The following is a 72089-nucleotide window of genomic DNA, read 5'->3' as shown; positions in this document are numbered from 1 at the left end:
ACCGCCACAAACCCAAGACATGTTTCTGTCGGCGTTGGCTGCAGCATCCCACACTGCGCAGTAGACGCAGGAGAATCACAGCTCGTAATATGTAGCTGTTAAAGTCTACGTACAGACTGACGACGGGGTGAGAAGTGTTGGTTGTTTCCATGTTCTAGGACAGTTCAGTCAGTATCAGTGAACATGAGCTGCTCTCTGTCAGAGACACGAACCAGAGGAGGAAGTCTCAAACCTGTGACGTCACAGGGTATAAAGTGTGGAGTTGCTCTGTAGTCGTTGAACAAGAGACTGATTTAGTTTGTTCTTTATTCTGCCGTAGAGTTCTCAGGTCTGAAACCAAAAATGTTCCCAGACATACATACAGTCAGAACGTTCTCAGAGTAGCTCAAAGGTTCATCTCATGAACCATCAGCTGGCAAGTACATATATAGCCAGAGCACAACACAATGTTACAATGTCTGACAATGGAAGGACAAGGAATTGGACAGCAAGAGAGAAGAAGAAGAGGAAGAGGAGTGAGGCTGCGTGGCGGAGGAGTTGGGAGGCAAAACAGAGGAAGAGGCAGAAGAGGCCGAGGACATATGCGCGTTCCCGATGAGATAAGAGCCACACTTGTAGGCCGCGTTCTCAATCATGGGCTTACAATGGCCGAGGCTGGTCGAAGGGTGCAGCCAAATGTTGGGAGAACAACTGTGTCCTCAATCATTCAGACTTTTCGTCGACAGAACAGGTATGTAATCTAACAATAGGCACTGTACTGTAATACTGTATACTTTCTGTAATGCTTCATACAATGTTACACTTGCATTTTACAATGTACAGTAAGTATACTTTATACAGTGACTTTTTATCTTACTCAATTTTGTGTTTTGCATTACTATATTTTTTCCACATAGGACTGCAAGACGACTTCACAGGGTGTCCTGAGCAGGAGGAGGCTATTTGCACCATGGTTGTAGAAAACAATGCCATAAGACTAAGGGAGATAAAGAGTGCAATTATAGAGGACAACAACATCTTTGAAAACATCCAAGCAGTCAGCATCTCAACCACTGACAGGGTGCTGAAAAGACACCAAATGAATATGAAGCAGCTGTACACTGTTCCATTTGAAAGAAATGGTGAAAGAGTGAAGGAGCTGCTACCAGTATGTAGGCCTACAGGTAAAACATGTATATGACATGCAGTAACTGTACCTCACAGTAAACAGTACAACATCGTATAGTGATATACAGTACAGTAAGTGTGACCTTTACACATCTGCTGTGGCTGTAGAAAAGAAGATGCAATATGTGCTGTATACATTTGATGTGACTGTATCTTGTCCAAAATGAAAATGCATGTAATTCATAAAACTGATGTTGTGTCTTCTGGATACAGTGCATAATGGAACTGGAAGCGAACCATGGCACAACTTCATCAACATGGATGAGGCTGGCTTCAACCTAACGGAACGCAGAAGGCGTGGTCGAAATATCATCGGCCACAGAGCGACAGTCGATGTGCCAGGCCAACGGGGCGGGAACATAACCATGGGTGCTGCTATCTCTGAGAATGGCGTGCTAACGCATGTTCCCATTATTGGGCCGTACAATACAGAGCGTCTTGTCACCTTCTGAGACACTCTCTACAGGGATCTCATCCCTGAACAAGAGAGGGGTCAGATTGGAGATGACTTGCCAAAGTACGTGATAGTTTGGGACAATGTCAGTTTCCATCGCTCCAACATCATCAGGCAATGGTTGCGACCCACAACAGGATGCTGATGGAGTTCCTCTCACCCTACTCCCCATTCCTTAACCCCATTGAGGAATGTTTCTCAGCATGGAGATGGAAAGTATATGACCGCCAGCCACATACACAGATGACCCTTCTGGCTGCCATGGATGCAGCGTGTGATGATGTCACAGCAGATGCTGGCAGAGGCTGGATAAGACACTCTAAAAGATTCTTTCCACGCTGCATCGCAAAAGAAGATATTTGTTGTGATGTGGATGAGAATTTGTGGCCCAACAGACAGGAACGTCAGGAGGTGTATAGACTGCACTGTAATTCTTACAGCACTGCATGTACAGTTTTCCCCATGGAGACTGTCCTACAGTATGTTCACATTTCTATTTTGTTGTTTTGTTTTTTTCTTTGTGCTCTGCAGTGCTGTCTTTTCCTTTCTGTGTCGCAATGACATGGTCTGTCAACAAATTACAGTACAAACAGTAAAAGCGTAAATGTGAATCTTGTCCAGTATCTTCAATCAATCTCCCACATACACTAAGGTGTAACTTACAGTTCACAATAATTGTCATCAAAACTTCAGCCATAGCTTACCTCAGAACATCCCTCCAGAGTACACTGTTATATTGACAACATGACTAAGCAATTTGACTGTCTTATCCGTACACAGTGACACAAGGACTTGTCATTCTGATGGCACTGACGTGTTGATTGACGTGTTTACTTTTGAGAGGTGAACTAAGGATTTTGAGCAAGAGACTGGCTTTTGCAGGTAATCCATGGTGTTTTGCTATTTGTACGAATTGTTTTGAGAAATGTACTTACTGTTTTGCAAATGTCGAGGATGATTCGAGAAATGTACCAAAGCGACTGTGAAAAACTGTAATATTACACTTTTCAAAAGAAATATTATGATAAAATATTACTACCCCCGGGCGGCACGGTGGTGTGGTGGTTAGCACTGTCGCCTCACAACAAGAGGGTTGCCGGTTCGATCCCGGGCGTGGGAGCCCTTCTGTGCAGAGTTTGCATGTTCTCCCCGTGTCAGCGTGGGTTTCCTCCAGGTGCTCTGACATGTTCTCCCTGTGTCAGCGTGGGTTTCCTCCAGGTGCTCCAGCTTCCTCCCACAGTCCAAAGACATGCAGGTTAATTGGTGACTCTAAATTGTCCGTAGGTGTGAGTGTGAATGGTTGTCTGTCTCTATGTGTCAGTCCTGTGATAGTCTGGTGACCTGTCCAGGGTGAACCCTGCCTCTCACCCAGTGTCAGCTGGGATAGGCTCCAGCCCCCCCGCGACCCTCAAGAGGATGAAGCAGTTAGAAGATGAATGAATGAATGAATGAATGAATTACTACTCCCTGCCGACAGTAATTAGTTACACTACTCGTTATATTACTTCTGTTACACTCCATAAAATTGGTGATTGTGTTTCTCCCCAAACTTCAGATGTGTCTCTATGCGAGTGTCAAGGTGATCACCGCTGAGTGCAGCTGAGTGTAGCTGAGTGCAGAAGAAAAAGATTCGTTGAGTGAAGAAGGTTCTTTGAATGAAGAAGGTTCTTTGAATGAGGAAGTTTCTTTGAATGAAGAAGGTTCTTTGAGTGAAGAAGGTTCTTTGACGTGCTGACGTATTGCGGTAAGCGAGTTGTGTCATTTCCGGTGTTTCTGTGACAGCATCTCTGTACTGCTCTGGTGGATTCTACTAGCCTGCTTTCTCACTTCAGTTGCTTTAACGTTGCTTTAACGTCTACTTCAAGTCTTAACCCACACTAGTTCTGTTTAAGCACTTAACGTTATAGCTCTCCTCCTTTCTACGACTTTCTCGCTAATCTCTTAGCTGTTGTTTGCACGTTACCAGCCTTGGTAGCTACATTAGCTTTACAGTTAGCGATGGCTTCTCCCTCTGCTCTCTCTTGCTCGGTGTGCCAAATGTTCAGTTATGCCTCTGCCTCCTTTAGCGACAGTGGTAATTGTAACAAGTGTAGCTTATTTGCTGCATTGGAGGCGAGGCTCAGTGAATTAGAAACATGGCTCCGCACCATGGAAAATCACTCAGTAGCTGCGGTAGTTAGCCAGCCCCCTGTAGCCGGTGCGGAGCCACATAGCATAGCCTTAGCCTCTGCTAACTGTCCTCCGGTAACTCCCATTCAGCCGGGAGGTTGGGTTACGGTTCGCCAGAAGCACAGCTCCAAGCCGAAGCCCACGGCTCACCACCAGCCTGTTCACGTTTCCAACCGCTTTTCCACTCAGCGACACACTCACTGAGGATAAAACTCTGGTTATTGGCAGCTCTATTCTGAGAAACGTGAAGTTAGCAACACCAGCGGCCACAGTCAAATGTATCCCTGGGGCCAGAGCGGGCGACATTGAATCAAATTTAAAACTGCTGGCTAAAGCTAAACGTAGATTCAGTAAGATTGTTATTCACGTCAGCGACAATGACACCCGGTTACGCCAATCGGAGGTCACTAAAATTAATATTGCCTCGGTGTGTGAATATGCAAAAACGATGTCGGACTCCGTAGTTTTCTCTGGACCCCTCCCAAATCTGACCAGTGATGACATGTTTAGCCGCATGTCATCATTTAATCGCTGGCTGTCCAGGTGGTGTCCAGCAAACGATGTGGGTTTTGTTAATAATTGGCAAACTTTCTGGGGAAAACCTGGTCTTATGAGGAGAGACGGCATTCATCCCACTTTGGATGGAGCTGCTCTCATTTCTAGGAACCTGGCAAACTTTATTAGTAATTTAAATCCCTGACAACCCAGAGTTGAGACCAGGACTCAGAGACGCAGTCCTATACGCCTCTCTGAGCTTCTAGTTCAGTTACCCAGCCATAGTTTTCATAGTTTTATACAAACAGTGTCTGTCCCCCGACCACCTAAATTATTTAAATCTAAAATTAAACAAAGAGGAGCTGTGCATAACAACCTCATAAAAATTAAAACCTCTTCTGTGACAGGAAGACAAAACAGGAGAATTAAATGCGGACTGTTAAATATCAGGTCTCTATCGTCTAAAGCAGTGTTAGTAAACAAATTAATATCAGATAATCATATTGATTTACTCAGTCTCACTGAAACCTGGCTGTGTCCAGATGAATATGTTAGTCTAAATGAATCCACTCCTCCCAGTCATAATAATACCCACATTCCTTGAGGTAGCGGCCGAGGAGGGGGAGTTGCAGCCATTTTTAACTCTAGTCTGTTAATCAGTCCTAAACCTAAACTAGATTATAATTCATTTGAAAGCCTCGTTCTTAGTCTTTTACATCCGACCTGGAAAACCTCACAGCCACTTTTATTTGTTATAGTGTACCGTGCTCCTGGCCCGTATTCTGAATTTGTATCTGAATTCTCAGAGTTTTTATCCAGTTTAGTTCTTAAATCAGATAAAGTTATTATTGTAGGCGATTTTAACATTCATGTCGACGTTGATAATGACTCCTGGCTACCGCTTTATCTCATTATTAGACTCCATTGGCTTCAGTCAGGGTGTACATGAACCCACTCACTGTTTTAACCATACCTCGATCTAGTTCTGACGTATGGAATTGAAATTGATAACCTAAAAGTCTTTCCACAGAATCCTCGCTATCGGATCATTATCTGATTACTTTTGATTTCTTTTTACTCGATCACACGCCACTCAGCAACAGTTACTATACTAGATGTTTATCAGATAGTGCTGTCGCAAAATTTAAGGAAAAGATTACTCCGTCATTAAATTCAATACCAAGTCCTTCAGTAACAGAGGTTTCCTGCATCGACTTTGATCATTTTGTCGATAGCGCCGGAGGCTCGCAAGTAACAACACTTGACTCTGTAGCTCCTCTTAAAAAGAAGTTAAAAAAGCAAAGAAAATTCGCTCCTTGGTATAACTCTCAAACCCGTAAGTTAAAACAAATATCGCTAAAGTTTGAAAGGAATTGGCGATTAACCAAACTGGAAGAATCTCGTTTAATCTGGACAGACAGTCTCAAAACTTATAAGAGGGCCTCCAATGCCAGAGCAAACTATTACTCAGCATTAATAGAAGACAATAAGAACAACCCCAGGTTTCTTTTCAGCACTGTAGCCAGGCTGACTGAGAGTCAGAGCTCTATTGAGCCTTGTATTCCTTTAGCCCTTAGCAGTAATGATTTTATGAGCTTTTTTAATGACAAAATTCTAACTATTAGAGGCAAAATTCATGACCTCCTGTCCTCAGATAGTACCTATCTAACCTCAAACACAGCTGTAAAACCTAATATATATTTAGATTGCTTCTCCCCAATTTCTCTTCAAGAATTGACCACAGTGATTTCTTCATCCAAATCATCAACGTGTCTCTTAGACCCCATCCCAACTAGGCTACTTAAGGAGGTCTTTCCTTTAGTTAACACTCATATATTAGATATGATCAATATATCCTTATTAACAGGCTATGTACCACAGTCTTTTAAGGTAGCTGTAATTAAACCTCTACTAAAAAGCCCACCCTGGATCCAGAGGTGTTAGCCAACTATAGACCAATATCTAATCTTCCCTTTATGTCAAAGATCCTTGAGAAAGTAGTCGAGACCAGCTGTGTGATTTTCTCCATGATAATAATTTATTTGAGGAATTTCAGTCAGGATTTAGAGTGCATCATAGCACTGAGACAGCACTAGTTAAAATTACAAATGACCTTCTGATTGCTTCAGACAAAGGATTTGTCTCTGTACTTGTTTTATTAGATCTTAGTGCGGCGTTTGACACAATTGACCATCAAATTCTACTGCAGAGACTGGATCACTTAATTGGCCTAAAAGGTTCTGCACTAAGCTGGTTTAAATCTTATTTATCTGATCGCTTTCAGTTTGTTCACGCTCATGATGAATCGCCCTTACGTACCAAAGTTTGTTTTGGAGTTCCGCAAGGTTCTGTGCTCGACCAATCCTATTTACTCTATATATGCTTCCTTTAGGTAACATCATCAGAAATCACTCTATAAATTTCCATTGTTATGCGGATGATACTCAGTTGTATTTATCGATGAAGCCAGAAGAAAGTAATCAATTAACTAAACTCCATAACTGCCTTAAAGACATAAAAACTTGGATGAGCACCAATTTCCTGATGTTAAATTCAGACAAAACTGAAGTTATTGTTCTTGGCCCCAAACAACTCAGAGACTCTTTATCTGATGACATAGTTTCTCTAGATGGCATTGCTCTGGCCTCTAGCACTACCGTAAGAAACCTCAGAGTAATATTTGATCAAGATTTGTCTTTTAATTCTCATTTAAAACAAACCTCACGGACTGCATTTTTTCATCTGCGTAATATTGTGAAAATTAGGCCTATCCTGACCCGAAAAGATGCAGAAAAATTGGTCCACGCTTTTGTTACCTCAAGGCTGGATTACTGTAACTCTCATTATCAGGTAGCTCTAGTAAGTCCTTAAAAACTCTCCAGCTAATTCAGAATGCAGCAGCACGTGTACTAACAGGAACTAAGAAACAAGATCATATTTCTCCTGTTTTAGCTTCTCTGCACTGGCTCCCTGTAAAATCCAGAATTGAATTTAAAATCCTACTGTTAACTTATAAAGCTCTAAATGGTCAAGCTCTGTCATATCTTAGAGAGCACATAGTGCCATATTATCCCACCAGAACACTGCGCTCTGAGAACGCAGGGTTACTTGTGGTCCCTAAAGTCTCCAAAAGTAGATCAGGAGCCAGAGCCTTCAGCTATCAGGCTCCTCTCCTGTGGAATCATCTTCCTGTTACGGTCCGGGAGGCAGACACCGTCTCCACATTTAAGACTAGACTTAAGACTTTCCTCTTTGATAAAGCTTATAGTTAGGGCTGGCTCAGGCTTGCCCTGTACCAGCCCCTAGTTAGGCTGACTTAGGCCTAGTCAGCCGGAGGACCCCCCTATAATACACCGGGCACCTTCTCTCCTTCTCCCCTTCTCTCTCCTTCTCTCTCTCTCTCTCTCTCTCTCTCGTATCCTATTACTGCATCTTGCTAACCCGGCCATTCTGGATGTCACTAACTTGGCTTCTTCTCCGGAGCCTTTGTGCTCCACTGTCTCTCAGATTAAGTCATATCACAGCGGTGCCTGGACAGCGTGACGTGTGTGGTTGTGCTGCTGCCGTGGTCCTGCCAGATGCCTCCTGCTGCTGCCATCATTAGTCATTAGTCATACTTCTACTGTTATTATACACATATGATTATTGTCACACATGTATACTGCCAGATATTAATACATACTTTCAACATATTGTACCACAGTAGCCAGAACTATAACTATAATATTATTACTTTCAATAATGTTGTTGTAAGCTACTGTCATTACCTGCATCTCTCTCTCTCTCTGTCTCTCTCTGTCTCTCTCTCTCTCTCTCTCTGTCTCATTGTGTCATGTGGATTACTGTTAATTTATCATGTTGATCTGTTCTGTACGACATCTATTGCACGTCTGTCCGTCCTGGAAGAGGGATCCCTCCTCAGTTACTCTTCCTGAGGTTTCTACCGTTTTTTCCCCGTTAAAGGTTTTTTTGGGGAGTTTTTCCTGATCAGCTGTGAGGGTCATAAGGACAGAGGGATGTCGTATGCTGTAAAGCCCTGTGAGGCAAACTGTGATTTGTGATATTGGGCTTTATAAATAAAATTGATTGATTGATTGATTGAATTGAATGAAGAAGGTTCTTTGGATGAAGAAGGTTCTTTGAGTGAGGAAGGTTCTTTGAGTGAAGAAGGTTTTTTGACTGAAGAAGGTTCTTTCAGTGAGGAAGGTTATTTGAGTGAAGAAGGTTCTTTGAATGAAGAAGGTTCTTTGCGTGAAAAAGGTTCTTTGAATGAAGAAGGTTCTTTGAGTGAAGAAGGTTCTTTGAGTGAAGAAGGTTCTTTGGATGAAGAAGGTTCTTTGGATGAAGAAGGTTCTTTGAGTGAGGAAGGTTCTTTGGATGAAGAAGGTTCTTTGAATGAAGAAGGTTCTTTGAGTGAGGAAGGTTCTTTGGATGAAGAAGGTTCTTTGAGTGAAGAAGGTTCTTTGAATGAAGAAGGTTCTTTGAGTGAAGAAGGTTCTTTGAGTGAAGAAGGTTCTTTGAATGAAGAAGGTTCTTTGAATGAAGAAGATTCTTTGGATGAAGAGGGTTCTTTGAGTGAAGAAGGTTCTTTGAATGAAGAAGGTTCTTTGGATGAAGAAGGTTCTTTGAGTGAAGAAGGTTCTTTGAATGAAGAAGGTTCTTTGAATGAAGAAGATTCTTTGGATGAAGAGGGTTCTTTGAGTGAAGAAGGTTCTTTGAATGAAGAAGGTTCTTTGGATGAAGAGGGTTCTTTGAGTGAAGAAGGTTCTTTGAATAAAGAAGGTTCTTTGAATGAAGAAGGTTCTTGAGATGAAGAGGGTTCTTCATGGAGCCCTCAGTCTTACAAACAACCCCTGAATAACACTTTGTTCCCTTTTAGACCTTTATCAGTGAGAGTGAATCGTCTTGTTCGGATCGGCTGAAGTGTGTCACAGTGTTCTCAGTCTGAGAATTTGTCTTTGTGTGATGATGAAAGAAGCGACAGAAGCCGTTTGTGAGAAAACGTCTGCAGATAATATGGGGGATCTGAGAGATAATATTCCTTCTAAAAGTAACTCATAGGTTCGAACCATTTGAATTTTTTTTTAAATTTTTTTTTTTCTGCATTATGTCCACAAGAGGGCAAACTATTACAAGGAAACATACTGGAATATGTATTAATACAAGGAAACATACCTGTATATGTATTAATACAAGGAAACATACCTCTATATATATTAATACAAGGAAACATACCTGTATATGTATTAATACAAGGAAACATACTGGAATATGTATTAATACAAGGAAACATACTAGAATATGTATTAATACAAGGAAACATACTGGAATATGTATTAATACAAGGAAACATACCTCTATATATATTAATACAAGGAAACATACCTGTATATGTATTAATACAAGGAAACATACCTGTATATGTATTAATACAAGGAAACATACTAGAATATGTATTAATACAAGGAAACATACCTCTATATATATTAATACAAGGAAACATACCTGTATATGTATTAATACAAGGAAACATACTAGAATATGTATTAATACAAGGAAACATACTAGAATATGTATTAATACAAGGAAACATACTGGAATATGTATTAATACAAGGAAACATACCTCTATATATATTAATACAAGGAAACATACCTGTATATGTATTAATACAAGGAAACATACTAGAATATGTATTCATACAAGGAAACATACTGGAATATGTATTAATACAAGGAAACATACTGGAATATGTATTAATACAAGGAAACATACTAGAATATGTATTAATACAAGGAAACATACTAGAATATGTATTAATACAAGGAAACATACTGGAATATGTATTAATACAAGGAAACATACTAGAATATGTATTAATACAAGGAAACATACCTCTATATATATTAATACAAGGAAACATACCTGTATATGTATTAATACAAGGAAACATACTAGAATATGTATTAATACAAGGAAACATACTGGAATATGTATTAATACAAGGAAACATACTAGAATATGTATTAATACAAGGAAACATACCTCTATATATATTAATACAAGGAAACATACCTATATATGTATTAATACAAGGAAACATACTGGAATATGTATTAATACAAGGAAACATACTAGAATATGTATTAATACAAGGAAACATACCTCTATATATATTAATACAAGGAAACATACTAGAATATGTATTAATACAAGGAAACATACTGGAATATGTATTAATACAAGGAAACATACTAGAATATGTATTAATACAAGGAAACATACCTCTATATATATTAATACAAGAAAACATACCTGTATATGTATTAATACAAGGAAACATACTAGAATATGTATTAATACAAGGAAACATACTGGAATATGTATTAATACAAGGAAACATACCTGTATATGTATTAATACAAGGAAACATACTAGAATATGTATTAATACAAGGAAACATACTAGAATATGTATTAATACAAGGAAACATACCTATATATGTATTAATACAAGGAAACATACTGGAATATGTATTAATACAAGGAAACATACCTATATATGTATTAATACAAGGAAACATACTGGAATATGTATTAATACAAGGAAACATACTAGAATATGTATTAATACAAGGAAACATACTGGAATATGTATTAATACAAGGAAACATACTAGAATATGTATTCATACAAGGAAACATACCTCTATATATATTAATACAAGGAAACATACCTGCATATGTATTAATACAAGGAAACATACTAGAATATGTATTAATACAAGGAAACATACCTGCATATGTATTAATACAAGGAAACATACCTGTATATGTATTAATACAAGGAAACATACTAGAATATGTATTAATACAAGGAAACATACTGGAATATGTATTAATACAAGGAAACATACTAGAATATGTATTAATACAAGGAAACATACTGGAATATGTATTAATACAAGGAAACATACTAGAATATGTATTCATACAAGGAAACATACTAGAATATGTATTAATACAAGGAAACATACTAGAATATGTATTCATACAAGGAAACATACTGGAATATGTATTAATACAAGGAAAAATACTAGAATATGTATTCATACAAGGAAACATACCTGTATATGTATTAATACAAGGAAACATACTAGAATATGTATTCATACAAGGAAACATACTGGAATATGTATTAATACAAGGAAACATAACTACTTGTAGGCATTTTTATTTCAACATAAACGGCTTTGAAAACATTTACATACCTACACATTAAAACACATAAAACAATGATCTATAACATTTTGTTATAAACGACTGCAGACCTCTCGCTCGCCCCCCCTCTCTGACCCGTCATGCAGTGCGTTCAGTGCAGCGGCCAAGACCAACGGCCACTCGCAAAGAGGACAGCTGCGGTGGTTGGGTTTTTTTCTCCACAATCGAATATGAATTTTCACATTTGAAGGTCCATTTTTTTCGAATTCGAATTTAGAATATTTGTTGACAGCCCTAGTGACGAGTCGCAGTGATCTGAAGCTGAAACACTCTAGATGATGTCAGCTGTTTGTTGACATCACTTCCTCATTCCATCTAAAGAGTCAAGGTCACTCTGTGTTCCTGAACTTCAGTCTTCAGTCTTCAAACGTCTGAACTTACAGCTGGGCTACACAGTTTGATTTTGGTGCATTGGACAAATATCCCATAACAACCTTTGATCATAATAAACTGAGAGAAAACTGGACTTCTGCTCCTCCTCTTGTTTTCAGGAGACTCTGTCCAATCACAGGTCATTTCAGAGAGACAGCATTCCTATTGGCTGTACTACAGATGCAGGTGAGCATGCACATTCCTCCAGTCAGACTGTTCCCACAAATGTTTCATACGTTTTCCTATGAAAATCAATTCACCCAAATTCATATACATCCCACATATGTTGAGAGGCTGTGATCATGTGACCAATGAGCTGACGGCAGTAAACAGGAAGCAGTCCTGAGCGCCTGTAAGGAGGCAGGTTGGGGTGGTGGATGGGACTTTCCCCTGGAGTCACATGATCGGATCTGTGTGAGTCATGTTAAGGTTCGTCCTCACCGTGTTTCTGATCCTAAAGCTAACCTCTGGAAATTTACAGTAATCATGTAACTGCACGTTAAGGACGTGACGTCATTCATGGGGCACAGATTCGTAGGATATCATACGGAGATGGTGAAAGTCTGATTTAATTGAGGCAGAGAAAGTTCCAGCAGTGACAACATCTGTCTACACTGTAGAGCGTCCCCAAAACAGGAAGACACACTGATCAAACAGAGTCTGACAATAAACTGAATTAAACACAAGTCAGTATCAGTGAAGAGTTTCAGAGATGGAGAGAAAATGTTGCTATTAGTTTAACCTTCTGCTAACTTGATCCGAGGGGTACAGCCAACCCAAGGAGGGCTCACCTTTGGTGGGGTCTATTTCCTGGAGCTTCACGTTGTTGTACTGTTGGTTACAGACGGTGTTTCAGACCAGAAGTTTGAGGATGTGTTTTTCACAGTGGAAAGTACAGTGTTAGCTATGTATGACATGAGGTATGTTTACGTAGCTAACGTTAGCTAGAGCCTCCAATCCCAGTGTGTCCTCCGCCTCACTCTCCGCCACCACAGACCACCTCGCTGGGAGGAGAGCAGGTAGCAGTTCCAGAGACTGACCTCCAGTCAGATCAAACCCCAGCTCTGAGGGACCGGACAGCCCCGCCTCCCCACCAGATCAGCAAACGTTCTGTTGCTGCTGTTACACAGGTTAGACCTGACGCAGCTGCTGGACACCAGCTTGCCATGACACCCGGTGCTGGGCAACCTGGTCTCACTCCAAAGTCTTGGAAAACCGGCGCTTTGCCAGTGACTTCCAGCGTCAGACACCAACAAAAAAGAAGTCCTTTAATGTTGGCATGTTAAATGGCTGGTTGTGGTTATTGCTTAACAGCCCCTGGTGGCATCAGGGGGAAAGACTTTTATTTTGAAAGAGACTGTATACAAACTGTACATTTCCTGTGAAAACAGAAGTGTATTTTGAAAACAGACAATACATGTAACAGGCTGAAGTTGACACGGCGTCCCAGAACGTCAACAACCAACACACCCAGGGTACCTTGGACGTCATATGTGGACGTGGAAAGTCCATGACCAAACGTGGACATGTGACGAGGTCACAGTGAGGACGTGTTGATTTGGAAGGTCTGAGTTGCTACAGCTGCTGACCACAGGTCCGTCTCCACAGCTGCTGCCACCTCTCCTCTTGGTGAAGCAGTCGACAGCGGCGGGGAGTGAGCCGGAGGGAGCGTTAGCAGCTAATTCTTGTCTCATCTGCGGTCTGATAAACGTAGAGACGAGGTGAGAAGAAACTGAGAGAATTAATTAAGACAGGAATAAGTGTGTCATCTGTTGGGAGGGGCTTAGGACAGAGAGGGAGGAGCTGCAGGAGGAGGGGGGGATATTTAAATACTGACTTTGATTTTGTTTTTCCTTTGCCAGATTTCTTTCTCTCCCAGCTTTAGTCAAATGTTTACCTGCCGATATTCCAGCAGAAACTCCACATGTTGCAGAATGGTGGATCCTTCTCCTCCACCAGCAGCAGCAGCAGCAGTGGAGGAGGTGTGGCCTCTCCAGTCCATGTCAGGTGGTGTTTCTGCATCAGCTCTGCAGCAGCCAATCACGTCTCAGTCTGTGTTCAGTCTCATTTATGAAACAGCTCGTTGGATTCTTGGAGCGGCGCGCTGCAGCTGACTGAAAGTGTGACGCTTTCTGCCACTGCCAGCTCGCTCCTGGCTCACAGACGTCGCGCTGTAATAGGCTGCTTTTAATCACAGCGAGCCCGAGGCATGTTGGCACAACGGGCTGCACTCAGACCAGAGAAGGTGGGACGAGTCGGTCCTGAGGAGGACACAGACACGCTGGCAGGACGGAGCGTCCTTACATAACAGCAGATTCTTATCTAATTACATTCTGAGGAAGATTTGAGGCCTGTTGTTCAAACATCAACTTTATTTAACAGACATGTCTACATCTGACAGAAACATAAAGGTGAAGCAGCTGAGGTGTGGACGGACACAAAGAGGACAGGAGACGTCCTTAATCAGTTTAATAGAACTTAAGGGGAAATTTAAGAGTAAAATAACTCCGTAAAGACAGTAAAGTGATTCACATCCAAACATCCACATGTCCATGTCTCAAGTGTGTCCTCACACACGTTTGTCCTCCTGTTCTCTCAGTCAGCTGGACACGTCTCCGTCATGTCTCTGCTGTGTGTCCACTGGGACACTTTCAGCAGTCTGAAGACGTCTGCGGCTCGTCTCTGATCCACCTGGTTCTGTCTCCTCTTTGAATTTCATCTGAATCAGATTCCACTTCTCACAGAGGTCGAGTCTCTGACCTGAAGTGAGCGCCACCTTGAAGAATGACGTCTGAAAGACGCCGCAGGTCAAACACAAGACGTGGTTCGGTCTCAGCTGACACATGAGGACATCAGATAAGACATGTTACTTTATTGTCACAGAACGTCCTGATCTCATCAATGGAGTCTTTCCCTAAGACACCCCCCCCCACACACACACACACACACACACATCGTCCTGCTGCCACAAATACACACCACAGCACCTAATGTGGATTAATCTGCCACTAAAAATAGAAAAATCATCCCTAACAAAGACACTGTTTCCTCCTGTGTTCCTCCTCAGGCTGCGACAAACATTCAGGTCGATCCTCTTCACTGTTTTCACTCTCATGTCTGTAGAGCAGCTGATTAGCTTAGCATAAAGTCTGAAAGCAGGGGGAAACAGATAGCTTAGCTTAGCATGAAGACTGGAGGTAGGGGGACGCAGCTAGCTTAGCTTAGCATAAAGACTGGAGGCAGGGGGACACAGCTAGCCTGGCTCCTCTGAAGCTGATGAACATGTTTTATCTGGAGAAAAGCTGAAGTATAAAAACAACGTCACACTCCTCCACCTGGTTCTTTATCAGCTCGGAGTGTCAGAGCATCGATCTTCTCCTCAACTCGTCACCAGTAAGCCAATGAGCCTGTTTCCCAAACAGTTTAACTGTGACCTCCTGAGACCCTGAGTCCTCACATGAGGACATCACATTTTAGGTCTCTTCTGTTCTGCTGCACTCAGACCTGTTGTCCTCGTCCGTGGACAGTTTTTTGTTCCATCTAGTGGGAGCAAAAACACAATGCTCTAATCCATTTAAAAACAAGATGACAGCCATCTCTGCCGAGTCAGTCTGCAGCTGATCCTGACATGAAAGTGGACATGGTCCAAAACCTGATCAGATGTTATGGTTAATTTATGATTAGTAATGTTTGTAGTTTGATATGACGACACGAGACTAATGTGAGCAACAGTAACAAGATAAGACGCTGTTAATTCGGAAGGACTCGTCTCTGGACACTGGGACTTTATTATTGTCTCTTTTAGTTACTAAATAAATAAATCACAGACTTTTGGATTTGTTACTTTGCTTGTAATTTGGTTTTTGCACATCGATGTCCAGTCATTAAAAAAGTTTTATACTTTCTTACACACTTGTGACGATTACCAATAAACCCACTGTCCTCATATGATCACATCGTTCTTTGTTCAAAAACTACTTCCTGTTTAAAGACAGTCTTGAGTGTTTTAGACTCATCAGGTCATATTGATCCCAAATAGCTCAGAGAAATTAAAAATTCAAACCAAACAAAATCTTTGAGTCTGAGCAGGTTAAAGTTTAAAAACCTTCCTGCGTGACCGTCTGCTGTCTGTAATGATTGATGAATGGATGATGTCATGACTGATGATGTAATGATTGATAAATAAATCTCCTGTGTGTTTCCTGGACACAAAAACTGTATGTTGTCACATTGTGAACGTTTCCAGTTGAGTGCTGTTGTTTGGCCTCCTGCTGTGTGTGTTTGATGTGTTTACTCCACAAGGTGACCGCCGGCCTCGTGTGTGTGTGTGTGTGTGTGTGTGTGTGTGTGTGTGTGTGTGTGTGTGTCCTCCTCCCTCTGCGTGCTGTCTAATATGTGACCGTTCAGTTCCCGTGGTGTCTCTTGTCTTTAATCTGCAGGTTGTGGGACATCCGGTGGAGACCTGGGGTCACTGTGTGATCGCTAAAGCTGCTCTGGGACACGTGAGGACGGGCTGCTCTGACCGTGGGACACGATGTGTGTCCAACACTGCTCAGATTAAGGGAAAGGGGTTAGAGCAGCTCAGCAGGTGCTTTCACAGCAGCAGGTAATCGTGTCAGACAGGTTGATGGCGCTCACTGTGCGCTGCTGTCCTGATCCTCATCGTCAAAGTCAAAGGGTTGCGCCGCTGCACCGTGATGACCCGCAGAACCCGCAGCCGCAGATACAGACTTCAAACACTCAGAGTTTTATTTCCCAACATGACACCGGAGCAGAAATAATCCACGACTCACTGACAGCTGATTGGTCACTTTTCAAAATATGTTTGTTTTCTTTTCTCTCTCAGGTTCGTCTGTTTCCTGTTGGATTCAACTAACTTTAATAAAACACCTCCACGTGTTCATTGTCTCACTCTGACATCACCTGAGGAGATTCAGACGGCACATCGCTGAGGCTGCGCCGCCATCTTGGATGAAACATATTTTCCTTGACCAGACGTCACTCAGCTCCGTCACCAGAGGAAACTGTTGCTACGTCATGTTCATATCAGCGTTTCTGCAGTGACGTAGTATCTGAGCTGACTGTCCTCTGCAGGTGGATGTGAAGGTGGATGATGTGACTCCTCCCATCGCTGTGTTTCCAGCAGCTGTTGAGGAACCAGTTGGTGTTTTGAAGCGACCAGTCGCTGTTTTTCCAGCAGGGATGGCGTCATGAAACCAGCTGTGCTTCATCGAGACATCACTGTGTCACCGAAAACAGGTGTTGTGAGCCATGACCAGGTGTTTTCATACGTTAACACAACGTCCTGAAACGAAAAGTTTTGTCGTGTCTGCGACACAATAACAAACAAATGTAACAAATCTGTGGTTTGTTGAACTTTATGATGTCAACTTGTGCTGTGGACACATGAAGGAGTTTTTGACCCTCTGCTGCTGCTGCTGCTGCTGCGTGCAAACAGGAAACCTGTCTGTATGGTGACGAGTGACATCATCAGGAGAGTTTTAGTTTTGGGTCACATTCAGACGCTCATCAGGTCACATGATCAAAATGTTAATGAAAGGAAGTGAAAAATAATTAATGTGCTGTGACTCAGAGTCATTCCACAGTCAGAAGACATTCAGTCTTCTTCGACTTGTGTCCTCCTCCTCCTCCTCCTCCTTCGAGTCTCATGAAGATCAGGCGGGAAGATTTTCAGTGATCCTGCAGACAAGCAAACAAACAAACAAACCGAGGACGGAGCATGTCTGTGGAAACTCTGAACCTGCTGAGTCTCTCTGAGACTTTCTGGAAGTTGCAGCCTGAGTTGACTCCACAAACGCCAACAGGTCTTTCTGTTGTCCTCTTGACTTCCTGTGCAGGCGGAGTCAGGCTGCTGAGAAGCAGAGCCAGACTCACATTACTGGAAGACTTCAGGAAACATCCCAGAGAACACGAGTCGGAACATTCAGTGTAACATCAGATAAACAGGAGACGCACCTGAACGCACCAGAGACAATTCCTGCATCCTTTGAGGTCCTGGAGATACGAGGTTTCAGACACCACGCTGCTGATGGTCTGGAGATAGGAGGTTTTTTCCTTTGTTTATGTGAGGTTTGATCAGGACGAACTCTGTTTAACTCTTTACTCCATACAGCCATCAGTGAAAACCTCGTATCTCCACTCAGATCAGCTGATGTGTTTCACACACTGCACACTGTGGCTAAGGGCGGGGCTTACACATGTATTTATTTTACCAACGATCCTTAAAGACAACATGGCGTCCACATTTTGGCAAGTTTCCAAATGGTAGTGATCAATTTTGGCAGTACATTTTTTAGAGAAAACATCAATTAATCAATCAATTTTATTTATAAAGCCCAATATCACAAATCACAATTTGCCTCACAGGGCTTTACAGCATACGACATCCCTCTGTCCTTATGACCCTCACAGCTGATCAGGAAAAACTCCCCAAAAAACCCTTTAACGGGGAAAAAAATGCACTCCAACTTTTGGCGAATTTGCCCTCAAAATATTTTCAGTTTTCTAAATTGTTGTGATAAATTCAGGCAATTTGAAAGAAAACATTTCTTCCAAATTTTGGCAACTCTGTAATTTTGTCAATAATTTTTGCCTTTTTTTTTATAGAAGACTGTTTTGGCAATACATTTTAAAACTGCCAAAATGACACTGTTTATCATGACCTGTAAAAACAGAAATTATCGATGGATCTTCAATTTCCCAACGGTCTTTGGACGCATCATGAGTCACACTTCTGAATCAAATCTGAGTTTAAACACTTTTTCACAAGTTTTTAAATCTAATAAGTGATTTATTGGGGGGGGGGGGTCATGGACCCCAGCCCCCCCCCCACTCTGATAAGTAAAGAACAGTCCCTCAGTAACTCTGATAAATAGTCTAACAATGAAAGATCAATTATCAGGACTATTCAAGTGTGTGTGTGTGTGTGTGTGTGTGTGTGTGCAGATTAGATGCAGGGCTGCAGCCTGTAGTCCCTCCTCCCCCTGCAGCTCTCCTCTATATATACACTGAGAGAGACGGAGAGGACGAGTTCTGCACCGACTCACAGAGGGAGTGTGTTCAGCAGAGAGGGAGAGCAGCCGAGAGACACACAGAGACACACTGAGACACACAGAGACACACAGAGACACACAGGGACACACAGAGACACACAGGGACACACAGAGACACACAGAGACACACAGGGACACAAAGGAACACACAGAGACACACTGAGACACACAGGGACACAAAGGGACACACTGAAGGAAGGAAAGTGGACTGGTTTGTTTCAGCTGTGAAGAAAGGACAGACAGAAGGACAGAAGGACAGACAGGTAACTCAGGTGTCTCCTCTGCCTCTCCCCTGATGATGGATGACTACACTCTTCCCTTCTGGATTTACCTGGGCGTTCTGACCGTGGTGGTCGGCGGGGTCATGAAGAAGATATTGGCGTCCCACCTGAGCGCCGCCCCCCCTCTGGTAGCGTGGCTGGGGGCCACTGTGCTGGTGGAGCGTCTGTGGGCGCTGTGCCTGCCGGCAGTGTTACTGCTGGCGGTGCTCGGCCTCGCCTGCTGCCTGTACTCCAGCACCAGGACCGGCCCGCCGCCCGCCATCCTGCCCACCCACGGCAAGGCCGTCCTCATCACAGGTAAGACCAGACTCCTCCCACTCTGTCAGGTGTGTGTGCAACAGCTGATGTGTTAGAATTTGTAGTTGGTAGCAGATCTTTGAGCTGGTGTTGGGTGTGAAGCTTGTGTGGTTTCATGTTTGGCGTCTTGAGTCCAACACCAACGTTAAAATCCTTCAGCTGATCTGAAAACCAGCAGAAATGGAGATACAAGGTTTCCACATGTTGTGGCTTTTGTTCTGAACTTCCTGTCAGTGTGATGCCTCAAAGTAAAGCTGATTTTATCTTTGGTGAAACTTCAGCAGCTTCTGTGAGAAAACAAGTCACAGCAGAGACTCACGGGCATCAAAGGGTTAATTCAACTTTGTGTTGTTCAAACTTTAAACTTAAAATGTGAAAATGTGAAATGTGAATTATAAATATGATGCCTCAAAAAGGTCTGCTCAGCTCGACTCGGAGGGAAACTGGACGTAAACGGGTTAAAAGTTTGTGATGTTTAGTGTTTAAATGATCGGTGACGAGGTCGCGGCACTGCTGAACCCACTGTACAGCACAGAGTGTGTGAGGAGTGTGTGTCACGGCGAATAAACTTTATGAACTGTTGGAGGCGGGGGGGGGGGGGGGTTCCCTGCACAATAAAACTCAGTGTGTGTGTGTGTGTGTGTGTGTGTGTGTGTGTGTGTTTTCACTGGTTACTGCTTCACTTTGTGTTATCAGAGCGCCGTGGAAATGAGTCTGATAACAACGCTGATTAGTTTATAGATCTGTGTGTGTGTGTGTGTGTGTGTGTGTGTGTGTGTGTGCACGCAGCCTCCATTCAGTCCTAATCGTGTTATTGTGGCCCCGGGGCCAGCTGGCCGGGCACTCTGTGTGTGTGTGTGTGTGTGTGTGTGTGTGTGTGTGTGTGTGTGTGTTAATGAGATAATCAGAGCTGCAGATTAATGTGTTCATAACGCCGCCCTGCCGCTCTCATGTCACCTGCTCAGTGGAAACTTTACTGAACTGTCCTCGGGGTACCTGACAGGTAGAGAGCGGCCGTCACCATGGAGACGGACAGACGCTTCAGCTGTTGTGTTGTTGGCTGCTGCGTCTCAGGGCTTTTAATTAAAGGTGCAACATGAAGGTGAATCAGTTAATCTGCCTGTGATTCTCTGGGTTCATCCCTTCATTGTCTGAGAAAGACTTCCTGTGGTAACGTCTGCAGAGATCTGGTTTCTGACCAACTCTCTGACTGATTATTAATCTGTGTGTTTCTGTCGAGGAGTCATAAAGGTCGCTCAGAGTTTGCTCAGTCAGCGCTGTTGTAGGTGCGACTTCCTGTTTGATGCTGGTTTGGGACCAGTACTGACCCAGTGTGTTCCTGTTTCCAGGAAATAGTCCCAGCCTCAAACTCTGTTGCTGCCAAACAAAAGAAGCTTTAAAATGACTCTGCTGTGTGATGACTGAGTGAGGAATGAATGAATGAATGAATGAATGAATGAAGTATGTATCACTGCCTCATGCTCACACATGTGAGTGTTAACATGAACCATGAAATGAAAGAATCCAGTGAACACATTTTCACACAGACAGAATAAACTCTTTACGTGCAGAGAAACATCCGCATGAATCCGTCTCAGTTTTTCCTTGTCACAGCTGCAGGACGTGTCGGCGTTTAGTCGAGTGGTTTCACGGCACATTAGCTGCGTGAAGTCACCAGAGTTTGTTGAGCACAGAAGAAAACGGGACTCTTTTCTTCTTTGACTGAATCACACCATCCAACACCATCTGTTCTCCTGCTGGACGCTGTTGAATCAGTCGAGCCGCTGTGACATCACACGTCTTCAGCTCCTGGATAAACATCACGTAACGCCTCATTCACGACACACACAGCTTCATTTAGGCTGGTTTTTTATTCAAGGCTTTTTTACTCAGATTTTAATAATAGCATTAAACTCCCCTCTAAACTGCTGTGGACTACTGAAATGCAAAACTATAAAATTAAGTTACAATAAATTTAAGTACTTTTACAGTGAGGTTTTTATTGTGATCAAGTTAAAAAAAAGTACTGTCACAATTAAGTTTAAAAAATACACTTATAATTAAGTTTTTAAAAAGTACTATTCTAATAAAGTTGAAGTGATCTTCTACTAAGTGTTTTACAATACTGTTATTAATAAAGTTTTAAATAGTACTGTTCTAATAAAGTTCAATAAACTTATTATAAAGTTAAATAAAGTACTGTTCTAATAAACTTTTAAAAGTAACCTTATAATAATGTTAAAGTAGTGTTAAAATAAAGTTAAATAATATACTGTAAAGTTTCTTTTACAGTATAACTGTAAAAACAGGTTGAACAAAATACTTTTATAATAAAGTTTAAAACAAAGTAATGTTATAATAAAGTTAAATGAAGTACTGTTATTATAAAGTTTTAAGAAGCACAGTTATAATATAATAGTATTGTTATAAAAAAGATAAAAACAATACTGATAAAATAAAGTTTTAAAGAGCAACTTTATAATGAAGTTAAAGTACTGTCATAATAAAGGTTTTTTGTCTTGTTGTAAAAAAGTTAAATAAAATATCATTATGATAAAGTTTAACAAAGTACTGTTGTAATCAAGTTAAATAAAGCACTGTTATAATAAAGTTAAATAAAGTACCGTTATAATAAAGTTAAATAAAGTACTGTTGTAATCAAATTAAATAAAGCACTGTTATAATAAAGTTAAATAAAGTACTGTTATGATAAAGTTAAATAAAATACTGTTATAATCAATTTGAATAAAGTACTGTTATAATAAAGTTAAATAAAGTACTGTTGTAATCAAATTAAATAAAGTACTGTTATAATAAAGTTAAATAAAGTACTGTTGTAATCAAATTAAATAAAGAACTGTTATAATAAAGTCAAATAAAGTACTGTTATGATAAAGTTAAATAAAGCACTGTTGTAATAAAGTTAAATAAAGTACTGTTGTAATCAAGTTAAATGAAGCACTGTTATAATAAAGTTAAATAAAGTATTATTGTAATCAAGTTAAATAAAGTACTGTTATAATCAAGTTAAATAAAGCACTGTTATAATAAAGTTAAATAAAGTACTGTTATAATCAAGTTAAATAAAGTACTGTTATAATAAAGTTAAATAAAGCACTGTTATAATCAAGTTAAATAAAGTGCTGTTATGATGAAGTTAAATAAAGCACTGTTATAGTCAAGTTAAATAAAGTACTGTTGTAATCAAGTTAAATAAAGTACTGTTATAATAAAGTTAAATAAAGCACTGTTATAATCAAGTTAAATAAAGTACTGTTGTAATAAAGTTAAATAAAGTACTGTTATAATAAAGTTAAATAAAGTACTGTTGTAATAAAGTTAAATAAAGTACTGTTATAATAAAGTTAAATAAAGCACTGTTATAATAAAGTTAAATAAAGTACTGATGTAATCAAGTTAAATAAAGTACTGTTGTAATAAAGTTAAATAAAGTACTGTTATAATAAAGTTAAATAAAGCCCTGTTATAATAAAGTTAAAGTACTGTTATAATAAAGTTAAATAAAGCACTTTTATAATCAAGTTAAATAAAGCCCTGTTATAATAAAGTTAAATAAAGCACTTTTATAATCAAGTTAAATAAAGCCCTGTTATAATAAAGTTAAATAAAGCACTGTTATAATAAAGTTAAATAAAGTACTGATGTAATCAAGTTAAATAAAGTACTGTTGTAATAAAGTTAAATAAAGTACTGTTATAATAAAGTTAAATAAAGCCCTGTTATAATAAAGTTAAAGTACTGTTATAATAAAGTTAAATAAAGCACTTTTATAATCAAGTTAAATAAAGCCCTGTTATAATAAAGTTAAAGTACTGTTATAATAAAGTTAAAGTACTGTTATGACAATGTTTTGTGGGTATTTTAGATACTGCATAAAATCGAAACAAATGTATATAGTTTAATAATAATAAGTAATTCATAATAAAGTTTTTTTAAAAGTACTGTAGTAAAAAAAGTTGAACAAAATCCTGTTAGATTTAAGTTTTTAAAAGTAATTTTATAATAAAGTTAAAGTATTGTTAAAATCAGGGTTCTGTGTGTGTGTGTGTGTGTGTGTGTGTGTGTGTGTGTGTGTGTGTGTGTGTGTGTGTGCGTGTGTGTGTGTGTGTGAGCTGCAGTACATCAAGTTTAATCCATTCATCACAAACACTGATTCACTCACTCATCAAGATTTGTGAGCTGTAGTGGACCTGATCCTGTCCTCAGTGATCCTGTCCTCAGTGGGACTGATGATGTCCTGAGGGGTTTGTGTTCCTGCAGCAGTGAGAGCGTCCTGACCTCATCTGGACCTGCTCCAGAGACAGCAGAGACAACAGAGACGGTGGACATGGCAGAGACAGCAGAGACAACAGAGACGACAGAGACAGCAGAGACAGCAGACACGGCAGAGACAGCAGAGACAACAGAGACGGCAGAAACAGCAGAGACAGCAGAGACAACAGAGACAGCAGAGACAACAGAGACGGTGGACATGGCAGAGACAGCAGAGACAACAGAGACGACAGAGACAGCAGACACGGCAGAGACAGCAGAGACAACAGAGACAGCAGAGACAACAGAGACAGCAGAGACAGCAGACACGGCAGAGACAGCAGAGACAACAGAGACGGCAGAAACAGCAGAGACAGCAGAGACAACAGAGACAGCAGAGACAGCAGAGACAGGTCCAGTCAGCTAATGTTCGACCCTGCGAACAGGATGTTTACAAGATGCTGATTGAATGATTCTAGATCCAAACCTCCTGCTTCATATTTCAGATTACTGTTTAACTGTAATACCAGATTGTGTGTTAACAGCCAGACACCATATTGTTTTCACACGGAAAACTGGCATCATGTGACCACCAGCGGGAGAGTTTATTGGTCTCTTGTGGCGCAGTGCATTCTGGTAGTTGTAGGTTTTCTACCTGTGGAGCAGAAGCAAACAGCCCCAGTCTGTTTTCTGTGTTATCTCAGTTAACTCTGGTCATGTTGAGTTAGTTTCTGCAGTGTTTTGTGTCTCTGTGTTGAACACAGCTCGCTGTAATGAGAGGAGGGAGGCGGCTCTTTGAAGCAGCTCCAGCTCTGCTGATGTGTGCAAACATTCTTAGACTTTGAACGAAGGTGTGGTCCACGTCTCCTCCAGTCACCTCCCACGCAGGAAGGAGTGTTTGTTTGATGAGGAGGAAAGAAATCTGGGTTACACAAACATCGCTGAGTGTTCACAGTCACACGATAGAAACAGGCTGTGTTCACTAACATTCAGTGTATAAATCACAGCTGCTGATTACAGACAGCGTGTGTTCACCAGGAACTCACTGTCGTCCTGTAAGGGAAAATAATGGTGTGGAAGTGATGTCACAGTTTAAACTGAGAGATAAACTGTGTATAAATCAGCTCCACATCATGTTTAACTGCTTTAATGTGGCTTCATCATCATCATCATCATCATCATCATTTAGTCAGCTATCAGCTCTGCAGTCATCTGGGAAACAAACGTTCAGTTTATTTTACACGTCTGTAACATCGGAGTCTTTTACATACGACGTGTCTGAAGTGACCTGAAGTGAACTGAAGTGACTTTATTCATTTAAACTCCAGGAAATGTATTTATGGTTCTGTAACAGCTGAATCTCTGTTTATCATCTATCACATCTCTTTATTACAGTTTAATCTCCTGAATGTTTCCTCGACTGGCTGATTAATTGTTTGGTTCAAGTTTCTTTTAACTTTAGTGGGGACACAGGTGTGTCGGAAGCGTCCCACAGGACGTCTGAACATCAGACAGTGTTCTACTGATATCAGTCTTCAGAGCGTCTGACGGACTCAGATCCTGTGTGCGTCTCTGTCTGTAGGAGACAGTGTTTATCATCAGAGGTGGAAACCTGACACTAACCAACAACACTTCTGATGAGACACGACTCAGGATTGTCTCCTACTGTCCCTCACTGAATCAACACCAGACGCATTTTGTCCCATGTTTTCATACTTCTGTGTCGAATCAACGGCCTACCTATGATATAGGCTGCGTGGACACGTGTCCCATGCCATACTCTACACTGTAGTCTGACATGCACAGCCCCACGTCACAGTGACGCAGACCTCCCGTCTGTCTCTGTGAGCTGAAACCATTTCCCTCAGTGGAAGCAATGATTTTTTTACTTTAATTTCACAGATCAGAAACAATAAATGGTGAAGACAACAGAGCCTCCACAGGATGGTAATTTAAAGTCCTGGGTGTGATTTATCCTGGCTTCATATGAGCACAGGAAACCTCTGCTCATCGCTAAGCTAATTTAAACAATGTAAAATGCCACAGGTTTGTGCTAATAACGTTAGCATGTTGTGTTCAGTATACAACAGTTGTTTTGTCAGTGAGTCCTGTGAGCTGTAATGGAGCTGACTTTGTAACGTTACTTTTGCTAAATGTTGCTGTTGTTCCTGGCTTCATATTAGAAGATGAAAAGTCAGTTAGCTGCTAGGCTAATTTATACAATGTAAAATGCAATAGGCTTGTGCTAATAATGTTAGCATGTTGTGTTCATGGGGAAGATGTGTCAAGTAAAAGACAAATGTTTTGTCTGTGAACTTTGTGAGTTATAAAGAAGGTGTTTTGTGCTCTCACATTTGAGATTGTCTCTGTGAGGCCATGTTTAATGTGTGTTTAATGTGTGTTTTGAGTCAGTCAAACATTAAATCACTGGAGAGGAGAGAAAACCAGATCATATTCACATATGAGAAACAAGGAGTGGGTCCTGTCAGGTACCAGGTGTCTGATGAACAAAGGACTCTGTTTGTTAGCAGTTTATTGGACGTTCATCAACTGAACTGTTTCTGATGACTCCAACCAGATCACATAGGTCTGAGTGTGTGCTGCATCCATCAGCCTCCACCCACAGACACATTCATCTGCTGGACTGATTAAGACTGACGGAGGTCTCAGTAATCTGACTCCACATATACTGCAGACTAAGCTCCTATTGGCCGAGCCCAACAGCTTCGGGAGGTCGTCTGGTGTCATGGCAACACAGTTCAAAATCCCTGAGACTTGCACACGGCCGTGTCCGAACGTCACCTCTCCGCACGCCTTTACAAGAAGCCGGGCATATTTGCATGTATGCAAACACAAAGAGGAGCAAACAGAGGGTTTATGCAACAGTTCCACTTCCTCCTGCGAGAGGCCGGTTCTCATGAATCCATGTTTCACTTCATTAGCAGACGAACTGTACTTTAGCTCTGATTACAGTCTGGACGCCGTCCCGCTCTGGCAGCCCGGCCAGCGCTGGCTCCCATCAAACAGGCGATATCTATGAAGAGATTTAAAACTGGTCCTGAGCCGAGATCTCAATCAACAGCTCGTTCTTAATTGGTTCTGCTGAAAGCTGCTGAAGGTCAGCGAGAGGTCACTCTGGAAATAAGAGCAGAGGCTGGAAAAAAGGCCCCAGTAAAGCTCTTAGAAAGCTAATTGGACTGTGGAACAAAGAGGAACATTCTTCGAAGGATGAGGGCTCGCTGACCAGCCAGCGCTGCAGGCTCTCCTGTCGAGGAAACCTCCAGAGCCTTCACACTCCCTGTTCTGTGGAGAACACTGGACCTGATCATCGAGGCCTCCCACTGTCCGAGGCTGAGTTGTAGTTCCACGTAGTTTTATGCAGTTCTACGTCGTTGGATGTCATTCCCTGTGGTCTCATGTAGTCTGAGTCAGCTGTCTCTGGACAGAGGAACTGGTCTCTGACTGGTAGTTTGGACAGAGTCTCAGGAGACGCTGGTCTCTGGTCCAAAGGTTCAGTTCCACAGCTGCACTAAAACCCGTCCAACAAAAACAAGAACACAAACTCAGCTGCTTCACTTTAAACTTCAAACTGTAAACTCTTCGTTCTGCTCAGTTCTGAGCTCAAAGTGTCGCTCATGGTTTCATCTGACTCGTCCTTTTGTTTTATCCTTTTATCATCTTCATGTTCTCTCTCCATCTCATGCTTTCCATCTTTTTTCTTTCCTTTGGTGCTTCCTTTTATCCTCCCCTCCTTCCTTCCTTCCTTCCTTCCTTCCCTTCCTTCCTTCCTTCCTTCCCTGCATTTAGTCTCATCTGACATTTTTTACTTTCCCTCCTTTTTTGTTCTTTCCCACTTTCATACCTTCATCCCATCAACATTTCCTCCGTCTCACATTCTCGTCTCTCCTGTCTCTCATCACTCCCTCTCTCCCTTTCTTGAAGTTCTTCTCTCCGTCACATGACCTCAGCCGAAGGTTCATTGGAGTTCATCTTTCTGGACGTTCAGAGCCAATCAGAGGAAGAGAAGCTGCGAGTCACTCAAACACTCGTCTGATAACACATTGATAAGAGCCGTCAGTCCTCACACAGCGTGTTACATAACATCTCCTCTGAAGAGTTCTCCAAGATCATCATTTGTTCCTGCTCCTGTCACACGACCTCTGCTCACAGTTGGACCGCAGAACGACTTTCCATCCGATGAAGCAATGAAGACCTCCAGCGTGTGGTCATGTTGTGTTCGCACAGAAAATCACTTCACAGCAACAGAACAAACAACATGAGAACCAGAAATGTGGTTTGAATTTTAGAAACATGGCAGAGGCCACCATGAGGACACCAGCACAAGAACGCCAGCGTGAGAACAGAAGTGTGGGTTAATATCTGCTGTCATCACATCTCTTTGACATCACTATCCAAAACCTGAAGCCTTCTCAGGGATTGTTAGAACCTCCCCAAACCTAACAACTGTCCTCTGTATCCTCCCGAGGGACCCTCAGAACTTCATTAAGGACCACTAGAACCTCTTCAAGGTCCCCAAGAGCCCTGTTTGAGGATCCTAGAACCTCACCATGATCCTCTACAACTGTTTCAAGGTTCCTTACAACTTCCTCCTCCTACCTAATCACTGATCCCATAACCTCATCAAGGACCCCCAGAATTCCATCCCCAGTACCTCAAACACCATCAGGTAGAACACTGAGGTGGAACGTCTCCTCACATTACGATGTTCTGAGGTGAACTCTGTGTGACCCCCTCCTCAGTCCCTCTCCTGGCTCCGCCCCTCAGTCGTCCTGTGTGAATGATGACGTTCTCCTCTGACAGCAGCAATTAGCTCTTCATGTGCTGCTGTCAGAGCACTGATGACTTCCAGGTGGATCTCTGTGCTGTACAATGAAACGTCCTGACCTCTCAGCCGCAGCACATGGCTCTCATCGTTCCTCTCTGAAGCCTTTTAATAAAACATGGAGTGCAAACCACAACAGAACCCTCAAACACTCAGACGTTCTTCCAACTGTTGATTTAAACTTTTAACATCGTGCTCACAGACAGCTGATGATGGATCGTCACATGGACTCTAATCTCAGCAGATACAGTATCTCAGAGTTCAGCTCTCGTCCGTCAGACAGATGAACAGCCACGTGATGAAATAAAAACACTCGAGAAAATACTTCTGAACTTTAAATCACTCAGTTCTCATTTATCTGATGTTCCAGGTCTTCTGACACTCTCACACACACGTTCCACAGCTCACTGCACCTGGAATCTCCGAGCATTCGTGTCCTGACACACCGAGCTGATGGGCGCTCACTGTCGGCTCATCAGTTGGCGTCTGTCGCTATAGTTTTTGTGGCGTGTCGTCAGCCCTGGTTGTCAGGTTTTCTTCAGCTGATTGAGCGTGTTGAATCTGCTTTAGAGACAACAGAGTGGAGAGACAGGAGACAGGAAGGCCTCAGATTGTGAGATCAACTCAGAAGAGAAGTGATGAAAGGAAACAGACGACTAAAGTCCAGATGGAGTGAGACCAAAACAAACCTGTTACATTAGGTCAGATTATCTTTTCTCCACTGAGCTCTGTAGCAGAAACCGTTTGTGACTGTTTGTGTTCTTTGGCTCACAGGAAATATCATTTATTCTTTCAGCATGAGGTTGTTAATGAGCTAACTGGCTAACTAGCATCGTGAATCCATCCTGTCGTTCTCCCTGTTTCTCTTTCTAAATGATGAACACAGACGACAGCCATCTGCTGCTGTGGAGAGTTATTTCCTGTCACACAGCCGCAGGTCGTACGTGATGGTTGGTTCTTGTCATGTGTCTGTGAAAACATTCAATCACTGCCAGGTTAGGAAACATGTTAGCATGCTCCTTCCACCACCATCAAACCTCCAAAGGATCCCAACTCCATGTAGGCTGCCACCTCATCCTCGGGCTCAGGCAAAGTGTCATGGCTGGAGTCCTCCACGTCGGTGACCAATGTGACCACGGGGTCAAAGGTTACACTGGTGTCAAAATACTATACACATACTGCACATCTTTTTACTGCACTTTATTATGACAGATTAAAAACAGATTGTTGTTCTCACCTGCTGCCCGACTGGAGCTCAGTTTTACCATCAGTTGATATAAAAATACATATTTTTATCCGTTACACAGCTGTGTGCAGGTCACCCATCGGGCACCTGACCCGGCGCAGGACTCTGATCTGATCTCTGAACAGTTAGCAGTGATCTCTCTGTGCCGACTGTGAACCTGTGGATCATAGACTCTGAAGGTGGAGCGGCTGTGTGCAGATGTGGAGGATGTTGAGGCCTCCGCCCAGAGACAGATGTGTGTTTTGACCTCTCAGTGCTCGTCTGTCTCTGCACACATCCCCGTTTATTTCTTCATCCGAGGGGCCCCTCGGAGCCAGTTTCGTAACGCTGCTCCTCCTCGGAGCCCAATCCGTCTCCTGCGGCGATAACAACTCCAAACTGTCTGTTTTATGGAGATGAATCTTCTGCTTCAACGCTCCGTTTACACTGGGGATGTTCCAGAGATTATAGGGGCCCTCCAGCCGGGTGGAGTTAGCGCTCATCTGTCAGAGAGGCAGCGGCTCCGGCTGAGTCTCTCTGAGAGAGACGTCGGCCTCAAAGCAAAAACGGAGGCTCGCTGTGAGGTCGGACAGGATGAAGAATGTGGGACAGCGTGTGGTCTGTACACAGTAACATATGAAACATGCTGCAGCTCTGATCTGACCTGCACACACTCACAACAAGACGCTGCTCACAACCAAACACACGCCTCCACACACACACACACACACACACACACACAGAGCTCACAACCAAACACACATATCAACTCTAAAATATTTACTTCCTTGAAAACAGAGCTGAACTCTGCTGAGATTTTCTCTCTGTTGTTATCAGCTGAAGAACTTTCACTTTAGTTAGAGTGTAAGAGTAAGGAGAGCCGACAGCATGAAACCTGAACCTGACTGTGCGTGCATGCGTGTGTGCGTGCATGCATGCATGCGTGCGTGTGTGCGTGCGTGTGTGTGTGATCAGGTGCACACTGTGTTTGTGTAGCGTGGAGTAGAGCGGTGGTATTTATTTCTGGAGCCAGCGTTTGCTCTATTTTTCTTCTCAGGACGTGACTCTGGAAATCCTCCAAGGACACGGAGTGAAGCAGCGTGCCAACGCCTCCACGCTCTCGCCAGCAGAGCTCTTTCAGACACCCGCCGCACAAAAGAACAAACAGAACAGCCAGTACCGCCAGGAATCAGGTTGTAGGTGCTGGGACTTCTGGGAAACTGGGAGAGCTGCGGGGTACGTGACAGATCCCCACGGTGCCTGTTTGTGACAGAACATATGATGGCACACTTTAAAACACTCAGGTGTCGTCGCTGTGACCTGCTCACACAGGAAACGTGTCACCCCTCAGTGAGGGTTGGTTATGTTGTTGTGCACGCAGCTGTGTCACCATCATAAATTCATGCGCTGTGTGGTGAACAGAGCCGAGCTCAGCCCTCCTGCCCCCGCTGAGGTTGAGACCTGAGCTGACACCAGGCCATTTTATTATCCGTCCTGATGATACACTGGAAGATACAGGCTGTACAGACTCTCAGTCGTTTCCTCATGGACAGGCTCCCATGATGCACCTGTGGTGGGATTAGGAAGAATGTTTTATTATCTCTGCTATCAGTCCGTTAATCACAGCGCTCCCCCCCGTCATCACTGAGTGTTTCCCTCTGTCTCAGACCTGGGTGGAATGTTTTAACTTCAGTTTTAAACCTGAACAAATTCTGTCACTTCCTGTTTGTCATCACAGTAGCACATCTACTCAGGGACGTAGCACCAGATTCTGGGCCCTGTGCATAGGCTGTCTCTGGGGGGCCCCTGCCTTTCCTCTCTTGACCCATGTCTCCCTCCAGCACATTCTTATACAACAGTTCATATGATATCTTATGAATCTGCACCTGACAAATGACGTCACGTCCTTAACGTGCAGTTACATGATTACTGTAAAGTTCCAGAGGTTAGCTTTAGGATCAGAAACACGGTGAGGACGAACCTTAACATGACTCACACAGATCCGATCACGTGACTCCAGGGGAAAGTCCCATCCACCACCCCAACCTGCCTCCTTACAGGCGCTCAGGACTGCTTCCTGTTTACTGCTGTCAGCTCATTGGTCACATGATCACAGCCTTTCAACATATGTATGAATTTGGGTGCACTGCTTTTCGTAGGAAAACGTTAGTGACAACAGTCGGACCTCACACATCTTTAGATACAGTCATTTTCTTTCTTTCCTTTTCTGGAGCCCTGACGTCCGTCACTGGGGGAGGACACGTGTCTCCTGCAGCAGAATCACTCACTCAGCTTCAGAGACAAACCTGGTGCAGGGTGGACCAAACCATTTGCAAATTAAAGGGGTGGGAGGGGCCTCAAAGAGCTTCCACTTTTTTATATTCAAAGTTGAGTCTTTCAGCTGACTCATTTCGCAAGTTGTAATTTGCTTATATCACTGATTCATTTTTATTCTGGACGAGTCAGGGCCTCCCCTCTTATTGGAGGGTAATCAGCCCCACACTGTGACACTCCTGCACCGACCTATGTCATCATGTCACATGTGGAGCTCCAGCCTGGTTTAGAAAGAGACGACATGCAGCTGGTGTTTGTTGCCTCATGTGTCAGATGGTGAACGTATGGAGGGATTCAGTGAGAAGTTTGAAGTGATTTACAGTTTCTGGTGGAGCAGACCAAACTGTTTCCATTGCGTCCCGTCTCCAACACGTGTCGACGTCCAGAGGAAACTGTAAAGTAATTCATCAGAAAGAGATGTTTGATGTGCTCACAAACAGCGCGGGGGGTCTGTGGTTATTTTACTACCGTCTGATGTTGGTTGCTGTAAATGTGAACAGCTGATCTGCTGTGTGTCACTGCGGTTTGACTGTGACATCATCACAGCGGTCTGACTGTGACATCATCACAGCGGTCAGAGAGCAAAGACCTGCTGCCTTCAGGTGTCTGCAGAGAGTCAGAGCTGTGAGACAGAGGCAACAGATGAACACGAGGCAGAGGAGAACCTGAGAACTGTGAAAACAAAACCCAAACTGAGACAGAACACAGTCTCTTCTTCACATGATGTCATCATCATCATCATCATCATCATCATCATCATTTCCTTCAATAAAGTTGAGTTATAATAAATAATTAATGAAGAGAGAAACTCTGAGCTGACAGCTGAGTTGTTAACAAAACAGTGTCTTCAGAGCTGTCTCAGTGAGACGTCCTCAGTGAGACGTTCTCAGTGAGATGTCCTCAGTGAGACGTCCTTGTGTCCCCTGAAGACAAATCTGTGATCAAACTGCAGGCGAGTACTCACAGTGTCAATAAAATGTTGAAGTGCTAAATTATCTCGGCCATATTTTTCCCCGTCTCCATTTCTGCTGATTGATTCACAAGACAAAGCGGAGGACTGATGCCGGATCAGTTTCTGTCCAGACCTACCTGTTTTCAGCACATCTAAACATCTGCTGGGCGCCGAGCCGATCAGGGAAACCTGATCCGTGTGATCTGAGGTTAAGCTTCAACTCGCTGAGCCAATGCGCTGCTGTTTCCTGCCAGCCTGCACAGGAAGTGATGCAATCACAGCGGGGTGAATCCCTCACGCTCACCAAGGGGTTACGGATCAGACAGTCAGTCGGTCAGTCGGTCAGACTGATGGAAACACTGTCTCATCACGACTGCTGCAGCATATTCATCGCTGTCTGTCACTATAGCAACATGTTCCTGTCCATCTGTCCATCTGTTCATCTGCCTGTCTGTTCATCTGTCCATCTGTCTATCTGTCTGTGTGTGTCTCTGTCTATCTGTCTGACCCATGTCTCTCTGTGTCCCCGCAGGATGTGACTCTGGTTTTGGGAATGCGTCGGCGAAGCGTCTGGACGCTCTGGGCTTTGAGGTGTTCGCCACAGTGTTGGACCTGTCGGGAGACGGAGCCAGAGAGCTGCAGAGAACCTGCTCCGCCCGTCTCACCCTCCTCCAGGTGGACATCACCCAACCACAGCAGATCCAACAGGCGCTGCTCGACACCAAGGCCAAGCTGGGACACAAAGGTAAAGACAGACCAACAAGTTCTCAGGGTTAGATCAGTGTTCCTCGAACTGTTCCTTTATCTGTTCCTCGAACTGTTCCTTTTTCTGTTCCTCAAACTGTTTCTCTAACTGTTCCTTTAACTGTTCTTCTAACTGTTCCTTTAACTGTTCCTCTAACTGTTCCTTTATCTGTTCCTCTAACTGTTCCTTTAACTGTTCGTCTAACTGTCCTTTTAACTGTTCCTTTAACTGTTCCTCTAATTGTTCCTCTAACTGTTCCTTTAACTGTTCCTCTAACTGTTCCTCTAACTGTACCTCTAACTGTTCCTTTAACTGTTCCTCTTACTGTTCCTTTAACTTTTCCTTTATCTGTTCCTCTAACTGTTCCTCTAACTGTTCCTTTAACTGTTCCTCTTACTGTTCCTTTAACTTTTCCTTTATCTGTTCCTCTTACTGTTCCTCTAACTGTTCCTTTAACTTTTCCTTTATCTGTTCCTCTAACTGTTCCTCTTACTGTTCCTTTAACTGTTCCTTTATCTGTTCCTCTAACTGTACCTCTAACTGTTCCTTTAACTGTTCCTCTTACTGTTCCTTTAACTGTTCCTTTATCTGTTCCTCTAACTGTACCTCTAACTGTTCCTTTAACTGTTCCTCTTACTGTTCCTCTAACTGTTCCTCTTACTGTTCCTTTAACTGTTCCTTTATCTGTTCCTCTAACTGTACCTCTAACTGTTCCTTTAACTGTTCCTTTATCTGTTCCTCTAACTGTACCTCTAACTGTTCCTTTAACTGTTCCTCTTACTGTTCCTTTAACTTTTCCTTTATCTGTTCCTCTAACTGTTCCTTTAACTTTTCCTTTATCTGTTCCTCTAACTGTTCCTCTTACTGTTCCTTTAACTGTTCCTTTATCTGTTCCTCTAACTGTACCTCTAACTGTTCCTTTAACTGTTCCTCTAACTGTTCCTTTAACTTTTCCTTTATCTGTTCCTCTAACTGTTCCTCTAACTGTTCCTTTAACTGTTCCTTTATCTGTTCCTCTAACTGTACCTCTAACTGTTCCTTTAACTGTTCCTCTTACTGTTCCTTTAACTTTTCCTTTATCTGTTCCTCTTACTGTTCCTCTAACTGTTCCTTTAACTTTTCCTTTATCTGTTCCTCTAACTGTTCCTCTTACTGTTCCTTTAACTGTTCCTTTATCTGTTCCTCTAACTGTACCTCTAACTGTTCCTTTAACTGTTCCTCTTACTGGTCCTTTAACTTTTCCTTTATCTGTTCCTCTAACTGTTCATTTATCTGTTCCTCTAACTGTTCCTTTAACTGTTCTTTTATCTGTTCTTCGAACTGTTCCATTATCTGTTCCTCTAACTGTTCCTCTATCTGTTCTTCTAACTGTTCCTTTAACTGTTCTTTTATCTGTTCCTATAACTGTTCCTTTATCTGTTCCTCTAACTGTTCCTCTAACTGTTCCTTTATCTGTTCCTCTAACTGTTCCTCTAACTGTTTCTCTAACTGTCTCTTTAACTGTTCCTTTAACTGTTCCTCTAATTGTTCCTCTAACTGTTCCTCTCACTGTTCCTTTAACTGTTCCTCTAACTGTTCCTTTATCTGTTCCTCTAACTGTTCCTTTAACTGTTCATCTAACTGTCCTTTTAACTGTTCCTTTAACTGTTCCTCTAATCGTTCCTCTAACTGTTCCTTTAACTGTTCCTCTTACTGTTCCTTTAACTTTTCCTTTATCTGTTCCTCTAACTGTTCCTTTAACTTTTCCTTTATCTGTTCCTCTAATTGTTCCTCTAACTGTTCCTCTAACTTTTCCTTTATCTGTTCCTCTAACTGTTCCTTTAACTTTTCCTTTATCTGTTCCTCTAAGTGTTCCTCTAACTGTTCGTCTAACTGTCCCTTTAACTGATCCTTTATCTGTTCCTTTATCTGTTCCTCTAACTGTTCCTTTAACTGTTCCTCTTACTGTTCCTTTAACTTTTCCTTTATCTGTTCCTCTAACTGTTCCTTTAACTTTTCCTTTATCTGTTCCTCTAATTGTTCCTCTAACTGTTCCTTTAACTGTTCCTCTTACTGTTCCTTTAACTTTTCCTTTATCTGTTCCTCTAACTGTTCCTTTAACTTTTCCTTTATCTGTTCCTCTAATTGTTCCTCTAACTGTTCCTCTAACTTTTCCTTTATCTGTTCCTCTAACTGTTCCTTTAACTTTTCCTTTATCTGTTCCTCTAAGTGTTCCTCTAACTGTTCCTCTAACTGTTCCTTTAACTGTTCATCTAACTGTCCTTTTAACTGTTCCTTTAACTGTTCCTCTAATCGTTCCTCTAACTGTTCCTTTAACTGTTCCTCTTACTGTTCCTTTAACTTTTCCTTTATCTGTTCCTCTAACTGTTCCTTTAACTTTTCCTTTATCTGTTCCTCTAATTGTTCCTCTAACTGTTCCTCTAACTTTTCCTTTATCTGTTCCTCTAACTGTTCCTTTAACTTTTCCTTTATCTGTTCCTCTAAGTGTTCCTCTAACTGTTCCTCTAACTGTTCCTTTAACTAATCCTTTATCTGTTCCTTTATCTGTTCTTTGTGTCGTCTCTGTGGTTTTGCTGACGGAGCAGAACATGTGAGTTCCCCTCAGTGTGTGTTCAGAGTTCAGAGAATGTTTGGTGTCCTTCTAGGAACTCAGCTGCAACAGATGAGAAGAAATAACACAGGCTGAATTAATCAACAGGTAGAGGAGTAACTGATGAGTAACTGAGGAGTAACTAAGGAGTACTGTGGTGTTGAAACAGATAACGTCTCATGTTTCTCCTCGGCTGCCCTGTGATTGGCTCAGATCTGCAGCTCCCACTGGCTTTGTAATTAGAGTCAGAGTCATTTAAGGTTACATAGTCAGTGCGTATGTGTGTGTGTGTGTGTGTGTGTGTAATAAAAGAACTGTGAGGAAAGGTCACACACACTCCCATGTACTCTCTCTGAAACAGTGTGTGTGTGTGTGGGAGGGGGGGGGTCTGTGATTGGCTGAGGCTTCAGTGCAGACAGGTGTTTGTTTCAGGTGTGTCAGTGTGAGTGGTGAGTTTCTAGCTGCTGTGACACTGGCATCAGTCCTGACTCCTGGACTAACACACACACACACACACACACACACACACACACTCACACAGGTTCAGATAAAGATTTTGGCGTTCTCAGCGTTTCAGCAGCTCCTTCACATAAATCACACACAGATAAACTGGTGTCAGAAACAGAGCAGCTCAGTGATTCACAGTGACTAAAACAGAGTCAAATAAACCCGAGATCAGAGACAGAGGATAAATAAGCTTTGATATATGAAGTATATATATGACATATGACATTTGATATATGAAGTGTCCAGAGACAGACACACTGAGGCATACTGTCTGATATGATAATCACTGAGCTGCTGCTGCATTTTTATTTTGGAAACAGCTCAGACTCAAAACTTTTAGTTTAGTTCAACACAGTAACATAAAAGTCACAAAATAAATGTGTCACATGATCCTCGTCTGACAGGAAGTGTATGTCAGTTAATTCTTTGTTGCTGTCTGAGCGTTTCATTCTGTCATATGAACATAAAACAATGAGTCCACATTTTACAACCATCCTTTAATTTTGTGGAACACTGTCTGTGTGACTTTAAAATACTGTGTCAGGGACGGACTGGGGGTTTACAGTGAACATGAATCAATCACTTAGGTCGTTCTGCAGATCAGTGAATCTGAGCAGAACAAATGTTTGTTTATTCTAAATGTTAAAGGGACACTTCACCCTAAAAACAAAGCTCCATAGTTTTCCTCTTCCCTGTAGTGTTGTTTATCAGCTGTAAAGATGTCGGCCATCTCTCCAACATAAAGGCCACTTCAGAGCAAAGATTGGTGATTAATTGAAACAGTTGCAGAGAAAAGTGTCAGCGGTGTGAACTGGCCGGTCTGAGCTCGACTCAAGTCGGCTGATGATGTCACCTGACACTCAGCTGGTCAGATGGCCGGTGGCTGGTTTTAACGCAACTCAACTCAAATTTATTTGTAACGCACATTTAAAAACAACGCACGTTGACCAAAGTGCTGTACAAAGGGAATAAAATGCTAAAAAACATATATGTGTGACATAACTGTCAGGAGCACAGCTCACACATGTAGAGGCAACACACACAGGCACACATGAGGGTGACTCAAATGCTGATGAATAAAAGTAGGTTTTGAGCCTGGACTTAAACGAGTCAGTGTTGGGGGCAGATCTGATCAGGAGGGGGGCGCTGTTCCACAGTCTGGGGGCAGACACAGCAAAGGCACGATCACCCCTGAGCTTAACTTTAGTTTAGTTTATTTAAGGATCCCCATTAGAAGTACACAAATATGCCTCTAGTCTTCCTGGAGTCCTGAACACACATACAATGAAGAATATACAGAAACTTCAAAAACAAGCAGACAGACTGACTGTACAGTGTAATGTACAAATGACACAATGTACAAGACCGATAATACAGACATTCACTGATAATTATAATCAACATCGAGTATTTAACAAATGAGCTTTACCATAAAGTAATATAGATAATAGTACAATACAACAGAAAAAAACTCTTAAATATAAAATAATACTACAGTGATCAGGCTAACATAGTGCAGATGTATGAACCCAATGATCAGAGGAAACTATGGCAAAACATAATCAGACAGACTACATGTGTAGATGGATATACACTTTGTTAATTGGCTACATATTTCTTAGCAAGGTTTTTGAAAATGATTTTGTTATTGGCAGTAGATCTGATTTCTTTAGGCAAACAATCCCAGAGGACTATTGATCTATATATGACGGTAGGCTTACGAGAGTTAGTTTTTGGAGCTGGGAGCAATATATGACCGGAGGCAGCACTTCTTGTACTGTAACCATGCACGGAGGTCATATGTATCTGATGAGCCAAGCCTGATGGATATTTGGTGCTAATAATGCTCCACAGTAGCATTAACAGATGTAAAGATATTTTCTGTTCTACTGTCAGCCACACCAGCTGTGTGTGTGTGCAGATAGTCTGTGCTTGTTTTGTATGAACAACAAAGAACTAGATGAGTCGCCTTATTCTGAGCAACCTGCAATCTTCTCAGCTGAGGGCCAAGTTACAGAGAAGTACTCTAAATGAGACAGAACCACAGAATGAGTAACTGATCTGATTATTGAGGGAGTAATGAATGTAAAACACTTTCTGGTCATACTGGTTCCTTTACCCACTTCAGTGACAATATTATTTATATGATTTGACCAGGATAGTGAGCTGTCAGTGGTTACACCTAAACATCTCATTGTGTTGACTTATGGGGCTCTAGTTTCCCGGCGCAGCACAGGTGGTGCAGGGTGGCGAACCCCGCGCAGAGCTAGTTTCGAGCAGCGCAACACGAGGCGCGCTCAGTTTGGTAGTTTGGCAGACCGAGGTGCGCTGAGATGGGTGTGGCGGCGCAGCAGGGGGAGGTGTCGACAGATCCAGCTTGGCGCAGTGACATCTTCGGCATCAGCATATAATGTATCTCTATATCGACTGTCCCGTCACATCTGATGTCAGATCAAAGGGGATTGGCACCGTTTGGCACGTTTGGCACGCGTAATGGAAACCCAACCTGATTTGATTAACACAGCTGCAAACTAATGAGTTCACATCCCTCTCAGCCAACCACAAACAGCCACAGCATCAGATAGGGGGTATATATTCAGCATCTGTCATCTTAGAAAAGTTAAAAGAAAAGAAACAGAGTGAGACTGCGAGAGAGAAAGAGAGAGCGCGCACAAGAGAAACGCAACATTGATTTACAGTTGTGGTGACCTCCTCCCAGGCTACCTTTGCATCATCAGCCCGTGGAGGTCTGCTCGCAGTTCAGTATATTCGGACACTGCGAGCAGACCTCCCGGACCAAAACATCAGTTTCCTCCTGGGAGAAGTTTGGCCGTCTGACGCTGCTGCTCTCTTCTGCCATGGCGAATTAAGTAAACTCTCATTACGCCTTCATGCGGCGCATTTAAGGGCGAGGAGAGGGGCTCATTTGATTGGTGTGATGTGTGTAAAACCCACTCCACGCCTTCTCTCCTCCCTCTTTCCGACTTGCGCAGGTAGGAGGGACGGAGGTGGGAAAGAGGAGTAGCTGCGCCAGGCGCACGGTGTGCCAAACTTACAAAATCCGCCTGGCCACACCCAGTTGGCGAAGCGCAGGTGCGCTGCACCTCCGCCTCGCCCGGTCTGCGAAACTAGAGCCCATGTTGTTTATTGCTAATTTTAGTGGAGGGCTTTTGGCCAACATATGTCGGGTTCCAAACACAATGGATTTTGTCTTGGAGATATTTAAAACCAACTTATTGCATTCAACCCACTTATTCACTTCTGTTAGAGCATTACTTAGGGAACAGGCTACAGCGTGCTCCGATATAGTGGCACTGTACAAGGTAGTGTTATCTGCATACATAACAGTGTTGATATTTTTAACATACAGAGGTAGATCATTGATGAAAATGGAGTATAATAAAGGCCCGAGGCAGCTTCCTTGTGGGACCCCACAGTCTATAGCATTCCAGTTTGAATAGCTGCCATTAAAGTAGACTCTCTGCTTCCTTGCTGAGAGATAATGCTTGAACCATGAGGCTGCAGTGGGAGAGAGGCCATAGCACTCTAACTTGCCAATTAGCAAGCTGTGATCGATGACGTATAGTCAGAGAAGTAATCCATCAGTTGCTTAAATACTATTTTTTCAATAACTTTACTTAATAATGGTAAAATACTGATTGGCCGCCGGTTGGGACCGTTACACATTTTGTTTTGTTTTTTTGCAAGAAGAATAATCTTGGCTTCTTTCCACATAGTTGGATGAACCCCATAGCTTAGACATTGATTGAACATGTGGCATATAGGAGTGGTAACAGAGTTGACTACAAGTTTGAGCATTTTACTTTCTAAATTATCTGCACCACGGGAACTGGAGTCTGGTTGTGACTTGAGTAGATCTGAAACAGTTTTTCTGTCAATCTGACTGAATTTAAAGAGGTGGCTTTTGTCCTTCATAATTGTATTCTTTATTAATGTATATGATCATGAGCCATCACTGCATTGCTTATTCTTTCTTAACTTGTCAACTTTACTGGAGCATGGGACAGCCAGGTCCAGGACCTGGGCGTGGAATAGGAGGTTAGAAGGTCTGACATGTAGAACGGGGCCAGAGCATTAAACAGGAGAACCTTAAAGTCATTATTCAGTCTGATACCAACACATGTTGACCAGGAAAGGTTCACCATCTGGACATTTTTCTGTTTCCTGCTCTGTGATTTAAACTTTACTCCTGTAAAACCTTCATGTTGGCAGTCTGGACATTTACGGCTGCTCTGCCGCTCTGCAAACAGGAAGTTACCTGGGCGGGCCCTTCAGGTGTTTGGCTGTCTGCCAGCCTGGATAATCTTTTCCCGGTTATCTTTCATCAGCTCTGGAACAGCTCAGATAAAGAGAAAAAAGCTCCCATGGTGGCTCGTAAAAACAAAGCAGAGGATTCTGGGTCAGCCGTGTGAGATAAAGACGAGCACGGCTTGTTTACAGCAGCAGAACAACAGACAAAGAGGGGTTGACCTGGTGCTGTTCTCCTGAGCTCAGTGAGTTGGCAGTCGGTGCTGTTTGTCATCACGGTCTTATCTCTGATGCTGCACGTCTTATATATAACCACCAAACTGTTTGCACATGTGCAGATTTAAGCTTTATGGCCACAGTTTAAATTTACTCCATTAAAAGGATCATCAGGAAAATGAATTTACCCAGAATGCACTGAGCTGTTGGCAACAAACTGATGACTTCACACTGAGAGAAGCTGAACTACAGCAGAGTTACCCTGAGGACAAATACAGTTAGGTCAACACATTCTCAGTCCATCCTAAGAGGGTTTGGCGCTACGTTCTTACAGGAAGTGAACACCAACCTGACAGGTGAAAGTCGCCCCCCACCCGGCTTACTTGGACTTCTGCCGCCTTAACTTTCGTTTCGTTGTTGTCATGCTCTGTTTCCTCCATGACGCTGCCAGGCGCTGTTACAAAATGACAGCCCCCGGCTACGTACCATGCTGGCGTCAAAGGACGGCTTTTTTTTGTCTGTGCCTGACGCCTATTTGAGGGGTTTGTTTGGTTCATTAAAGCTTCTTAGAAAAAGAAGTTTAAACTACTTTGTAAAAATGATCAAACTGACAATGTGGGATGAAATTATGACAACATGTACAGCCCAACCCTTAAGGACAAGCTGTCATTGTACGTTTCCTCAAGCCACAAATACATGCCATTTGCACGGTTCATGTATCACATCATCATCATCTCTAAAGTGACGTAGTATCTGAGCTGACTGTGTCATCAGGAGGTGGAGGGGACGGTGGATGGTGCGACACCTCAGAGAGACTCCTGCAGAGCTGCAGACACTGTTCAACACCAACTAACTACTACACTGGATGTTTTTAGTGACTGGTCACTGTGTTTCCAGCTGCCTGTTAGCTCCCAGTCGTGGGTGTTTTCCCAGCAGGGGTTGTGCCATGAAAGACTGTTGTTTTTTTATTGGCACCACTGCATTTCCTGCTGGACTGTAGCCCCCTCCTGATCCTCTCCAACCCATAACTAAGTGTTTGTGTAACTAAACAGATCTGCAGTGGTTCCCCACTGGTGGGTCACATGATTCTGAATGGATCACAAGTGACTCACAGACATGTTGAGTTTGTTGTTTGTTTTAAGTACAGTGAATGCCCAGCTCAGAGCTTTTATTTTGAAGTGTTGTTTCCTGCTGTGGAGTGAGTGACTAATGGACAGTTACTTAACAGAGACAGCAAACTTTGTGGCCAAACACAAGTACGACGCTGAGTGTATTAAACTTTGTGAATCTGGACCAGGTGGGAGCCACTGTGTTTCATAATAAATGCAACGTACCAGGTGTCTGTGGACACGTACAGTGACGGTATTTATTCTGCTGACTGGGTTAAAAAATGGTAAAAAAGTAATTTAACTGCTTGAATCACAGTGTAGACATGAAGGTAGTTGAACTATCAGCAAACTACTGTGACATGCACTTAAACTAATAGTGTCAGAACGTATGGTTGACTCCTCTCCAAACGACTGATGGATCATTACTGTCACACTGATGTGAAAACATGAAGCAGGATTTTAATGTTGTAACTCTGAGATAGTTTCTCAAAGTGACGATATGGTGAAAGTTGCATTTGTAAAGCTCCTTTGTAGTTTTCCGAGAACTCAAAGCGCCGCTGTACTGCTGAGGCAGCTTTACAAGGTCCCACCTGCTCACCTGAACATCATTCACATGCAGTGTCACCAAGAGCAATTTGGGCTTCATATTTATATCAACATACTCTCATAGAACAGTTTTTATGATATCTTATGAATCTGCACCCCATGAATGACGTTACGTCCTTAACCTCCAGTTACATGATCAAAGTTACAGAGGTTAGCTTTAGGAACAGAAACACGGTGAGGACGAACCATAACATGTATCAGCGTTTACACAGATCTGATCACGTGACTCCACCCCAACCTGCCTGCTTACAGGCGCTCAGGACTGCTTCCTGTTTACTGCCATCAGCTCATTGGTCACATGATCACAGCCTTTCAACATACATGACATATGTATGAATTTGGGTGGATTGCTTTTTTGTAGGAAAACATATGAAACATTTGTGAGAACAGTCTGATAGACATATAGATATATAAACTGTATATAGAGAGGTATAGCTGTGTGTCATCTGCGTAAATACTGACACATATTTCCTGTACATGTTACAGGGCTGAGTTCAGACTGTGTGTCGACACCTAAATGGAAACAGACTCTGTTCTGGGTCTCCACCGACCAGCTGGTGGCAGTTGTATAAACACACCTGTGATGTTTGCTGTGTGTGTGTGTGTCTGTGTGTGTCCGGCAGGTCTGTGGGGTTTGGTGAACAACGCCGGCGTGTGTGTGAACTTCGGAGATGCTGAGCTGTCGCTGATGTCAAACTTCCGCGGCTGCATGGAGGTCAACTTCTTCGGTACGCTGAGCGTCACTAGGAGCTTCCTGCCGCTGCTAAGACAGGCTAAAGGACGCATCGTGTCCATCTCCAGCCCTGCTGGTGAGTGCCCCACAAACACACACACACATACACACACACACACACACACGGATGATGTAATACATCTTAATTGAATGTTCCAGAACAACTGAACCACAGATGAACTGACTGCTGCGTTCAAGCTGCCAAACTAAACAAACAGTGCTGCTGCTCGTCTCTCTGCCGTCTGTGTTTCCAAATGACATCTCGCCAAAACATCAGAGTTCAACCAAATCAATCACAAAGGTTCATCCCCCCCGACACAAGTTACACGCTCAGCAGATTTCAGCTGCAGCTCCATCTGATGAAATGTGCAGAGTTTCACTTTGAGGCTGCATGCGGTCGTGAGGAAAACTCACAACGTCCAAAATCTGCAGAACAGAACCAAAACACGACCAACAGAGCCGGAGTTAATCATTCTGGAATAAGTAACCACTTCATAACTTAGATATATGAACCAATGAAACTGACCGCCTGTTCTCTGAAAGTAACAGCAGATATGAAGGTTCTCTAAAACACTTCAGAGACTGATGATGTCACCAAAACTCTCCTTACTTCTCTTCTGTATAACTCATTAAACACAGTCAGCGTCCATCAAGGACAAACGTCCACTCAGCTGCAGAATCGTCATGTCTTCAAGTTTCCTTCAGGCTCTAGAGGAAGAGGAGCGCAGCAGAGGGTGAAGAGTCTCTGAGCTGTTGTTTCCTCCTGTTATTTATTTCCCTTTCAAATCCTGCGTGTGATGTTTACAGCCGATCATGTGACTGTACAGGTGAGACTGTTCCTGTAACTCCACACAAAGACGCCTTTATCTCACTGATTCATACATCAGAGGCTCCTCCTCTTCCTCCTCCTCCTCCTCCTCCTCCTCCTCAGTGAGCCTCCAGCTGATCCCGGACTGTTTCCTGGCTGAACGAGGTTCAGCCTTCATCACAGTAGTACAGTGGTGTTCATTATATCTTTAGTTTCTGATAATGACTTTAGCTGTTCTTTTACCTCAGACATGTGGTGATGTCACACACCTTGACATGTTTCTTCCTCAGAACTGTCCCTTGGTGGTTGTGATGCGTCTTCATCAGCTGACCTGTCAATCAGCCGATATTAGCGAGGCGTGACCGTCCTGTCAGTTTGTGACAGTTTTGTCTGAGATAAAAGAACAGCTGAAGTCACTGTGCTGTAAACAGTGATGAAGAGCAGTCAGGGTGGAGTAAAGCAGCGTCTGATGAAGAGCAGCAGAGGAACCTCACAGTCTGCGTGTCTGTCACATGTGACGGCTTTTAATGGACTTATTTGACCTTTTCTCCTGAACGCCTCCTGGACTTCCTGTGTGGGCGGAGCTGATGAGTTCAGTGAGATCCAGCTGAGAGCTCCAGAGTAAGTGGACCTGACGTTTGGAGCCTCAGAGACACAGAAACACCAACAGCTGTGAGCATGGCGTCCTCTGATAATAATGACATCACGCTGCGGCTGACAGCAGCAGCTCCCACAATCCTCTGCACAGCGACCTAAAGTGTGTCACAACACTAAAAGGTCACATGACTGAGCATTAGATCTTTGTGCTTCCTGTCTGACACAACTGTACAGGCACTACAGAACAGAAATGCATCATGGGTATTCGTCCTTCAGACTGAGAAAGGTTTTCTGATCTTTGAGTTAAAGCAAGTGAAGTTTATGATGTTGAGCCACAACGTTTCCATGGTGATGGCAAGAACAGCATACGTGCTGGTATCTGTATGAACCAAATCACTGTGACATCACTGTGACATCACTGTGACATCACTGTGACATCAGTAAACGTTTCACTTCTGTTCACGTTATGTTCTGGGTTTCTTTATGAGCCTCTGTGATGAACTGAATCTACAGACACTGAGGTCACCTGAGGTTCACACCCTGCTCATTGGTCCAGGTGTGTGTGATGTCATGATGATGATGTCATACCTGTATTTCAGGTGACCAGCCCTTCCCCTGCCTGGCGGCATACGGAGCGTCTAAAGCAGCTCTCAATCTTTTCATCAACACTCTGAGACACGAGCTGCAGCCGTGGGGTGTCCACGTCTCCACCATCCTGCCCTCCGCCTTCAAGACAGGTAACTACACCTGCTGCACCACCCACTGCTACACCACCCACTCACACTGCACCACCTGCTGCACCACCCACTCACACTGCACCACCTGCTGCACCACCCACTGCTACACCACCCACTCACACTGCACCACCTGCTACACCACCCACTGCACCACCTGCTGCACCACCCACTGCACCCACTGCTACACCACCCACTGCACCACCTGCTGCACCACCCACTGCACCCACTGCTACACCACCCACTGCACCCACTGCTACACCACCCACTCACACTGCACCACCTGCTGCACCACCCACTGCTACACCACCCACTGCACCTCCACCTTTATACCATCACACAGGTTGAGGTGAGGTGTTGACGGTTCTGGCTCCTGATTGGTCAGGAGTAGTGGCGCTGCTCTTCCTGTTGTGGTTTGGCCTTATGATGAACATGATGGTCGGACTCCTGCTGAGGAGAATACTGTCCTAATGAGGACCAGGCCATCTGTTCACACACACACACACACACACACACACACACACACGCACACACACACGCACACACACTCAGGACAAAGTGCTGACTGTAGAGTGTGAGCTTCCTGCAGGATGGATGTGATTAAAGACGAGCAGCAGGAGGAAGATGATGATGATGGGTCTGTTGCTCCTCTTTACTCTCTGGTTTTGTGTGTGTGTGCGCAGAGACACACAGACGTGTTGAGATAATCAGGTGTGTGTGTTTGTGTGTGTGTGTGTGATGTAAACAGCGAGCTGGGCACACTTTATCCTGCTGTTCTCACTTTAATCCTGCAGGAACAGGTTTGTATTTAAAGTCTAATCCTGCTGTTACTCTGCAGCTCAGGTTGGCGCTCCGCCCACTGGGTGGATGAACTTTATCCACACTTTGTGTTGACATGCTGTTCAGCACCCACTCTGTGAAACCAGCGCTGGCTTGTGCTGACTCACACAGATACAACATGTTTGTCCACATTGACAGTGTCCTGCTGCAGCCACACAGAAACATGACAGTGAACTGTGTCAGTGTGAAACTACAGACGACCAACAGACGGTCTGAAGGAGTTCCTCTCACGGCGCTCACACTCAGCACCCGACAACGTTTCAGAGCTCTCCTTTATTTTTTTAATGATCTTTATCTTCACGTTTACATGTAACGCTCTTCATTTCTTCATTTAACAACTTTGCTTTAAATCTTTTTAAACTTCATTACGTTGTCGTCTCATCGTCACTGTACATCATCACCTCAGCACATCATCACCTTAGTACATCATCACCTCAGCACATCATCACCTTAGTACATCATCACCTTAGTACATCGTCACCTCAGTACATCATCACCTTAGTACATCGTCACCTCAGTACATCATCACCTCAGTACATCATCACCTCAGCACATCATCACCTCAGCACATCATCACCTTAGTACATCGTCACCTCAGTACATCATCACCTCAGCACATCATCACCTCAGTACATCATCACCTCAGTACATCATCACCTCAGCACATCATCACCTTAGTACATCATCACCTCAGCACATCATCACCTCAGTACATCATCACCTTAGTACATCGTCACCTCAGTACATCATCACCTCAGTACATCATCACCTTAGTACATCATCACCTTAGTACATCGTCACCTCAGTACATCATCACCTTAGTACATCGTCACCTCAGTACATCATCACCTTAGTACATCGTCACCTCAGTACATCATCACCTCAGCACATCATCACCTCAGTACATCATCACCTTAGTACATCATCACCTCAGTACATCATCACCTTAGTACATCATCACCTCAGCACATCATCACCTCAGTACATCATCACCTTAGTACATCATCACCTCAGTACATCATCACCTCAGTACATCATCACCTCAGTACATCATCACCTCAGTACATCATCACCTTAGTACATCATCACCTCAGTACATCATCACCTTAGTACATCATCACCTCAGCACATCATCACCTCAGTACATCATCACCTCAGTACATCATCACCTTAGTACATCATCACCTCAGTACATCATCACCTTAGTACATCATCACCTCAGCACATCATCACCTCAGTACATCATCACCTTAGTACATCATCACCTCAGCACATCATCACCTCAGCACATCATCACCTCAGCACATCATCACCTTAGTACATCGTCACCTCAGTACATCATCACCTCAGTACATCATCACCTCAGTACATCATCACCTCAGCACATCATCACCTTAGTACATCATCACCTCAGCACATCATCACCTCAGTACATCATCACCTTAGTACATCGTCACCTCAGTACATCATCACCTCAGTACATCATCACCTTAGTACATCATCACCTCAGCACATCATCACCTTAGTACATCATCACCTCAGTACATCATCACCTTAGTACATCATCACCTCAGCACATCATCACCTCAGTACATCATCACCTCAGCACATCATCACCTCAGTACATCATCACCTCAGCACATCATCACCTCAGTACATCATCACCTCAGCACATCATCACCTTAGTACATCATCACCTCAGCACATCATCACCTTAGTACATCATCACCTCAGCACATCATCACCTTAGTACATCATCACCTCAGCACATCATCACCTCAGTACATCATCACCTCAGCACATCATCACCTCAGCACATCATCACCTCAGCACATCATCACCTCAGCACATCATCACCTCAGTACATCATCACCTCAGCACATCATCACCTCAGCACATCATCACCTCAGTACATCATCACCTCAGCACATCATCACCTCAGTACATCATCACCTTAGTACATCATCACCTCAGCACATCATCACCTCAGCACATCATCACCTCAGTACATCATCACCTCAGTACATCATCACCTCAGCACATCATCACCTCAGCACATCATCACCTCAGCACATCATCACCTCAGTACATCATCACCTCAGCACATCATCACCTCAGCACATCATCACCTCAGCACATCATCACCTCAGCACATCATCACCTCAGTACATCATCACCTCAGCACATCATCACCTCAGTACATCATCACCTCAGCACATCATCACCTCAGCACATCATCACCTCAGCACATCATCACCTCAGCACATCATCACCTCAGTACATCATCACCTCAGCACATCATCACCTCAGTACATCATCACCTCAGTACATCATCACCTCAGCACATCATCACCTCAGTACATCATCACCTCAGCACATCATCACCTCAGCACATCATCACCTCAGCACATCATCACCTCAGCACATCATCACCTCAGTACATCATCACCTCAGTACATCATCACCTCAGTACATCATCACCTCAGTACATCATCACCTCAGTACATCATCACCTCAGCACATCATCACCTCAGCACATCATCACCTCAGTACATCATCACCTCAGCACATCATCACCTCAGTACATCATCACCTCAGTACATCATCACCTCAGCACATCATCACCTCAGTACATCATCACCTCAGCACATCGTCACCTCAGTACATCATCACCTCAGCACATCATCACCTTAGTACATCATCACCTCAGCACATCATCACCTCAGCACATCATCACCTCAGTACATCATCACCTCAGCACACTGGAACATCTCTCACTCATTTCACAGCAGCAGTCCTGTGGTGTTTACACTCAGTGTGCAGTGGTTGTTGCCGTGGTAACCCTGAGCTCTGTCGTCCCCTGCAGGTCAGTCCAGTAACCACGCCTACTGGGAGCAGCAGCACAAGCAGCTGCTGCAGAATCTGTCACCGGCGCTGCTCGAGGAGTACGGCGAGGACTACCTGAACGAGACCAAGGAGCTGTTCCACAGCCACGCCAGCCAGGCCAACCCCGACCTCAGCCCCGTCACAGACGCCATCGTCCAGGCGCTGCTGTCCCCACAGCCACAGGTGCGCTACTTTGCGGGGCCCGGCGTCGGCCTCATGTACTTCATCCACAGCTTCTGCCCCTTCAGCATCAGCAACCGCTTCCTCCAGAAACTGTTTGTGAAAAAGACTTTGATGCCGCGCGCTCTGAGGAAGCAGTCAGGCTTTGACCTGAACCTGAGTCTCCACAACAACAACAACAACAACAACAACAATGAGGAGAAAGTAGCGGCGAGACAGTAGGTGACAGAACCACCTGCAGATAGAGGACCATTTCTGTAACGCACTCATAGAGCTGTTTCCTGTGCTTTTCTATGTGTTGTTTTTAACTGTTGAAAGGATCATAGAGACGCACCAAATGGTTTCTGTTTGTTTCTGTGTCATCTGGCCCTGCGGCGCCCCCCTGTGGACATTCAGGGGGCAGGGTCTGGTAGAGGTAGCAGTGCAGCCACAGGTCGATAAGAGAACACTTCACCTCCGTCAGCGAGATCAGCCGCTCTGACCTCACACTGACTTCATGTGCCTTCATCACACAGAGGACAGAGCCACAGCGGAGATCAGCAGCTGGTTCTGACAGGCGACCATGTAGATGCTCTGATGATGTCATCGCGTCCTCACATCTCAACAAAGACAAGTTATGGCAAAGAGAACAACATTTATCCTGGATGTCTTAATTTAATTTTAGATTAGATCTGTCACGACCACAAAAGGGAGCAGAGGAAGAAGAAACACATGATGTCAAGATGTAAACGTTTAGCATTAGCTGTTAGCATAACGCTAAAAACAAGGTGATGACGTTTTTCTTGAAGGAAACAGAAAAAGTTTGAGATCAACGACTATAAATCAATAAATACATGACGTTAGATTAATTAATCACTCAAACAGTCACGCTTAAATTGAGATACAATCAGATTAAATCAGGATGAAGTCAGGATTAAGAGAGGATAGAATTTGGATTAAATGAGGTTTAAATTGGGATTTAATCAGAATAAAGTCAAGACTAAATCTGGATTTAATAAAGACAAATTTGGGATTTAATCCAGATACGCTCAGGTTAAATCTGAACTGAAGCAGGCTTAAGTCAGTATTAAATCAAGATAAAGTCAGGATAAAGTCAAGAGAAAGTCAGGATTAAATCAGGATAAAGTCAGGATTAAATCAGGATAAAATCAAGAGAAAGTCAGGATTAAATCAGGATAAAGTCAGGATTAAATCAGGATAAAGTCAAGAGAAAGTCAGGATTAAATCAGGATAAAGTCAGGATTAAATCAGGATAAAGTCAAGAGAAAGTCAGGATTAAATCAGGATAAAGTCAGGATTAAATCAGGATAAAGTCAAGAGAAAGTCAGGATTAAATCAAGGTAAAATTAGGAGTAAATCAGGGTAAAGTCAAGAGAAAGTCAGGATTAAATCAGGATAAAGTCAAGAGAAAGCCAGGATTAAATCAAGGTAAAATCAGGACTAAATCAGGGTAAAGTCCAGATTCAACAGAAAGTCAGAATTAAATTAGAAGAAATTCCAAAATAACTCAGCATTTTCTGCCCTTTAGCAGTTTAAAGGGTGACCAATCAAAATCATTGGTAGATTGATTGATAACGCCTCATCAACTGGATCTTTGTTGAGATATTTGACCATCTTAAAATGAGCGCTAACTCCACCCTTGTGGTGCGTCAGGAGCCTCGAAACGAGCGTGCTCAATGAAACATTCTGCTGTGGTGACGCCTCTGTCCGTCAGATATTATACTGACATCTCTGATCATACAGGAAGATTAATACATTTATATTCAAAGGATTTATTAACTTCAGAGGAACAGGAACCAGAATCATTTCAAAATAAAAGCTCACATTCAGCTTTTGTTTGTTTTGTACTCAGAAAACTAAAATCTGGTGTCTGTGTTTGATTTTCAGAAGAGGAGGGAGTTAATGAGCAGAGTCTCTCGTTTATTCCTTCTGCTGCAAGTTTTTTAAATAAAAAATACATTTTAGTTTTTTTTTACTCTTCAGAATAAAGTTCTTCTGCAGAGAGCAGCACATCATCCAGCTGTGTTTAGTTTCTGTGTCTCTGAGTTCATGTCGAGGATCTCTGGATGTTGCGTCGCCTCCTGTCGTGTTTTTAATGACTCCCATTAATAAAGCAGTGATGTTTCCAGCTGTGACGAATCCAGAAGGTCTGTTCGCTGTGGTTCAGATAAATCCGTCATAAAGACTCAACAACAACAACAGCAACAACAACAACAACAACAACAACAACAACAATGTTAGACAGTGGAATATATTTGCACATGATGAGTTCAGTGTGTTTCTGAGGTCTGATTCGCCTCCTCCAACGTTATTAATGTTTCTGTTTGTTTTTCTTTTTGAATCAAACTATTTATGGTGTCTTTTCATGTATCATCACTTAAACTGTGAATTTTATATTAAAACAATGTAAAAATGACTCAAAAAAACAACAACACACGTATGATGTAAAATGTTCACTTGGTTCGTTCTTTGATAGAAATAAAGTCGACTTTTTCAGACTTTGCTTCCTCTGATATATAAATATATATATGTGTGTGTTTTATTGAGGTGCAGACGACACTTGAACAAATATATACACTGATGTTTTAATGAAGAAAAAGACACAAAGGAAAAAAAGTGATTTGACAGGATTTCAATTATTTTTTGAAACATAAAAATAATAACACGAAAAAGGTAAAACTTCTCACAGCCTCACCAGAAAACATACGACTCACATCCATGTCACACCATCCTCCACCCCCTCCACCTGCTGATGTCACACCATCCTCCACCCCCTCCACCTGCTGATGTCACACCATCCTCCACCCCTCCACCTGCTGATGTCACACCATCCTCCACCCCTCCACCTGCTGATGTCACACCATCCTCCACCCCTCCACCTGCTGATGTCACAGTTAGCTCAGATACTACGTCACTGTAGAAACGTATGTTACGTATCCACACTTTGCAGGAAGGCACAGCGACAACATTTACTGTACAGACCGAACTGATGAGGTGTCATGTTGGCGTTAGATTGCTGTGTCACTAAAAACCACTGAACCCATCCAGTTCAAACTCTCACAGATGACCTCATCAGAGTATTAATACAAGATATATACAAGCAGTGCTTAATTTGAACCGGAACGTACTGGAACGCATACCAGGATCTTTTCAGAAAAGGCCCTGGTGTGTTCCGGAACTAATGGTCTAGAACTTTTCACATCTAAAAACTACATACAGTATTGGCTGTTGTCACCAGTGTTGCAGGGTGGAGTACCGTAGTACTACAGTGCCTCACGTACCACTACTGTGGGATAAGTTCAAAGTCCATTCGCAAGAGGATGAGTGTCCATGCGCCGTCCAATAACGGCACGCACTGGCCACCTGGCACTCAATATGCTGCTGTAGTGGTTTGTTTTCCAGACATGTGAGTATCTTTGAGCAGTGAAAGTTATTATTTAATTCTTTTTACTTGTCAGCAGTGATTTGTTTTCCACAGAGCTCTACGTGCGAGCATTTTACTCACACTTGCGACTAAAAATAGTTTTGTGCCAGCAAAATAAATCGCTGTGCGAGTAGGCCTACAGATTTACACCAGCAGCAGAAACGAAAGGCGAATCCTGCCGGTCTTTACTTATGAAGGGACTGTTCTTTACTTATGAAGGGACTGTTCTTTACTTATGAAGGGACTGTTCTTTACTTGTCAGGGGAGGAGGGTGGCTGGTTGATTCTTATTTTATTTATTTATTTTATTTTGATCCCCCCTATGTTAATCACTTATTGATGCTGTTTTTGAAGTATGAATAAGTCAATAAGTAATTTATTCCATTGAAATATCATTGATGTATTATAGAAAAGTGATTTATCTTTTCATAAATGACAAAAGGCACATCTGCCTCATTTTTGCTGTGGTATCCTGATACTACTCAGAACCGTGATACTTTCACTCGTATCATACCGTGGGTCCCAATTTTGGTACCGTGACAACACTAGATGTCACAACCATTCCATTCGGAGTTGCACAGTGAGGCAGCTCGGGTGCCGCTTAAAAAAGTGTTCCCCCACTTTTGGGAGTCGGGGAACACTGCTCTCTCAGAGGCCCAAAGGGTTCCCCTACTTCTAATTTTACAAATTAAGCACTGTATACAAGTATATTTACCTGCAAGATGCAGGTGGTAACAGTTATGTTACTCGGTGCATTTTAATATGATTGACTGATTGATTGATTTCATTTGTGTCATGTCATGCACACTTGCATGTGCCCAGCCCTCATGGGTTTACAAGACATCCTTACAATGACATTGCAGTAACAATTATTTAACTCCTCAGTGCAGAAACAGGATCCTCTGCCTCCTGTCTCAGGCCTGAGAGAGAAATATTTCTCTGTGAATATTAACAGACACTCTGTGACCATATTAATAAAACTAATCTGATCCGCTGGCAGAAAAACATGCAAATAAATCTCGTCCTGTTTTATTGTTGGATTATCAGAGACACCTGGTTGTCACTCCATGAACAGCTGCCATCAGTTTATCAGAGGACAGAACGAGCGAGTGTTTATTCTTCACAGATCCGCAGTTATTTTAACTGAACTCCAGCCAGAGAACTCCGAGAGGCCCGAGGGCCGACGGTCTCCACCACCACAGAAGAAGACAAGGGGGGGCCTCCACCGAGGGGTTGACCACATGATCTTTGACCCGCAGTGTGTTTCATTTCCCTCCACATGTCTCACCATGTGTGCTCATATCAGAGGTGTTTGATGACGAGGTGATGACTCACACTCCTGAGACATAAAATAAATTTCAGGAGTTTTTAATGAGCTCGTATGTTAGTTCCCAGCAGGCTGGGTCCGTATGTTCTCTCCATGTAACTGTGACTGTCCTGTGGTTTAATGATGCATGTTACAGCCCACATAGAAACACTCAGTGTGGATAATCACCATCAAACATCAGGGCATACGCTGACTACACCTCTGTACATGGACTCACTCTCTGTCTCTCATCAATCTGAGGATCATCTGAAGTTCACTTTATGTACGACTGCTTAGTTTAATAGTTTAACAGAGAAACTAAAATATTTTGTTTTCAAAATTTTAATTTGAAAATGAACTCCAAACTGAAGCTGCCAATAAGAAGGACGCTCCTCCCTCTACTGAAATACTCTAATACATCAGGCTGTTCTCAAAAATGTTGTCCTATGAAAAGCTTTACACCCAAGTTGGTTCATACCCCACATGTTTTTAAAGGCTGTGGTCATGTGACCAATGTGCTGACTGCAGTAAGATGACTTTCATCCAGGACTTTCCCCTGGAGTCACATGATCAGATCTGTGTGAGTCATTTTAAGGTTCGTCCTCACCGTGATTCTGTTCCGAAACCTTACCTCTGGAACTTTACAGTAATCATGTAACTGCATGTTAAGAACGTGATGTAATTTGTGGGGCGCAGATATCTAGGATATCATACACACCGTTCTATATATTTCAAGTTGAAATACAAGTACCTATAAATTGTACTTAAAGCAGAGGGAGGCAGAAATCTGAAAAGGGAAAAAAAGAATGTCAGTATTTATAAAATGATTTAAAAAATAATACAATTTTTAAGAACCCCCCCCCCAAACTCCTCCCTCTCTGTCCTAAGCCCCTCCCACCAGACAACCACGGCCTTATGGACATACAGTAATTTTTCCTTACATACATTTATTTCATGGTATTTCATTCTCTCAGCTCCTCCTCACCCTGCTCTCTGTCGGATTATCAGACCTCAAATGAGACAAGAATTAGCTGCTAACACTCCACGCTCCCTCCACTTCACTCCCTGCCACTGTCAGCCACAGCTTCAGCTCAGATTCAGCCAGCTCAAGCCCTCCAGTGCCAGGTGTCACAGCAGCAGCATCAGGTCTAACCTGTGTAACAGCAGCAACAGAAAGTTTGCTGATCTGGTGGGGAGGCGGGGCTGTCCGGTCCCTCAGAGCTGGGGTTTGATCTGACTGGAGGTCAGTCTCTGGAGCTGCTACCTGCTCTCCTCCCAGCGAGGTGGTCTGTGGTGGCAGAGAGTGAGGCGGAGGACACACTGGGATTGGAGGCTCTAGCTAACGTTAGCTACATAAACATGAGTCTTCAGCTCAAGTTAGCAGAAGGTTAAACTAATAGCAACATTTTCTCTCCATCTCTGAAACTCTTCACTGATACTGACTTGTGTTTAATTCAGTTTATTGTCAGACTCTGTTTGATCAGTGCGTCTTCCTGTTTTGGGGACGCTCTGCAGTGTAGACAGATGTTGTCACTGCTGGAACAGAAAGATTCTTCGTCACTGAGTCAGACTTTCACCGTCTGAGGAGACATATTCTCAAAGAACAGTTTGTATGATAGCCTACGAAATTGTTTCAGAGGTTAGCTTTAGGATCAGAAACACGGAGAGGACGAACCTTAACATGACTCACACAGATCCGATCACGTGACTCCAGGGGAAAGTCCCATCCACCACCCCAACCTGCCTCCTTACAGGCGCTCAGGACTGCTTCCTGTTTACTGCCGTCAGCTCATTGGTCACATGATCACAGCCTCTTATGTGGGATATGTTTGCTTTTTGTAGACAAACATATGAACAGCTTGTGAGAACAGTCTGATGTTACGACTGCATGTGACCTCACTGTGGATCTTGTGTTTGTTCCTCGTGCTCACACTGGTTGAGGAAAGTTTGATCAACACAGCTTGGCGCCGGCTGTCACACCTGAACCACTTAGTTTCACCTACAATGAAGATATCTCAGGCTGTGGTTACACACACACTGCTGGCTTTGTGAAGAGAGTGTGTTCGCTGAGCTGAGTTTGCCTGCAGACGTTTTTAAGATGAAATGATGCGTCTCTCTGGTTTCTAGGAACTTCCCGTGTTGATGGACCAGGTGTGTGTCCTCAGATGATCTGCAGTGGATCTGCTCCAGCAGCAGTTGAGCTGTTGGCAGCTTCCTGCGAACTCTGCAGGGTGCATGTTTCCACTGAGACCGAACCCAGCAGCTTACTGGCACCCACGGGACGAACCCAGTGTGTAGTGGGAGAGCATGTCAGCGCTCACCTCCAGCTTGGCCTCCGTGTGTGTGTGAGCGTTTACTCTGGCAGAGCGGCGGCTGAGGAAATCCGGCTCGTTTCCATCGGGGATGAGGGAGACGAGTCCAAATGTTCCCCCTGATTAAAATCTGTGGTGTGTGTAGCGGCCTGGACCCCCCAGCAGCCGCTCTCAGCCAAGTGATGGAAATAACTCACATTGTTCAAAGCTCTGTGGGATACCAGCTGGCTGCATCACAGAGTCACTGGGTTTAATTCTCACTCACAATCCCCACAGAGCACTATGATTTATTATGAACACCCCCAACCCACCCCCCTCCCACCCCACCCCCTCCGCCGAAAACACACACTTCTCTCTGCGCTCGCCTCATTTGACCTGTTTCTGTTTCTGCTGAGGAAACCTCCATCAACACTGAGCCTCAGGGCTCAAACACACTGATGAGATTTTCAGAGCAGCGTTCAAGTTTCAACTCCTGCAGTCACAGAGCTGCAGCCGTCAGATCTCACTGCGCTCCAACAGAGCTCGTTAAATATGCAGGAAGGAAAAGTTCAAATCTACATCTACACAATAGATCCAGTCAGACTGAAACCTCGTATGTCCAAAACCACAACTTTTTAAAGTAGTAAAATGCTCATAAATAAGTGAACGCTGAGCTGTCAGCGCTCATACTGTGTCTTCGTCCATGCTGCGACACTCACATGTCATTTTATTATTGACTCATATTCTTCTGTTTCTTTGTGTTAAAGATGTTGGCAGGTATTAAAGTCTTTTCACATTCAGTCTTTCACAAACATGAAATCAGCATCAACAACAGAGCAGGTGTCCCATGTATAAAGGGCCGCAGGTTTGATCCCAGCCTGCAATCCTTCACTGTCTGTTACATCACCCACAGGTGAATGGGTGATTAACCTAATGTAAGGCAGTTCACAACAGTTAAGTTTGAGCCCCCTCTCCTCCCTTACAAATGGTTCCTTGTTGTTAGGTGTAACGTTTTGATTGGTTAGCTGACCTGACAAGATTACGTATGAAGACAGTTTCAGCAGGAGTCAGTTAGTCGAGGTTGAACGGTGCTCGCAGCTCATAGCGTGGACAGAGCTAGCTCGTTGTTCTGTGCCTGAGATAGAGACCACAACCAGCAGAGCTGCCGTCACTGATGTAAATGTCTGTATGTTCAGTCTTCACCTGCCCAGGTTGAGTAAAGTGCAGAGAGGTAAGATTCCTTGTCGTGTGAAGTGATACCCGGATTAGCCTAGCTTACCTCAGAAGCTGAAAACACGACATTATGCTGCATTGCTCTTCAGGCCTCAACTCTAGCTCCTCCCTTCTCTTGTGCCATTGGCTGGGGACCAGTCACCAATCAGACCATCTGGAGTATATAAAAGCCGAGGAGCTGCTCTCCTGGTTGCTCTGCTGGTGTGCTGCGTCGCTCAGATGGTCCACAGCTCTTTGTGACTTTATGTTAACTTGTGAAGGAAAAGCTTGTTGTCAGAATATTCTGTGATGAGTGACTGTTACCTGCTGAGCTAATCTTGCTGTTATTAGACTCACCTTTGTTAAACTACAGTGATCTGTTACACAGGCCATGTTGTTAAATTAATCTTTGTGAGGTCTCTGTTTCCTGTCGAGCTCCTTCTGTCCTATTCACAACCCTAAAGTTAATTACCAGGAGGCTCTGTAGGTTCTGTTGGAGAGCTGCCAGTTTTTTATATCCTCTTTTTCTCCTGTTGTTTCCTGTGTTGTTGGAGTCAAGTTTTGGATTGTACTTTTTCTTTTGTTCTGGCAGTGCGTGTTTGCTCTGTGGTTTTCTCACTTCCTTCAACCCCAGACCACCCAGGGGGACCCAGCACTGCATGTCAGCCCCTCTCTGTCTCCCCCTTTCACACTAAAGCTGTCCTATCAAATGAAGACAAAAAGACAAAAATAAAATAAACAGCAGTGAGCTTTATTATTAAAGGAAAACATGCAATGAAACCAGATTATGCATATCCACCATGAAGGAAGAGGAGACACATACAGACACGTAAAATCAGTAAAATGTATTAATACAGAGCTTTTCTTAGACAGAGGACACAAGCTGCTTCACAAGAACATTATACAACAAGAAAGAAATCAAACAAGACAGTGTGACGATGTGAGCAACGTCATTTAAAGTGCACAACCAGCATAACTATTTGCACACAAACAATAAATCAAAATTGTTACGTGCCGTAGAGTTTGTGGTGTGTGTGTGTGTGTGTGTGTGTGTGTGTGGGTGTCTTTGTGTTTGTTACAGGTGCATGTTGCAGGTGTGTTCCCTGAATGGTGCTTCGCAGCTGGTGCCAATCAGGTGGAGGATAAAGGGAGAGTGGACCGAGGCCGCCGGCTGTCAGTGGACAGTGCTCCTGGGAACCGTCTCACCACCACGTGTTTTAGTGTACCTCCTCCTCACAGTGTGTTAGTGTAATACCAGTGTGTAGTGATTTTCCGTTTAGTGTCAAAGATCCGGTGTTTTCTAAGTTGTATTGATTGTGCATTGTCGTCCCTCCTTTTGAGTGGACTGTTTTCAGTTTATAGTTAGTTCTTATCATCCTCAGTTTTTGGAGGATTGTTTTGTGTTCGTGTTTACATTTTTGTTTAGTTAATAAAATATTTGGCTTACATAAATCCTACCAGCGCTTCATTTTTCCGTCTCCGGTATGTATTGTTTATTTAATTATTACGGTTACTCCTGAAACTTCCTAGACAAGTTGGAACGTAACAAAAATACAGAAAAAAACAAGACAGAGTCATCTGCATATAGATGGATGTCATCAGTCTGTGTTGGAGTCATCATCGGGTCCATTCGCGCCACAGAACTTATTAATCTAGCTGTTGCTTCTAAAACTCAGAATGTCATCAGTGTCTCCTCCACCACCTTGTGCTTGTGTGTGACAGTATTGTGTTGTATTCAGTTGCATTAAAATCAGGTTGAGGTGAGATGAGAAGAAATGTCAGAAATCAGATGTACTGTTAATGTTTGCTCTCTCTGCTCCATATTGAACCTTCAGTTTTAATGTTCATGTGTCTCACAGTTTGTTGTTTCCATGTGTTCCTCAAGTATTCAGGATTTAATTAAATTTCTGATTCAAAGTTTCTACTAAAATCTACTCAGTTGTTCTTTTAGTCTGCTAGAGGTCATTTTAGGTTTGAATGTGTTGTGTGAATATTGTCGATAACATGACCAGCCAAAACAAAACATTCAGCAGATGTTCATTTTCTATCAAACACTAAAAACTATTTAAAAAATCCACAGGTTCTGTTTGTGCCAGTGATCATATAGTTTGTAGAGTGTGAACATTATAGGACCCAGTGCAGGACCCTGTGGTTCCCCCTTATTTATCAGTAGAGATCAGTTCTATCAGACAGTAAAAACATCAGAACCAACACAGTGCTCAGAGTTTCACTGGTTTTATTTGGAGTTGTTGTAAAATGTCTGATTTCACTGCAGCATTTAAAAAAAATTAAATGTTCGTTATGATGTTTTGAGGCTTTTTTCATAACGAGACTGAGGGAGCAGCTGAAACCTGCAACATTATTTATTAAAAGTTGAAGGCAACTTGTTCCAGTGAGAATAAAACCAAACTGTTCTGAGTTTGTGATTCAAGACACAAACTAAAGTTACCACTAACCTGAGTATTTAATTTGACTCAGCTTCATTCTGTCAGCAGGTTCAACAGAGGCAGCTGCCTGTAACGTGGGGAATTGTCTTGTCTGTTTCAGTCGTACTCCCGCCGTGTACTGCAGTAGAAAAGTGTTTGTGTTTCCACACAGTGTTGCGCTCATTGCAGAGCAGTTGACTCCAGCTTTAGTACAGAGCATCAGGGAATCACCTCGTATGGTCTCCAGCAGTAATTCTTGTTTGCAAATGTGAGACATTTACACGTCTTCATCGTCTCAAGCAGAAATCAAAGCTACTCTGAGAAGGCTGGGACTGTTTGACCCCGTGAGAGCTTTACATGTACGTAAGTTGTGATGTTGGAGTTTTACAGTTGACGGTGATAGATATAAAGGGATGGTGTTGGCTCAGTTGCTCATGGAGTGTGCTCAGCCTGACAGAACGTGGATGGCAGCTGATGGACAGTAGATGTTTGTATCGAGCTTTTTTTATGGTCTTTTATTTCAGACTTTTTCAATAATTACAAAACTGTTATTCTGGCCTGTGTCTTTATTTTTCATACAAACATATTCTGATCCAAGGCCGACAGTGGACGACTCAGTGAAACGAATTCATGAACCTGCATGTTCTGTGTTCAGCTATTGAGCTTTTTGGTAAGTGCAGACCAGATATCACTGCACATGTGTTGAACCTCAGCGATGTGATGCTGGGACTTCTTCTCTTTTTAACCTCTCTGCCAGAAACAAGGAGGATTGGTGACTGTGATTGGTAAAAGCTGCTGTCTGGTGCTGCAGGCTGGTGTCTTGTGTCCATGTTCTGTTTTCTCTCTGTTGACCTATTACGTCACAGACCAAACAATGGACTAACAAGTAAGCTACGGTTAGCTAGCAGCTAACTGGTACCATGGTGGACAATGCACTATGTCACCGATATTGGTGAGCAGCGGTGAATCACGCTGATGTGAAAGAACGGCTTCTTTCACGCCCGAGGTCACTGACCAAACGTCGATATTTGACGCCTTTGGAGTGAGACCAGGTTGTTCCAGTCGGACTGACACAATAAATCGGTTTTCTTTGATGCCATGTAAACGCACAGAGCACAGCACTGAGCTGCTTCCTGTCCACTGAATGTATGACATCATGTAGAACAGCTGCAGAGGCAGAAACTGAAGAACTTCTCAGTGTGAGCTGATCTCTGACTGCTGTGTGTCTTTGTGCTCATGTTTGGATTTATTTACAATTATGTATATGTTGATGAGTAGATGTGTGTGTGTGTGTGTGTGTGTGTGTGTGTGTGTGCATCTTCATGTCATTTTTCATTTGCTCTGTTTTGTGAGCAAATGAATATTGAGTCAATAAAAGCAAAACAAACACTCTCGCATATTTCTATATCATATTTAGATGTTGAAATATTTAATTCATGTATTTTAACTTGTGCACTGTTTACTGCGTCATGTTTTATGTCTTGGAATCTTGTTTTTATTGTGTGGTTTTCTATGTTTGATAGATTTTGTGATGAAGTTGTTGGAGGGATCCTGAGAACAACGTCTTCATCAAGTCACCAGGAATAAAATCCAAAGTTCCAAAATTCGGCTCATTTCTTTCAGTGTTACTGTCACTGTTCTCCATGTGGTCGTCACTGAGTAAAATAATTAGAATAAAAAATATAAAGATAAAAACCACAACATGCATTTAACACTTAGCGCTGCTCCTGTGCTTCCTGTGTTCATGGTGTCACGTTCTCTGTGGAGAACACGGAGAACAAGAGCAGTAAAATGTTCCTGTGAGAACGCTGATGTATTGAAACAGAGATGAGACGTGACAGATGAGTGAAGCCAGCAGAGCGTCTCTGTGCTTCATGAGTTTGGCTGCAGACGTCTGGCGCTCACTCTGTCCTGACTGAACTCTCTGCAGACGGACGCTAACGATGATCTGACCGAGTTCAGGCAGCTTTGTTCATTATCACTCAGTATGATTTTAATCTGCTGCTGCAGAGATCCTGCCGACTGACTGAGACCTGGATGTACTGGAATGACAGTGTCGTTCTGAAGCACTGTGTGTTGTCATGTGTCAAGCATCCAACAGACCAGGCCTGTGTTTCATTAGTAGTTTAACATCCCCTCAGCACTTCCTCTCGAGGGGGAATCCCCGCCGCCATCATGAGTGCCGTTCCATTTGTCTGAGGAACCTGAAGTGAACTTTGTGAGATCGACTGTTGGAGGGACGAGGGAGCGAGCAACCAGCCAAGATTACTAAAGACTCAAATTCACCACCAGCGTCAACGTTCCTACAGACCACACATCTGTCTGTGTGTTGTTGTTGTTGTTGTGTGTCTGCATTAGAATAACCAAGCTGTTTACACAGGGTAATGATCTGACAGATTTGTGTTTATGTAATTTATAGAAGCGAATCATGAGATCTATATCATAAAATAAACAATAACATCTTTAAGGTTTATTTTAACAGACAGTATTTTTTAAAATCTATATTTCCAAAACAACTATGAAACAAATTTGTCACATTTCAGGATCTCTGGTGAAACATGTACAGTTTTCATCAAGTCAGTAAATCCTGACACCTTCAAAATAAGAGGGTGGAAACTTTCTGAGCTTCAGTGTGATTTTATCTCACGGTGAGATTTTATTTTTGAATAACAACATTCTCTGATCTGTTAGTCAGTTCATTTTGGATTCTTCATGTCAGTCCCGTTGCTGAGAGACACAGACTCTGGTCTCATGTAGGTTTATTCGCCCAGTCTCAGTCACCTTTAAGAGAAGTGAATAAATGTGGTGACACATCAGTGAGATGATATTTTATGTCTCTAACTGAACAAGCTCTCGTCAGATGTTTCTGCTGAAGTTCCACAGAATAACTTGAAGGGGTGAGAACGTGTCCTGCTGACAGACGTGTCTTCTGTGTGACATCAGCTGAGATGTAACGCTGAGGCCTGAGGGGAAGTGAACCAGAGGAAGTGGAACTACTGATGAAACACAGCCACGCCCTGATGAACGTGTCACAATCTTTGACGTTTCACTTCCTGCTGAGCAGATCAGAGTGAAGTTTCTACTGTTTGACTTTCTTTGTTCAGAGAGGAACATGTTGTTGGTTTCATCTGTGTCACAGAGAGAAACCTCAGCAGGCCTGCAGCCAATCAGCTTCCAGCCTGTCTGTCATGTGATCAAAGGACGCGTTCATTCACACACGTTCTCAGTGAGTGTCAGTGTTAATGTTTAGCATGAACTGAGCAATGTTCAATGTTTCCTCTCAACGTCTCAGTAAATAATGAAATGATAAAAGAATAATCGTAATAATAAATCAATAAACATTATGAAACAGGAAAGTGTTTTAAGCTGAAACAGAAGAGCAACTTTTTGTTTCTATTATTATTATTATCATTATTATTATTATTATTATTATCATTACTATTATGATTTCATTTTATTCTCATGTCAGGGTCCAGTGGAGGATTTAACGTCATGTCCTGGTGAAAATCTGATGCTTGTGTTCAGGCTCCCTCAGGATGAGCTGTTTATATCTACACAGGGAGCAGGAGCCTGTATCATGAAGCAGGATTAATGTCTCAGCGAGGTAACTTCAGGGTTGACCCTGGGTTTTCGGTCTCACGAAGCCGGTTCAGTTCTTATCGGGGTAGATCACCATGGTAACTTACTCTGAACGGCTATCCTGCTCCGGAGCAGGGTAAGTTCAGGGTTGAATCTGATCCTATAAAAAGCACCACCCACTGGCCAATCAGCTGTTGATGGCTGACAGAAATGCAGCCCAGTCATGACGGGAAGTTTAATTCATTTGATTGATTTTGATTTGAAAGTTTATTTTGAACATTAAAAAGAAAAGAAAGCAACAACAACAGACAATGAAAAGATTGTTCAAAAAGGAGTGGAAAGAAGTGGAACTTTCATCCCAGCCCTTCATAAGAAAGAAACTGATCATTAGCGGACACTTAATAGCACCATTAATTAGTGCCAACATTTTGTTTTGTTGGAGGAAATGATCCCTGTTAAAGATAATGGGCCTAACTGACAGCTTTGCTGCTGGAAATGTGGAAAGTAGCCTATCATGTCTACACTTCATGGTGTTTGAGGGATTTTCCTTTGTGTTTCTTAAAGAGGGACACTAGGTATATTTCTGCACAGCTGTTAATTTCTAACACAGCTCAATATCAGGATGATTTTATTCAGACTATCAGTTTGGTGTTGATATGATTTAACTGTGGCGTCAGCTTTAAGCTTTATTGTAGCATATATAACATTATGACAAAGAAGACCAGTTTATCAGACGCAATGATGTTAGACGATAATTGTAATACACGCAGTTCATCTGCGCAGCATTGATTTCATGGGATTCAAGGGTGTGATCAGTGTCAGATGTACAGGTACAGGTACTGTAGCTACTTGAACCAGTGATGAGTCATTTAACCTACACATCATTTTATTTGCTGCCTTGTGTTGTCTTGATTTTTCCCTCTCCTCCTCTATTTCTTCTTTCCTCACCCGCTTTCTTTTCTTCTCTATTATGTGATTTCATTGATGTTTTGACAGGGAATTTCTTTGATAAGCTTTTAGTGGCTTCTAACCTCTCCGGCACTTTTCTTTTTTTAATCTTGTAAATGTTATACTGTCTGTTTTTAACATTATGTGCAAATAAACTAATCTAAACTAAAACTAAACATTATTCATCCCGTTATGCGTTGCCACGCATGTTTCCTCCTCCTGCAGCTGCCACGGTGTTGGCCTTTTCTCTAATGTTGCTTTTCTCCTCCTCATGTTTTAGTAGAATTAATCTCTGATCCTCACATGAGAAATACTTTTTCCCCTCACATACGGCGCTCTGTGAGGACGCTCAGTGACGCTGCGCTTCTCTCATGATTGTGATTGGTCCGCTGCGTGCGCGTTCACGGCTCTTGATAAAGCAACCCTGGGTTGAGTTACCGAGTTGATATCCAGCGTTGTGATACCGATTATCCTGATTGCCATTGTTAGGGTTAGTCAACCCAGGATAGGTCTGGGTAACCCAGGAAAGGTTGATCTCGCTTCGTGGTACAGGCCCCAGGTCCTCGTCTACAGAGATCACCATGTTGCACTGCCATGTTTCTACAGTAGCCCAGAACGGACAAACCAAACACTGACTCTAGACAGAGACATTCAGGTTTTTGCATCAGCCACTGTAGTTCTTCACATTGTGCAGTTTCCAACCTCGCTGCCTAATGCCACTAAATCCTACAAACTGGATCTTTAACAATAAGTAAATAGATTAATACAACAATAATAATAGTAATAATAATAATAATATCTGTATTCATACATTTGTACAGAGATTCAGCCCAAAGTGTTTAACAAGACAAGCTCAGATGAAAATAAACAATAACAATAAAAAAAGAAAAAATGGAAAATACAGCTGCAAAAACAATTTCTTTACAAAACAACAAAACGTTAACATCGATACCAGTAAAAAATATTGCGACAACAAATAAGGACAAACTTTTCAAGAGGTATTATTATTATTATTATTGTTATTGTTATTAATAAGATGAGATATACTTGATTGATAAATAACTGATATTAATATTAATTATTATTATTATAATTATTATCATTATATTGTAGTCTGATTTGTATATATATGCCCTGTGTGTGTGTGTGTGTGTGTGTGTGTGTGTGTGTGTGTGTGTGTGTGTGTGTGTGTGTGTGTGAAGGAGGCCCCCTGCTGCTGTGAAATAGCAAATAAATGAACTCCGTCAGTGAAGATATTATATATATGATTTTATATATTTCCCTCGCTGTCTGAAACAATCACGTGAGCAGAGATCAGCTGATCACAGGTCAGTTTGTAACTTGAGTTCAGCTGCAAAGAAAAAAATCACGCAGGTTCCACCGAGATTTGAACTCGGATCGCTGGATTCAGAGTCCAGAGTGCTAACCATTACACCATGGAACCATGTGACCTTTGGGAGTCACGTGTCCGGTTTATAAAGACACGCGCAGGAACATTTCCCTCCGTTATTAGTGTTTATAGTGTGACGTCACATTCAGCTCTTGATGTAATTGATATGATCAGAGCTCAGAGACTGAGCTCATCTATCTGACTCTCAGGAGGTTAGTGAGAGCTGCTGCTGATACACAGTCAGGGTGAAGGACTCTACAGCGCCCCCCAGAGGTCAGACTGTCTGCAGAGAGTCAGACCAACAGCTTCTGTGGCTCGTCAGCTGTTTCCCTTTCCATCATCACAGTCCTACAGAGATTATTCTGGGATGTCCAGTTCATATGAGCGAAGCAGGCAGAGAGGGGAAAAGTTCAAACTCTCTGAACCACAGTTTGGTCCTAAAATCAGCTCTGTTGCTCTTATTGACCTTATTCACACACTGATTAGGTTCAGCACAGGGACCTGACGTCTGCATTTCTTCTCTACTTGTTATTTTCATAGTTGTGTCCACTGAAGTACAGGAGTCAGGACGGGCCCTGTGCACAGTGTCATGAGGGGCCCCGTGCACAGTACCATGATGGGCCCCATGCACAGTACCATGATGGGCCCCATGCACAGTACCATGATGGGCCCCATGCACAGTACCATGATGGGCTCCATGCACAGTACCATGATGGGCCCCATGCACAGTACCATGATGGGCCCCATGCACAGTACCATGATGGGCTCCATGCACAGTACCATGATGGGCCCCATGCACAATACCATGATGGGCTCCATGCACAGTACCATGATGGGCCCCATGCACAGTACCATGATGGGCCCCATGCACAGTACCATGATGGGCCCCATGCACAGTACCATGATGGGCCCCATGCACAGTACCATGATGGGCCCCATGCACAGTACCATGATGGGCCCCATGCACAGTACCATGATGGGCCCCATGCACAGTACCATGATGGGCTCCATGCACAGTACCATGATGGGCCCCATGCACAGTACCATGATGGGCCCCATGCACAGTATCATGATGGGCCCCATGCACAGTACCATGATGGGCCCCATGCACAGTACCATGATGGGCTCCATGCACAGTACCATGATGGGCTCCATGCACAGTACCATGATGGGCTCCATGCACAGTATCATGATGGGCCCCATGCACAATACCATGATGGGCCCCATGCACAGTACCATGATGGGCCCCATGCACAGTACCATGATGGGCCCCATGCACAGTATCATGAGGGGCCCCATGCACAGTACCATGATGGGCCCCATGCACAGTACCATGATGGGCTCCATGCACAGTATCATGAGGGGCCCCATGCACAGTATCATGATGGGCCCCATGCACAGTACCATGATGGGCTCCATGCACAGTACCATGAGGGGCCCCATGCACAGTACCATGATGGGCTCCATGCACAGTACCATGATGGGCTCCATGCACAGTATCATGAGGGGCCCCATGCACAGTACCATGATGGGCTCCATGCACAGTACCATGAGGGGCTCCATGCACAGTACCATGAGGGGCCCCATGCACAGTACCATGAGGGGCCCCATGCACAGTACCATGATGGGCTCCATGCACAGTACCATGAGGGGCCCCATGCACAGTACCATGAGGGGCCCCATGCACAGTACCATGAGGGGCCCCATGCACAATACCATGAGGGGCTCCATGCACAGTACCATGAGGGGCCCCATGCACAGTACCATGAGGGGCTCCATGCACAGTACCATGAGGGGCCCCATGCACAATACCATGAGGGGCCCCATGCACAATACCATGAGGGGCCCCATGAACAATACCATGAGGGGCTCCATGCACAGTGTCATGATGGGCCCCATGCACAGTACCATGAGGGGCCCCATGCACAATACCATGAGGGGCCCCATGCACAATACCATGAGGGGCCCCATGCACAATACCATGAGGGGCTCCATGCACAATATCATGATGGGCCCCATGCACAGTACCATGATGGGCCCCATGCACAGTACCATGAGGGGCCCCATGCACAATACCATGAGGGGCTCCATGCACAATATCATGATGGGCCCCATGCACAGTACCATGATGGGCCCCATGCACAGTACCATGATGGGCCCCATGCACAGTACCATGATGGGCTCCATGCACAGTGTCATGATGGGCCCCATGCACAGTACCATGAGGGGCCCCATGCACAGTACCATGATGGGCCCCATGCACAATACCATGAGGGGCTCCATGCACAATATCATGATGGGCCCCATGCACAGTACCATGATGGGCCCCATGCACAGTACCATGAGGGGCCCCATGCACAATACCATGAGGGGCTCCATGCACAATATCATGATGGGCCCCATGCACAGTACCATGATGGGCCCCATGCACAGTACCATGATGGGCCCCATGCACAGTACCATGATGGGCTCCATGCACAGTGTCATGAGGGGCAATAGGAAACCCTCAGACCTGGTACCCAGACCCTCGGTCTGTGCAGACAGTCCTCTTAAATGTGAGCGGGGTTGTTGTTACATCATCACATTCCTCGAGTGTGTGCAGCCGTTGGAGAGTTTGATGGGGTTTGTAGTAAAGCTCAGCTGACAGATGGAATCAAGTGAACTCAAAAGCTCTGAACCAACATGAATCGTGACAGCCACGCCCCTTTATTACCTGTCATCCTGTCACTGCAGCGCTGCTTCCTGTCGTTTACCCCCCACAATAAAAGTCTAACTTTCATTACTCAGAGAATTTTGCTGAGGAGCAGCTCAACAAATCATCTGACACCAGTCACAGACAGATTCATCTGTCTCTGTCCTGACGTTGAGTCGTAGAGCTCCGCCCACCCACAGGCTGCCGCAGTTAGTTTGTCCACAGTTTGTTCTGATCCTCAGTAACGTCAGGAGAGTCCCAACCACATCTTAACCCTGATTGGCTCTGATGACACTCGCAGGAATACACAGGACCCCGAATCTTCGTCGTCATCCACACCAACATTTCCTGTTTGTGGATCAGCCAACTTTTGACTTTGCGTCACCTGGCGTGAGTTTGTCTTTGCATTGACTCGGTTTATAATCTGGCTGCTGGAAACACTCCAGTCGTGTTTAGCTATGAAACACAACATGTTGTGAGACTGTGGCTTCCAGCGTTTGTCAGATGTTAAAGTTCCACAGGAAGAAGCAGGTTAAAACTTTATTATAAATAAAAACGAGTCATGAAACTCTGTGGTGTTCAGAACCTGAGGACTGAAGACAAATCCTCTGTCAGACTTCATCACTTCTCCTGTTTACATCAACAGAAAAACCTGATCTGTATCTGTCATCAAACCTCAGATTAGACTGGTTCATACAGACTGCTGAGTGTGACGCTCCAAACCCCGCCCACCTCCGCCAACACACGTCCATGATCAGTGATGTCCATCATCAGTGACGTCCATCATTAGAGACGTCCCTCATTAGTGACGTCCATCATTAGTGACGTCCATCATCAGTGACGTCCATCATTAGTGATGTCCATCATTAGAGACGTCCCTCATTAGTGACGTCCATCATCAGTGACGTCCATCATTAGAGACGTCCCTCATTAGTGACGTCCATCATTAGTGACGTCCATCATCAGTGACGTCCATCATTAGTGATGTCCATCATCAGTGATGTCCATCATCAGTGATGTCCATCATTATTGACGTCCATCATTAGAGACGTCCATCATTAGAGACGTCCATCATTATTGACGTCCATCATTAGTGATGTCCATCATTAGAGACGTCCATCATTAGAGACGTCCATCATCAGTGATGTCCATCATTAGAGACGTCCATCATTAGAGACGTCCATCATTAGTGACGTCCATCATTAGAGACGTCCATCATTATTGATGACCATGAGGGGCCCCATGCACAGTACCATGATGGGCTCCATGCACAGTGTCATGAGGGGCTCCATGCACAGTACCATGAGGGGCCCCATGCACAATACCATGAGGGGCCCCATGCACAGTATCATGAGGGGCTCCATGCACAGTGTCATGAGGGGCTCCATGCACAGTATCATGAGGGGCCCCATGCACAGTATCATGAGGGGCCCCATGCACAGTACCATGAGGGGCCCCATGCACAGTACCATGAGGGGCCCCATGCACAATACCATGAGGGGCTCCATGCACAATACCATGATGGGCCCCATGCACAGTACCATGAGGGGCTCCATGCACAATACCATGATGGGCCCCATGCACAATACCATGAGGGGCCCCATGCACAGTACCATGAGGGGCTCCATGCACAGTACCATGATGGGTTCCATGCACAATACCATGAGGGGCCCCATGCACAGTACCATGAGGGGCTCCATGCACAGTACCATGAGGGGCTCCATGCACAGTACCATGAGGGGCCCCGGGGCCAGATTGTGCATCACAACAGCTACATGACGTTGGAAAACATCAACACACACATTTTCAATTGTCACTGTAAATCTGTATCGACAGAAACACCAAATCAAATAAGAAATTATTCGTTAAATGGATTTTTCTTTACATAAACATTTTATTTATAGTGATGTAAAATGAAGATATGATGTTGTTGTACATTTGTACTGACTGTTGTTTCTACTGACTGTTGTTACTACTGACTGTTGTTTCTGCTGACTGTTGTTTCTATTGACTGTTGTTTCTGCTGACTGTTGTTACTACTGACTGTTGTTTCTGCTGACTGTTGTTTCTACTGACTGTTGTTTCTGCTGACTGTTGTTACTACTGACTGTTGTTACTACTGACTGTTGTTTCTGCTGACTGTTGTTTCTACTGACTGTTGTTTCTACTGACTGTTGTTTCTGCTGACTGTTGTTACTACTGACTGTTGTTTCTGCTGACTGTTGTTTCTGCTGACTGTTGTTTCTATTGACTGTTGTTTCTGCTGACTGTTGTTTCTGCTGACTGTTGTTTCTATTGACTGTTGTTTCTGCTGACTGTTGTTTCTGTTGACTGTTGTTTCTGCCGACTGTTGTTTCTACTGGCTGTTGTTTCTACTGATTGTTGTTACTACTGACTGTTGTTTCTACTGACTGTTGTTTCTGCTGACTGTTGTTTCTGCTGATTGTTGTTACTACTCACTGTTGTTTCTGCTGACTGTTGTTTCTGCTGATTGTTGTTACTACTGACTGTTGTTTCTGCTGACTGTTGTTTCTGCTGATTGTTGTTTCTGCTGACTGTTGTTTCTATTGACTGTTGTTTCTGCTGACTGTTGTTTCTGCTGACTGTTGTTTCTATTGACTGTTGTTTCTGTTGACTGTTGTTTCTGCCGACTGTTGTTTCTACTGGCTGTTGTTTCTACTGATTGTTGTTACTACTGACTGTTGTTTCTGCTGACTGTTGTTTCTGCTGATTGTTGTTACTACTCACTGTTGTTTCTGCTGACTGTTGTTTCTGCTGATTGTTGTTAC

The 72089-nt window shown here is 43.4% G+C and overlaps 1 protein-coding gene, 1 long non-coding RNA gene and 1 other non-coding gene across 6 annotated transcripts; 1 reads left to right on the top strand and 2 right to left on the bottom strand.

Annotated features, from left to right (window-relative positions):
- The first annotated feature begins 18973 nt into the window (after nucleotides 1-18973).
- Nucleotides 18974-52531, top strand: hsd11b2 (hydroxysteroid (11-beta) dehydrogenase 2). Its single transcript, XM_049594871.1, has 6 exons — nucleotides 18974-19587; nucleotides 33746-33958; nucleotides 43879-44064; nucleotides 45993-46130; nucleotides 49834-51373; nucleotides 51462-52531. Exons 1-5 carry the CDS (start codon nucleotides 19305-19307, stop codon nucleotides 50253-50255), a joined length of 1242 nt encoding a protein of 413 aa, XP_049450828.1. The 5' UTR covers nucleotides 18974-19304; the 3' UTR covers nucleotides 50256-51373; nucleotides 51462-52531.
- Nucleotides 46076-49804, bottom strand: LOC125900220 (uncharacterized). 4 transcript variants are annotated; one of them, XR_007450832.1, is made up of 7 exons: nucleotides 49705-49804; nucleotides 49545-49656; nucleotides 48825-48888; nucleotides 48537-48648; nucleotides 48297-48360; nucleotides 46285-47384; nucleotides 46076-46185 (listed from the first exon to the last, which is right to left on the bottom strand). It is a non-coding gene; the product is annotated as an uncharacterized LOC125900220 (long non-coding RNA). The 4 variants fall into 4 exon arrangements; XR_007450834.1 differs by lacking the exon at nucleotides 46076-46185 and adding an exon at nucleotides 48041-48072 and having other exon boundaries at nucleotides 46619-47432; XR_007450831.1 differs by lacking the exon at nucleotides 46076-46185 and having other exon boundaries at nucleotides 46619-47384; nucleotides 48569-48648.
- Nucleotides 52532-66590: 14059 nt separating the features above from the next.
- Nucleotides 66591-66662, bottom strand: trnaq-cug (transfer RNA glutamine (anticodon CUG)). Its single transcript has one exon. It is a non-coding gene; the product is annotated as a tRNA-Gln (tRNA).
- Nucleotides 66663-72089: the final 5427 nt, after the last annotated feature.

The sequence above is a fragment of the Epinephelus fuscoguttatus genome, linkage group LG2 (genome assembly GCF_011397635.1).
Source record: "Epinephelus fuscoguttatus linkage group LG2, E.fuscoguttatus.final_Chr_v1".
NCBI classification, from domain to species: domain Eukaryota; kingdom Metazoa; phylum Chordata; class Actinopteri; order Perciformes; family Serranidae; genus Epinephelus; species Epinephelus fuscoguttatus.
This window is presented reverse-complemented; position numbering and strand designations above follow the sequence as displayed.

Bases quoted from the DNA above. Each gene is read 5' to 3' on its own strand.
- hsd11b2 (XM_049594871.1), top strand. From the start codon at position 19,305: ATGATGGATGACTACACTCTTCCCTTCTGGATTTACCTGGGCGTTCTG. The intron at 19,588-33,745 runs GTAAGACCAGAC...GTGTCCCCGCAG, and splicing joins CAAGGCCGTCCTCATCACAG to GATGTGACTCTGGTTTTGGG. The intron at 33,959-43,878 runs GTAAAGACAGAC...TGTGTCCGGCAG, and splicing joins GGCCAAGCTGGGACACAAAG to GTCTGTGGGGTTTGGTGAAC.